Raw genomic sequence first — 72,089 nt, 5'->3', positions numbered from 1 at the left:
TTTTCAGCAAGCAGAGTCAGCCATTACAGAAGCCAAGGCAGAGATGTCGAAGGTAAACGAAACAACCACTGTTCCTGTTTAGAGCGGCATCCGCCCCATTACTCTGGCATCTGGAAGCATTCCGCACACTGTGGCCATTCTCATACAGCCCTGTGGGGGGCGATGTGCTGGTTCACAGCAGGCTTACTCTACTAAAGGGCAGGGTGGCGGTGCAGTCTGCTTTTGCTTTGAGGGTCAGCAATATTCTTCCAATGGAACAGCAAAAGAGAGGGGGTGAGAAGAGAAGCAAGAGAAGGAGGGGGAGGGAGGAAAGGAAGACAAGGAGGGGAAAGAGAAGGGAAAGGAATAGAAAGAGAAGGAGGCAGAGAGGAGAGAAAGAAAAAAGGAGATGAGGAGGAGAAGGAAAAGAAGTAGCCACCATTGCCTTAAGCTTTTTCTCCTTAGCTGCTAACAGGGCAGCTTGCCTATGGCCTGCCAATGCATCATGACACTATGACACCCTCCTGAGAGGTTCAGAGGATCCATTTGAATGGCTTCATTTATACCATAGCTTTACAAAGCTAAAAATGTTTGTGTCTCATAGACATTTGAAGGAGTTTGAAGGATGCACGAAAGTCTGTCCTGCAATGTTGTCACTCAGAGTTACATTTTGATAGATTCAGACAGCAGCCAAAGCAGTCTAGGCCTGATGTCATCTTAACCATGAGTTTCACAAGATGGCTCTTCCCCCAGAAAAAAAACAGTCTCAATCCTTGCTCATTTCCCAGGTAGCAGGACTGAGTTAGCTGCTTTGGTAAGACAGGACAATTCAGAGTATGCTTTCATTTAGCAGATGATAAAGTCATACAATACTCTGTGTGTTTGTGTGTGTGTGTGTGTGTGTGTGTGTGCGCGCGTGTGTGTGTGTGTGTCTATGTGTCGGTGTGGCGTGGTATGTGAACATGTAGAGTAGGCAGAGTGCAAACTCAAGTGTTTTTTCTCAGATGATGTGTTCTGTTTTGGTTTTGAAACAGGTTCTCTGGCTGACCTGGAATTTACCAAGTAAGAGAGGATCCCCCAAAGATCCCCCACACCTCCACCTCCCCAGCACAAGTATGTTCCACCATGCCTGGCTTGTTATGTGACTGCTGGGTATTGAACTCAGACCTTCATATTTTTCCAGCAAGCACTTCAACCAACTAGACAGTCTCTTCAACTTCATACAATAATCTTCATGTATTTGGGTTAAATCGAAATTTAAGAAAAAATAGAATTTAGAATAATATCTGATCTATGGAATTAACTGGGTGTGAACAAGCCAAAGGGAGGCAAGATTTGGTAAAGAAGGACCCAGAAATAAAGAAATGGTAACTTGAAAGGCTGGGGAGTATATTAATTTCCTAGGACTGTCATAACAAAGTTTTATAAACCAGGTGGCTTGAAAATTTTTATTCTCTTGCAGTTATGGAGGCCAGAAGTCAGACAGCAGACATTCTATAGGGTATTATCCCATAAAGGTTCTAGAAAAGAATCTTTCTTCACTCCTCCCAGTTTCTGGTGGTTGCAGTTGCTCCTTGGCTCGTAGCTACATCACTCTGTGTATATCTGAGTGTCTCCACCTATATGTCTCTCCATACAAAACCAGTCCTTGAATTTAGGGCCTGTTCAACCCAATCCAACCTCATTTTAACTAATAACACCTGCAAACCTTATTGTCCAGCAAAGCCATTTTTTGAGGTTCCTGAGGAATGTGGGTTTGAATGCAAACACCATTCAACCCACTTGTCTTGTTAGGGTTTCTATTGCTGTGAAGAGACACCACGGCTGTGGCAACTCTTATGAAGGAAAAATATTTTGTTGGGGTGGCTTACATTTTCAGAGGTTTAGTACATCATCATCATGGTGTGACATGGTGGCTTACAGGCAGACATAGTGCTGGAGAAGTAGCTAAGAGTCCTACATCTTGACCTGCAGGCAACAGTAAGTAGTTCAAGATACTGGGCATATTTTGAGCATAGTAGACCTCAAAGCCCACCCCACAGTGACACATTTCCTCCAACAAGGCCACACCTACTTCAACAAAGCCACACCCTCCTAATGGTGCCACTCCCTATGAGCTTATGGGAGCCAATTACATTCAAACTCCCACAACGGTACAGAGATGCCTCATGAGTCTGGTGGATTTTCTAGGTTTTCTTGGTACTAACTGAAATTTTAGTACACCTACCTCTCTGCCATGCCTGGTGTATTTCTTCCAAGTTCTCCAAGCTCCCACTAGCTATGATGATGGATTTCTAAATTTGAAACAAACATTCCCACAGAGTCCTGAGTTCTCTTTCTCAAGAATGCCATGGAGATGTAAGTGTGTGTGTGTAGACCAGGAGTGAACTTCAAGTGTTCAAGTGTCTTTCTCAGTGGCTCTCCACTTTACATTTTCAGGCAGGGTCTCTCCTTTTCTGCCTAGAGCTCACTGACTTGGTTGACTGACTGGCCAGTGAGCCTTGCTATACTGCTACAGCCCTGGTAGTATCAGCAGGAACCAGCATGCCTGGCTATCTTGTTTGATGTGGGTTCTAAAGATCAAACCCAAGTTTGTAAGGCAAACACTTGGTCAGCTGAGTCATCTCTCCACCCAGACTGAGGTTTCCCATTTGAAAATCTAACCTCTAGAAGACTTCAGTTAGTGCTGTGGTTTGACCATGAAATGTTGTCTACCATAGGCTCCAGGGCATGAACGCCACACACTTTCAAATTTCTGGTCACTCTCCTTGTACTCCTTGTACTCCTCGCTTCTTCAGAGTCAAGGCTGTTAGAAATCAGTTTCGACCGAGAATGGTGTCTGGATGATCCAGTGTACTTGAATTAGTAACTGCACAGACAGTGCCCTTCAGAGAAGGCTAGAAGAATCCAATTCCCAGCTTTGGAAAGAACATTTGATGCTTTCAGGTGATGGAGCTGTTTTGGAAGGCTGAGAACCTTCATGTTATTTAGGCTTATTGGAGGAAGTGGGCCCCAAGGGGAAGGCCCTGAGGTTTTACAGCCTGGCGTTACTCCCAGTCCTCTCTCTGCCTCCTGACTGAGGCTGCAGTGTGACCAGTTGCCCCATATTCTTGATGCTACGCCTTCCCTGCCAAAATGGTCTGTGCCCTATGACTGTGAGCCACACTCTTTATACTCCCCCCCACTCCCTACGACTGTGAGCCACACTCTATACTTTCCCCCACTCCCTACGACTGTGAGCCACACTCTCTACTCTCCCCCACTCCCTATGACTGTGAGCCACACTCTATACTCTCCCCCACTCCCTATGACTGTGAGCCACACTCTATACTCTCCCCCACTCCCTATGACTGTGAGCCACACTCTCTATACTCTCCCCCACTCCCTATGACTGTGAGCCACACTCTATACTCTCCCCCGACTCCCTACGACTGTGAGCCACACTCTCTATACTCTCCCCCACTCCCTATGACTGTGAGCCACACTCTATACTCTCCCCCACTCCCTATGACTGTGAGCCACACTCTCTACTCTCCCCCACTCCCTATGACTGTGAGCCACACTCTATACTCTCTCCCACTCCCTATGACTGTGAGCCACACTCTATACTCTCCCCCACTCCCAATGACTGTGAGCCACACTCTATACTCCCCCCCACTCCCTACGACTGTGAGCCACACTCTATACTCTCCCCCACTCCCTATGACTGTGAGCCACACTCTATACTCCCCCCCACTCCCAATGACTGTGAGCCACACTCTATACTCTCCCCCACTCCCTATGACTGTGAGCCACACTCTCTATACTCTCCCCCACTCCCTATGACTGTGAGCCACACTCTATACTCTCCCCCCCTCCAAGTGGCTTTTTGTTAGATGTATGACCGCCATCATGACAGCAATAAAAATAACGAGCCCAGCTGCCCATGAGCTCATCTCGGACTTTGAGGTCCATGGACAGAGGTCAGAAGAGACAGAGTTGCTATAACCAGTTGTATTTTATTTACAGTCGTCCATGTTCACCCCATGTAAAGACTATATCTCCATTTCGTTTGGATGCAATGTATGCCGTGTCCCAGCACCATACACTTCCCTGCCTGGGTCTAAGCAGAAGTTTTAACCCTAATGAGCAAACCACAGTGTTCTGTTCTGCCGGGAATGAGAAGCTGCATGGAGCCAATCTTCATCTAGATACAACTTGTATCTGATTCTTTGTCATTTGTGTGAGTAAGGCGTGAACGTGCAACATTGTAAAGTACTGGGATTATTTCTTACTGCAGCAAAAGATGACTAATACACTTTCCAAATGCTCATCCCAAAGCAGGGAAAGTTGATTCTTCTAGCCTTCTCTGAATGGCACTGCTTGTGTACTGACTAATTCTGGCTCACTGGATGTCATCCAGACACCATTCTTTCTTGAAACTGAGTTCGACAGCAGACTCGACTCTGAAGCTGATGATCTAACGAGGAAGAGCAACCAGAGATTTGAGTGTGTGGCACTTGTCTAAGTCTGATGACAATTAAGACACAGGAATTTCAGGAGACATTTCTACAGCTTTTCTTCAAACATGACGTGATCATGTGTTATTTCCTTATTTTTTAATACATGAGCAAATGAAACCTTATTTTTATTAAGAGTGTTAGTGAACTATGACTTTTCTTAAAAGCCAAGCCCAAGTACAAGGGAACCACAAATCATCCAGAAGATTCTAGAGAAATGATGGAGCAAAAAGAAGATGACTTCCTAGAGAATGAGCCCTCCCTCCACTATCAAGTTTCTATTCTTTTGGCAAGTTTGGCAATTGCTCGCCTTAAGAGCAAACTGTCCTTTCTCACTCTCGGATTGCATCCATCACGTATGTGAATGCAGACCAACTGTGTGGTTCATGTATTCTCTACTTGTGAAAATGTTTTGGATAAAATGTCCCATAAATTTTCCTTGTAAAATAATGCAAGAATATCCTTCATTCAGCAACCTGTATCTCAGGAAGCAGGTTTGAGGAACCTAGTTAACAAAGTCAGGTAAAAGAAGCGCTTGCAGTGTGGTCTAATTCAAATCAGGGAAACACTAAGAGGCAGTCACAGTCCAAAGCAGAGGTCCTGGAGAATCTTGACTTTTTGAGTTTCAGCATAGAGCTCCCAACTTCAGGACCTCTGCATCCCCGTAGAAGGAGTTTTGCTCAGGGATGCCATGTTGCTCCATCGTGACCACATTGGCTGTGTCACCACTCTGAGAAAGGGGCTATGGCTCCTGTTTGAACCTGTTCTCTCCCTAGCAGCCAAAGAGTGCCCAAGACTCTGCTGATTCTCAAGGAATCTGTGAACTCTCTCCAAGGTCACTGTTTTGTTCCTCCGTGTGTTGAGGGAAATGATAACCATCTCTTAATCATGCATGTGTGTATGTGGGGAGGGAAGGGTAATGTGTGTGATGTATGTGCATGCATGTGTGTATGTGGGAGTAAGGGTAATGTGTGTGATGTATGTGCATGCATGTGCGACTGTTCACACAAGTGGCAGTCAGAAGTCAGCACCGGGTGTCCTGTTACATTCCTTTCTGCTTTGCTTCTTGAGATAGGAACTCTCACTGAGCCATGAGTGAGGCTGGCAGTCAGTGACCCCAGAAATCTCTCCCTTCGCCCTTTAAAACACTGGGTTTACAGGCACGTGTGAAGCCATGTGTGGCTTTTAGTATGAGTATCAAAGATTCAGATTCAGGTCCTCATGTATGTGCCATGATGCTCTTACCCCTGAGCCATCCCTCCAGACCCTGCAATTCATTTTCATTTCACTTCTTGCTCTGCCAGCCACATCAAATCTTCCTCTAACCAAATTCTCACTTATGATTCATCCAACTGCCTCCCAACACATCTTGCCTGGTTCAACAAAATATTCCCAGTCATTTATCTGCCACATTGTGATTTACGTCTTTTGCTGACTCTCTTTAGCTCTTGGAAGCCGAAGGCCTATAATACTCTTGTCTTCCTGAAAAAAAAATCTTTTTTGCTTAGGCCTGATGCATATAAACTTGGCTCTTCCTTGTTCTTCTAGGATTCTGTTTGTGGTCTCAAGTTAGAGTCAGTGGAGGTCCAGTTCATCTGCATCTCTTTATTATCACCATGGTGACCACTGAAATGATAGAAGACCCTGAGTTCCCTGGACATATATATTATACCATTAGTGGTGCTACCAATTAACTTTGTGGAAACCAAATTACTCCATCACACAGTACAAGATGCAGACAGGAAAACTTTTAGGTGTTGGGGCTCACGAGAGATCTTTATGTCACTGGAAGTGTGTCCTCAAGAGGGACCTTGGAGGTCTATTGTGTCCTAAATACAGGTGGACAGATTGCGACCAGACTAGAAATGGAGTAACACCAAAAGCTAATTTTTTAAGTGTGAAATCCTTCCAATTTTCTCCTTTTATTGCAGAGTTTTCAATAAGTAGTCAAAACTAAACACTTATCTCAGAAGTCTACCAGCCTTATAGAACTAGAGAGCAGAGGGACTCACCTGGAATGCATGAAACTCTGGGTTTGATGTCCAAGCCCTGCAAGCAACTTAGAAGTGCTTAGCTGCAACCCCAGCAGGTGAAGACAGGAGGGTCAGAAGTTCAAAATCATCCTCAGCTGCACAGTAAGTTACAGGCCCACCTTGGCTCCATGGAACACTGGAGAGATGCAGGGAAGGGAGAAAGAAAGGGATGGAGAGAGCATGGCTGACAGGCACAAGGTATATTTGGACAGAAAGAACATCATAGCATATAAAGGGACAATTATGGTTGAAAAATTAATTGTATATTTCACAATAGCTTAGCAGAAAAGGTTTTCTCTGCACAACAAAGTGATCAGTGTTTGAAGCAATGCATATAGCAGTCCCCATACTCTAATTATTGGGCATATTCATGCACCCAAACACTACCTTCTGTTCTATAAGTGACTGCAATGAGTATGCACCAATTGAAAATGAAAATAAAATCCCATCATTTCTTATCACTTTTTATTCTGCAGTTTGATCCTGCTGTCCTACCATGCCATATAGCAATTTCCTCCAAATTCCAACATTCCACTAAGGAAGTTCCTAAAACTTGCAAGATCCACAAAGCTCTTCTCTGTGTTCAGTGGTTAAAAGCACCAACTACTCTTCCAGAGGACCCAGATTCAGTTTCCAGACCCACATGGCAGCCCCCAGCTGCCTGTGACTACAGATCCAGAGCCTCTGATGCCCTCCTCAGGCCTCCAAGGGCATTACACTCACACGCTGTAGACACAGGCATGCAGATCCATGGGGGCAAAATAAAAAGAAATTTTAAAAAACATAAAAAGAAGTGTGACCAGCACTGTACTGACTTGCTGAGTGATCCTTGGTGTAGTGAGGAGCGTCAGGCTGTGTTCCCACCCAGCTCCTGCACAGCTAGCTTTATACCTGAAATAACAACACATGAATTGTATTCTTTTAAACACTGCCTGGCCCATTAGTTCTAGTCTCTTATTGGCTAACTCTCACATCTTGATTAACCCATTTCTAATAATGAGTGTAGCACCACAAGGTGGTGGCTTACCGGGAAGGATCTTAACCTGTGTCCATCTTGGAGAGGAGAACTATAGCGTTTGTCTCACTGCCTTCTTTCTCCCAGCATTCTGTTCGGTCTACTCTGCCTATCTAAATTCTGCTCTATCAGAAGCCAAGGCAGTTTCTTTATTAACCAATGAAAGTAACACATAGACAGATGACCCTCCTCCATCACCTTGGTAAGTCAACCCCAGTGTCTTAGGGTTCACTTGCTTCACATGTGAAAGTGTTGAGTAACATCATTATTTCTTAATGGGTTCCCAGCCAGAAATAAAAATAGACATGGTACAAGGAAAAAAATTCTGTGTTCGTACAACTCCATTTTTTAAGATTTTAGTTCTTAATTATGTGTGTCTGTGTGGGGATATGCATAAGTGAGTGCAGGCCAGAGGAGATGGATCCTTCTGGGGTTGGAGTTACAGATGGTTATGGGAACAGAGCTCTGGTCTTCTGCAAGAGCAGTATGTGTTCTTAGCTACTGAGCCATCTCTCCACCCTACTGTATAAGTCACTGCAGCAAAATACCCCAAAGCTAGGTCTTAAAATACCAAGTAACAGAAGATTGTCATTTCTTACCTTCTGTGGGTTGCCTGGGTTCAGCAGGGTGTTTCTCCTGCCACATGAGTGACTTGGGTCGGGCTTTGTGACAGTTTTAGTCTGAAATGTCCTCCACGGGCTCATGTATTTGAACAAACGGCCTCCCTGTAGCTCTGTTTCAGGTGGTTGTGGGAGCTTTGTCGAGCTGAGCTGACAGATGTAGGCACAGGAGTGGTCCTTGGGGATTGAGTTGTAGATCTGCTCCGAGTCTCCTCAGTTTCTAATCCACAGACACGTGAAGAAGCAACTGCTCCCCGCTCCCCAGGAATCGGTATTGCTCCATGCCTTCCCCACCACAATGTGGGCCAAAAAAGCCCTTCTTCTGTTAAGTTGCTGCTGCTAGGTATTCCGTCATAGCAAAAAGAAACGCTAATACAAAGTTCGAGGCTCTAAGGAGTCTACAGAATGTCAGCATTGCACACAAAGCTCCCTGGCTTTATCAAATTACATACCTCTTCTTTGTTCCTTCTTTTGTCTTGGGGAATTAATACTTCTTCAAACAGGTCTTTGATGGCTTTTCCAGCTTGAAACATTGATTTCCAGATGAAATGGATTTTTCCAATTTGCATGAGAGAGGAAATAAAAATGTCCAGGGCAGAAAGCTCCTGGATGGGAGCTTTTTTTTCAAGTAGCTTTTTTTTTTTTAAATTTATTTATTTATTAAAGATTTCTGCCTCCTCCCCGCCACCGCCTCCTATTTCCCTCCCCCTCCCCCGATCAAATCCCCCTCCCTCATCAGCTCGAAGAGCAATCAGGGTTCCCTGACCTATGGGAAGTCCGACGACCACCCACCTCCATCCAGGTCTAGTAAGGTGAGCATCCAAACTGCCTAGGCTCCCCCAAAGCCAGTACGTGCAGTAGGATCAAAAACCCATTGCCATTGTTCTTGAGTTCTCAGTAGTCCTCAACTATAAAATATGGAACAACTTAACAGTTTGTCCTTCCTTCTGGCTCCTTGATTGACTAGGTTTTTCTTTCTTTTTGGCTAGCTGGTGTCTTTCTGTCTTGCATTCCTTCCTGCTGGGAGTCATTCTGCTTTTGTTAGAGGTTGGAGCCCACTATTCAAAGAGGAGTGCTCCTGCCATTTTGCTGATGGGGTGGGATGAACTGAACTCCCAACCTGCTGAGCACCCCTGCCTGAACACTGGAGCTCCCAGCAACCCAAGTGTGATAGTCAATCTTGACTGTCAACTCGATGGGCTCTGGAATCAAGCTAGAGACAGCTCTGAGTGGGTCTGCGAGGACATTTCCAGGAAAGACTAAGTGAGGAAGGAGTCCCTCCCTTAGGGTGGCTGGGGTCTTCCTATTGCAGCCCAGACATAAGGCCTAAGGAAGAGCACTGCTCGCCTGCCTTTATAGCTGTCACTGCTCCTACAGCCCCTACAGTCCCCCACTAACATCAGCATCCCAGTGGAGACTGAAGACCAATGGCTCCAGGAGTCCTCCGGGCCTTCAGCACTAGGTAGGGACTGCGAGGCATCCACCTTGGTTGCTGAGAAACTACTGTTCTCAGCCTCTTCAGCTCACAGGCAGCCATGGGCAGACACTCAACCCATCTCACGGAACCGACCTAGTGAGCTCCTCTTTTGTAAAGTACACCGTTCTATTAATTCCGTTCCCCTAGAGAATCCTGCCTAATGCACCAAGGAATCCCGAAGGCCAGGCTTCTCCCTAGAGCTAACCCTCCACAGTGGCAGGGCTGCCTGCAACGCCTCCTAATTTGTGAAAGCAAATGTTCTCCAGGTCTGGCTCATAGTCACCACCACGTGTCCATTCGGTACCAGAGGCTGGACCCCTGAAGCCCCCTGAGCCTCTGACTCACACACGAATGTGGAAAACATCCAGTAAAGGTCTTCCCAGAAAGAGAGAAAGTCTAGAAAGTTTAAGAACATTGAAAACTAAATGGGAGGGCTGAAACAAGCTATGTTGGAAGTTTTTAATCATGAGAATTTGTCATTTGATATCATAGAAAGTATGAATATTTCTTCTTTTCAGCAAGTCAGTTTCTTTGCCTCTCAGGTTATTTTAGCTCTGATGGCCAGAGATCTTGCAGAAGAGCTAGTTTTTGTATTTCAGGAGGCTTTGTTGCTTATTTATTTTCCTGTGCTAGGGATTGAACTCATGACCTCAGGCTAGACAAGCACTCTACAGCCACGGACAGCTGGTATGTGTGTTTGAACTATGACCTTAGAATGTATTTTATATTAATGCTTGCTACACTAAGGCCCTTCTTATGTTTACCTGTTTGCCACACTCTGCTGTCACATTTAAAGGGGTCAGTTTTAAGCTGGGATGGACTTCGAAGATGATACAGTTCACAGCGTACAGTTTTCCCATGTGAAACCACAGAGTAGCTCAGAATTCTCACACATCTGGGTGAAACTGGGGTGCTCTCTTCCTACAGGTGCCAAGCACTTCTTGGGCTTAATCATTACGTTGTCTGCTACTGCTGGGATTCTTTTAAACCCTGTTTGCTCTTCTAACTGGACATCATTTGTGCATGCTGAAGAGGCATTTGGGAAATGTACTTATTGTCACGTATTTATCTTCTACCAGGCAGTTCTGGATGAATCTTATATTAATCCTAGAAGATGATGCATCAACTAACCAGAGTTTCCTATTCGCCTAAGCCCATGATGGTGGCAGTAATTGTTATCCTATCCAAAGGTTAAGACAAAGTTTGCTGTTGTATGTGGTCACTCACAGTGGGAGTAGTATTTTTTGTTTTGTTCACAATGTTTAATGAAAATACTTCTCATTTTTACTACTGTGATATAAGATGTTGTGATAGATTAGGTAGCCACAGTTTAAACTATTCTCTTTTTTTTAGCTTCCTAAATATTTTAAAAGTAGAGGTACAGACTAGCATGGGGCGACAGCGCTTGCTCAGCAAACACAGGGTTTAATCCCCTTCTGTGAAAAGAAAGCTGGGCATGGAGGCGCACGCTTAGAACCCCAGTGCTGAGGAGACAGAGACAGACAGGTCCCTGGAGCTTGCTAGCAGACATAGAGCACTTCTCAAGTTCCAAACCATTGAAAGGCCCTGTCTCAAACAACAAGGCTCCTCTGGTTTCCACATATGCTCATGCACACATGTGTACACACGTCCACATATACACATGCATCCTTCCACACACATGTGTGTGCATAAAAACATATTTTACATGTCCATGAAAAGAAGAATCTGCTTAGTTATGTCTAATACTCTTCAGCATCCAATGCAATTACTATGTAGTATTTTATCACCCCATCTCATCATTCATAAAATATGTCATAATTTCAAAATTGTTATAACATAGACGAGAAAAGGTCCATTTCATAAATGAGATTAATGTCCTAATAGTAGACCACAGATGAAAGGCCCTACTATTTTGTGGAGAAATGTACTTTTTATTATTTGAATTTGTTTGGTTTGACTTTTTAAGGTTTAAATTTTTATCTACAAAGGAGGGTTTCAGTTTTTCATTCATGTGTTTGTGTTATGTGTGTGTGTTTAGGTGAGGATTCTGACACACCCCAGTGTGCTTGTGGAGGTCAGAGGTCAGCCTGTAGGAGTCTGTTCTTCCCTGCACCAGGGGGGTCTTAGGGGATGAACTCAGCTGGTCAGGCCTGGAGTCACGTGTCTTTCCGTGACGTTCCATCTTGCCAGCACCACAGATGAATTCATCTTATGGTTCCTTCATATGTTTGATGTTTATTAGTGCCTCTAGTTTCATAGAATGAACTGGTTAAGTTCCCCCCCCTTTTTTTTCTTTCCTAGGCAAGTTTACAGTGCATAGAAACTGTGGTCCCTGGAAAGCTGAAGCAGCACCTTAATGTCTCTGCAACAGAATTTTTCTTTTATTTCCATGGGCATTTTTATTTTAAGGATTCATTTATCTTAATTTGGGGGGAGTGGTTTGCTTGCATGTATGTCTCTGAGCCACATGTGTTCAGGGCCCATGGAAGCCATCAAATACTTTGGAACGGGAGTTACAGAGAGTTGTGAACCACCCTGTGGGTGTTGGGAATTGAATCCAGATCCTCTGGAAGAGCAGCCAGTGTCCTCAGTGCTGAGTCATCTCTTCTGGAACCTCTGGAAGAGCAGCCAGTGTGCTCATTGCTAAGTCATCTCTTCTGGATCCTCTGAAGAGCAGCCAGTGTGCTCAGTGCTAAGTCATCTCTTCTGGATCCTCTGGAAGAGCAGCCAGTGTGCTCAGTGCTGAGTCATCTCTTCTGGATCCTCTGGAAGAGCAGCCAGTGTGCTCAGCTGCTGAGTCATCTCTTCTGGATCCTCTGGAAGAGCAGCCAGTGTGCTCAGCTGCTGAGTCATCTCTTCTGGATCCTCTGGAAGAGCAGCCAGTGGTCTCAGCTGCTGAGTCATCTCTTCTGGATCCTCTGGAAGAGCAGCCAGTATGCTCAGCTGCTGAGTCATCTCTTCTGGATCCTCTGGAAGAGCAGCCAGTATGCTCAGCTGCTGAGTCATCCCTTCAGCCCTTCACAGGCATTTTTATTGAATTCTTCTGATTTTCTAATTCTTGAATCAAAGTTGATCCGCTGCATTTTCCTAAATACTATCTTTTCCTTTGAGAGATTTATTTGTCAATAAGGAAATGCAAATATCTGCTTAATCTTCTTAGCAAATACTTGTATACTTTGGTTTATTTACTTTCTTTTTCTTAATTTTATTTGTGTTCTTATATTTATGAGAGATTTGCCCTTTTTTCAAAGATTGTTACTATATTTACTTTAAGTATTTTCATACTCTTTAATAATCTTTTAATCTTGATATTCCGTATCCGCATTCTACTCCTACAGGCCAACAAATACACTAATGGAAGAAACTGGCAAGCCATTCCCATTTTGATGTGTGACGTTTTTGCAGTCACAGTTTTCAAAAGAAACTTTATCAAGTTTGGATTTTTAATCAGCATTTACTTTTTTTTAAAACTGGGGGGCTGAATAGATGGCTCTGCAGTCAAGAGCTGGGTTCCCAACACTGATATCACAACCAAGGCTCACAACTGCCTTTGACTCCAGATCCGGGTGATCCAAGCTCTGACCATGGCAGGCACTGCACTAGTGTGCACGTACCCACACAGAGACGTGCCCATAAACACATAATCAAAAACAAATCTTTAACAATTACTGCCAATGGGAACTTCGATTTGTGGGGCTTGTTATTTTGTTTTGTTTTTTCACTCTCTTTGTTTCCTGTTCCCATTCTTCTGTGCTTAGATTTGTAGTACACAATAGCAGGAAAACTTTGGTATATGTCATTTTTCACTTATTTTTGTTTTTCAAAGACCTTTTATATGATCAATTTTACTTATAATTAATGCCTATAGGGGAGACGGAGTCCTTACTAGTAAGGAACAAAACACTTACTGTCCTGGTAAAAGTTTATTCTCAATTAGACACAATCTAAAGTCACCTGGCAAGAGAAAGTGTGCCCTGAAGACCTGCTTCCACCAGACTGGCCTGCCTCCCTCAGACTGGCCTGCCTCCCTCAGACTGGCCTGCCTCCACCAGACTGGCCTGTTTCCCTCAGACTGGCCTGCCTCCCCCAGACTGGCCTGCCTCCGTCAGACTGGCCTGCCTCCATCAGACTGGCCTGCCTCCGTCAGACTGACCTGCCTCCATCAGACTGGCTTGCCTCTATCAGACTGGCCTGCTTCCATCAGAATTGCCTGCGTCCATGTCTGTGAAAGACTGTCCTAACTCACGATTAATGGGGGAGGTCCAGACTACTCTGAGCAGCACCTGTCTCCATACAGGTAGTCCTGGGCTGTTTGTGAAGCCAATGAGCAGTCCAGGGAGCTAGCCAATCAGAATTCCACCATGGTTCCTGTTTGAGTTCCTGCTCTGACCTTGCTCAGTGATGGACTCTGACCTGGCAGTGGACCCTTTTCCTGCTCAAGTTGCTCTTAGTTGGGGTGTTTTATCAAAGTACAGACGTCAAATTAGAACGCTATCCAAATTAATTCTGTCCTTTAACTACAGCGGATGGTGCTCAGTGTGTCTAACTGCAGCTACCTGAAAACTAAACTCTCCGCGTCTCACAGCCAAGAGCATGCTCCTCTACTGCATCCCCCATGCGTTTACATCTTGACTGCTCTTGTTCTGTGCTGCAGATTGAATCCAGGACATCATGCCCTCAAGACAGGCACCTCCCAGCAGCCCTCCATCCCCAGCCTTCTCACCTACTTCTACTTCTTCAAGTTCATAATGGTCATTTGGAATGCTTTGGTTTTCATTATTTTCATACTTTCTCCTTTTATTATTATAAACTATCTCTTATGCCCAATATAGCATGGTACATAGGTAGATATTTATAATTATTTGAGAGTATTTTATCTTTAATATGAGATAAAATCATTAATGTTGAAAGACAAAAGTTATATGCCTATTTTTCTGTCTTCAAATATTTTTTACTTCTGTTTTTAAATTTCCTTTGCTTTTTTCTCTTCTTTGTTGTCAGCACTTCATTTTCTTTCATTGCTGAACTTAAGTGATACACACGCTGTTTTCATTTTATCACTGACTATTTTTAACTTTTCTCTAGAATATTCTTAATACATATTTTTCCAATTATTGGTATTTGGAAGCTCTGCATCATAAAAAGAATTTATTAGACATTTAATGCTTCAAATAGTCCCCACTTTCCAGTTTTACATGTACTACTGTGGTTAGACACAACTATTCTTGGTATTTCCTTCCAGTTTTTCAAATGGGTTGAAAAGTTATTTAAACTTAATTGCATTAATTCTTCTCTACATTTAAGACATTCTCATCATTGCATATGTGTACATGCACATGCATGTGTACCATAGCACACATGTGAAGGTCAAAGACAACTCTCGGGAGACAATTCTGTCCTTCTACCCTATGGGTTCCAAAACCCAAACTCCAGTTACTAGGTTTTGTGACCAGTGATTTTTTTTTTAACTTGGGTGACCAAATGGAGCCAGTTACCTATAGATGTGGGGAGGACTTTCTAGGCAGTGACAGTAAGTAACAGCTTGGCACAAGTAAAGAAAAGGAAGGACAATAAGGCAGACCACTATGCGATATAGGGATGATAGTCTATTTCCGTGCAGCTTGCTAGTGATAGTTTAAACAATAAGAAGCCCAATCTCTGAGGATCAGTGATTTGTGGTTTGTGTGTTTACTAGGGGCTGGCATGGTGACTTGTCATTGTTTCAAGTCCCAGAGACTTGAGCTACTTCCTAAGCAGTGTTTGTTGGAATCCTTTGGAAACTAGAACACCCTTAAAATTTCTCTTCCTGAGTTTTATTAGAGAAAGTTGGCTGACTTCAGAGTCCACGGAAGATGAGCCTCAGTGAGCACATAAGTCTGAAAAGAGTTTACTTGCAAAATTAGTTTGAGAAACTCACTAAATCCACAAATGTCACTACCCAGCTAGCAGAAATGAAGACACCAGAGTAGTTTAACTCAGAGATGTTCTCTGATAAAGACAAATGCATCAGTAAATATAAACACTAGTGTGATGGCTGATCCTGTCAACTTGACAGGATCAAAGCTGAGCTTGGAGACAAGGCTCTAGGAGTGTGTGTGTGTGTGTGTGTGTGTGTGTGTGTGTGTGTGTGAAAAAGAGGAAGGCAGGCAATGAGAGAGAGAGAGAGCGCTCCTTTTACATTAGTTTCATTGAAAAAGAAAGGTACACCCTCAACGTGAGTGGTGCCATTCCACAGACTTGGGTCCTGTGTTGAGAAGAGAAAGTAGATTGAGCACCAGTGTCCATCTTCCTCTGATTCCTGATTGTGGATGTCATGTGACAAGCTGCCCCACACTCCTGCTGCCATGCCTTCCCACTATGATGGACTGCACCCTCAAACTGTGAGCCAGAGGAACCTTTCCTTCCTTAAGCTATGTTTTGTCAGGCATTCCATCAGTGACAAAAAAACATAACCAGTATGGCAGCATTATAGCTTTGGTTATTACTCCTGAGGAGGTTCAGGTTTTCAGAGCTTCACAGCAAAGTTCAGCATGCTCAACTCTCAACAAACCATCCAAAGTACATAAATAAATAAAAAAAAATCCACATACAGCATAAGCTAGAAAAAAAAACTTTAATTATCTTTTAAAAAATGTTTAAATACAAAAGAAACTAAAGCAAATCAGAGAAGTGACCATAACTGAGTGGGCATTCTGAGAAGATGGAGACTGTACAGAAGGACCCACAGGAAGGACACTACATGTTCAGCTGCAAATCCACAAAACAAGAAAAGACATCAGCCAACTAGAAGATGAAAGCATTAGAATTAACTATCTAGTCTGCAGAATGGAAGGAAAGCGGAATGAAAGAAAATTTGGCAGCCTGTAGAACTCTGTCAAGGATCCTACTTCACAGATGCCGAGAGTCCCAGAACAGCAGGCAGAAAGAGGCAAGGCTGCACTGTGAATTCTTGCACTTAAGAAAGGGACCTCTAGACTGAACAAAAAAAGAGTCCACTTGCCACATAATAACCAAAACACTAAACATACAGTACAACGAAAGAATATTAAGAGCTACAAAGGAAAAAAAAAAAAGCCAAGTAACATATAAAGGCAGATCTATCAGAATTACACCTGACTTCTCAATGGAGACAATGAAACCCAGAAGGTCTTGAGAGACAGAGAGAGAGAAAGAGAGAGAGGGAGAGAGAGCGTGCACACTTAGGTTAGATCTAACTTTATACCTTAGAGTTTGTTTTTTATTTTGTTTTTTAAGAACAGACTAAACCTTACACCAGCAAAAGGATATAAATAACAAAAGCTAGAAGAAAGGTAAATAGAAAGGAAGTGAAAATAGCAAAGAATCAGCAAACAAAACACTGTTCCTTTAAGAAGTCTTTAGAAATGGAAGTCATTAAGGTGACTCAGTGGGTAAAGGCATTTTGTCACCAAGCCTGATGACCTTGAGTTTGGTACCAGGACCCACATGATGGAATGACAGAACTGACTCAAGCTGTCCTCTGACCTACACACACACACACACACACTACTAAAATAATGTAATTTAATTTCTTTTTCAAGATAAGGTTTCTCTATGTAGCTCTGACTATCCTGGAACTCACTCTGTAGACCAGGCTGGCTTCATAGATCTGTAGATCTGCCTGCCTCTGACTCCTGAGTGCTGGGATTAAAGACACGTGCCACTACTGCCTGGCTATAACTTAAATTGTTAAACCTTGAGTTAAAGTAACAGAAAAAAGGAGAATAAATAACTAAAACCAAGTATGAGTTTGTGTGCATTACTACCAAAATTACTGAAACTAAATAAATTGTGAAAAAATGTTATGAACCAAACAATCATATCATCTGTTTTACAGCCCATATGAAATGGACAGAGTCCTAAAAATATACACATTACCGATACAAATAGAAAAAGAATTAGAAAATCTCAAATTACTATAATCAAAGACCAGTAATCAAAATTTCTATTATCCCCAATCAGAGAATAGTTGTTCTCCCACAACCACAGCGCCACTGTTACACGGGCATACATATCTTGTTCAGCAGGATTGACGGCTGGGCAAGGTCACTGGTGTCTTGTCCCCTCCAGCAGCCTGGACAGTAGTAGCCTCAGGACAGTGTCCAGATGCATTCTAAATGTTTATGTTTATACAGAAGAAAAACTCTATTTAAAAAAAAAATCCTGAAAATAAAAAGTACAGGATCAGATGACTTCACAAGTGAATTTAAATAAACATAAAAACAAATTAGCCCTAATCTGACTTAAACCCTCCCAACACACAAGATAGCTTTTATCTAAGAAAAGGTTGTTCCTGATAACCAGACCATACGTAGAACTCTTAGAGTGTAATGGTGAACACATAATGATTTGTACGTGTGTGATTATATTGCTCGTCTATGGAGCCTGAAGGCTGATGTCAGGCATCGTCAGTCACACTTCGCCGTGTGCACTGAGGCAAAGTCTCTCATTTGAGTTGGAGCTCAGTGTTAGTTTAGCTGGGTGACTTGCTCCAAGGATCCCATCTTGGCTCTTACATGCTAGGATAACAGGCAGGCTGTTACACATGCCCAGCATTTACATGGGCTCTGGGATCTAAACTCTGGTACTCATTCCCGGACAGGAAATATTTTGGCTAATAACCTGTTCTGAGCCCCTAAACAACACAATTTAAAAGTGAGCAAAGGACTTAAGCAGATGTCTTTCCAAATGGCCACCAAAATATGTGGTGTAATATGAGGGGGCCATTTGTTGGGGTTTCTGTCCCTCCCAGTACCCCACAGCCTGCAAGCCCCATAGAAAATCACACAGAGATCTCTATGAGTTATAAAGCTGATTGGCCCATTAGGTCAGGCTGCTTATTAGCTCTTGTAGCTTATATTAACCCATTATTCTGATCTATGTTAGTCATGTGGCTCAGTACATTTTTCAGTGGGGTACATTACATCCTGCTGCTTGGGTGGTCTGGGCAGGAGTGGGAGGAATCAGCTTCCTCCTTCCCAGAATTCTCCTGTTTCCCTTGCATTATTTCTACTTCCTGTCTGGTTTTCCCACCTATACTTCCTGCCTGGCCAATCAGCGTTTATTTAAAACATGATTGACAGAATACAGACAATTCTCCCATGCCAATGCGGAAAAGATTTTCAGTTTTTTCAATAGTATTGATCATTAAGGAATTGCAGATCAGAGCCCCAGTGATATATATTGCACTGCTCACTGTGATGGTACAATCAACGAGTAGAAACCAAAACAGCATGCATTGGCAAAGACACAGAGAAGTCTGAACTTTTGCACACTGCTGGCAGAGTGTAAAATAGTGCCACCACTGTGAGCAGAGCTTGGCGGCCCCTCAAAAAGTCAAGTGTTAATAGTTAAGCACTAGCATATGGATTACGGTGACCATACAACTATTCCACTCCTAAGGAACACATGAAATACAAATGAAATAGTCAGACCTCTAGAACTGTGAGCTGTACACGTGTGGATTTAACCAATTGTCAATCAAAAACAATCAGGAAAAAAAAATGTGTGTGTGATGAACATGGACAGAGGGGCTTTTTTCTTGCCATTGCTCCCCAGACATACAATATAGCAATTATATAGACAACAGTGACAATGTCCTGGGTGTTATAGGTAATCTAGAGATGATATTGAGAATAAGGGAGGATGTGGGTAGGTTATATGCAAATATTATGCCTTTTTATGAAAAGGGTCTGAACATACTTGAATTGTGATACCCATGGAAATCTTAGGATCAATTCTCTAACAATACCAAGGGGTGATTATGTATGTTCCCACGTTACTATAGCTTTGTTTATAGCAGTCAGTGGATGATCAGTTCCAATGTCTAACAACAGTAAACCAATTATAGTGTGTACATATAATGGACTATTATTCGCCTGTAAAAGGGCAAGTAGTGCTGATAAATTCTACAACTCAGATGAATATCAAACATTTTTTGCATGGGCTGTGGGATGGCTGTTGGTAAAGTTTGCCACACAAGCATGAGGATATGAGTTCAGATCCTCAGAACTCATGTAATGCCAGACACAGTGTCACGGATTGGTAATCCCAGCTTTCCTATGGGAAACTGGAAGGCAGACAGGGGAGAATCCCTGGAAGTACTGAAGCATATAGCATGGAGAGCAAGGCAGTGAACAACAAAGAAACTGTCTCTAACAAGTGAGGACTGATGCCTGAGCGTTTTCTCATCTCGGTATGCATGGCCATGGTATGTGCATGACTGCACACACACACATACACAGAGAGAGAAAGATTAATAGAAATATGGAACATTCTAGAAAGCCAGACCGAAAAAAAAAAGGCCACACAATTTGTGAGTCTTATTCGAAAATCCAGTAATAGGCAAATCCTTTGGTTTTAGAGAAGCAGACTAGCGATCCGATTGCCGGGGTGGTGCGTGGATGCGGATATTAGAATACAACAAGGCTCTTTAATGGGTGGAAGGTTTCCTTTCGGTGTGCGGGAAGGAGCTTTTATGATTTCAGATTCAGCAGTGGATTTTGAGATTCTGCATCAGAAGCCAAATGACGTAGAAAATAAAGATATATTTGACTGGATAAAAATGAAAAAAAATGTTTGTCCTAGGACAGAGAATACTTTAAAGGCTGCCAAAGGAGAGACAGTCTGGGCACAGCAGTGAAGGCAGCAAGTGCCACCAAGCTGTGTGTTACTGTCAGTGAATTTCACCTGGTTTCTTAAAAACATACATAGGCTGGGGGATAGATGGTTCAGTCAGTAAAGCCTTGTTTTGGCAGCACAAAGACCTGAGTTCAGTCCCAAGAACCCCTGTTATAAAGAAGCATCTTTGAATCCCAGCACTGGGAGGGAGACAGGAGGATCCCTGGGGCTTACAGCCCAGGCAAGCTGCAGGCCTTTGAATGATACTGGCTCAGAAAACATGAAGGACAGCATTGAGGAACAACACTAAGGCTTGTCCAATGTCCTTCACATGCATGTCACACATGTATACATGTATGTTCCCATACACAAATGTATTTACATATACACCCTTTAAAAATAGTCTCGTGGGCTGGAGAGATGGTTCTGTGGTTAAGCGCAATGACTGCTTATCTAGGAGACCCAGGTTCAATTCCCAGCACCTGCATGGTGGCTTACAACTACCTATAACTCCAGGTCCATTGATCTATAGCCCTCTTCGGGTCTCTCTGGCCCTGCATCTCTTCTGGTCTCTCTGGCCCTGCATCTCTTCGGGTCTCTCTGGCACTGTATGAATATGATTTATAGACATAAATGTGGTCAAAACACCATATACACAATCAAATAAAATTTTCAAGTAGTTCAAAGGTCAAAGTCCTAATTGTTGACATTAAAAAAAAACCAACAAAAAACAACAACAGTTCTTACCTCAAAGGGTAAGATAGTTATTCCAGAGACAAATATAGGTGACCGTGGCCAAGGAACACAGATATAGGTCACCCAAAATTCCAGGTCCTGGTTAGGTAGTTTCATGAAGAATTTATGGTAGCAACAAAGAAAATATATAAAAACATTGTTGGGAGCTTCAGGTAGATGGGCTACAGTGAAGCAAGGAAATCCCTGGTATAGACCTCAGATGTTCTTCAATGGCCATTCTCAGCTTTGAGGTTGGTAGAAGCTAGTGGTCTTGTTAGCCTGGGCCATGACATTTGTGAAACTCCTCCATTTTGTTTGAAGGTTGGTAAATCCCAAAACTACAGTGATTTGGTTTCCAGAACTACAGTGACCTGTAGACTCTTGCCTTGCCCATGCTCATAGCTGATGCGTAAGCTACCTGACTATAATGGGCTCCTCATCAATCCCATGGTGTAGAACTTCCCTTGGTTTTAGAAAACTATGCAAAGGGACTCTGCCATGTGAGTCTTGTAGAAGGAGTGGCAGGCTGCATCCCACCACCCGGCTAGCTTTACACCCAAAATAATTATATGGAAACTGTATTCTTTTTAAACACTGCCTGGCTCGTTAGTTCCAGCCTCTTATTGGCTAATTCTCACATCTTGACTAACCCATTTCTAATAAGCTGTGTAACCCCATGAGGTGGTGGCTTACTGGGAAAGATTCAGCATGTCTGACCTGGCAGCTGGCTCCATGGTGTCTGCCTCACTGCCTTCTTCCTCACAGAATTCAGTTCTGTCTACTCCATCCACCTAAGGGCTGTCCTATCAAAGGCCAAAGCAGTTTCTTTATTAACCAATGAAAGTAATACATAGACAGATGACCCTCCTACATCAGGATCTGAACTCTCCTCAGAGCCCACGCCTACTGGTGTGGGAGGTCCTTCTGTATATGTGTTACTTTTATTGGTTAATGAATAAAGCATATTTGGCCTGTGGCTTAGCAGAATTGAGTAAGGTGGGAATTCCAAGCAGATAGAGGAGGAAAGAATGTGGAGTCATGGCGACACCATGTAGCTGCCAGAGGAGAAATATGCCCGCATGCTGGTACCAGTAAGCCATGAGCCTCATGGTAAAATATAAAATAATAAAAAAGGGTTAATTTAAGATGTAAGAGCTAGCTAAAACTATGCTTAAGCTATTGGACAAAACATATTGCAATTATTATAGTTTCTGTGTGATTGTTTTGGGTCTAGGTGCCCCAGAACAAACAATCAGTCTCTGTCAACACCCTACTGCTGTCTTCCTGTCTGTCTATGGTCGTAACTCCTCTGATGGCTCTCTTACCTCAAAGCAACAATCCCCCCACCCTGTGCCGTGCCCTCCTGTGGTAGTTAGAATGACAGATCTTTCTGAAGTCTCAGGCATCTGCATACTTGGTATCCAGCTGGTGATATCTGGGGAGGCATAGGCAGTATGGCATTGCTGAGGAAAATATTTCTCTACTGGTGGGCTTTGAAGTTTCAAAAGACTCCATCATTTTGAATTAGTTCTGTTGGCTTTCTATTTGCGGTTCAATAGGTAAGCTCTTACCTGATGCTCCAGCTGCCTACCACCTGCCGCCTCCACTCTACCTTCTGCAAATATAAGCCCCCAAAAAACTCCTTTCTTGATGAACTTGTGGGTCACAATGCCTTTGGGGATTGCATATCAGATATTTACATTACTCTTCATAACAGCAGCAAAATCACAGTTATGGTATAGCAACGAAATAACTTTCTGGTTGAAAGCACCAGACAAGATATGAAGTGGTCACAGCATTACAGCATTAGGAATGTGGAAGAACCACTGCCCTATAAGCTGCCTTGATCATGGATGGCATTTTCTCTCAAGGACAGAAAACTACCTAACACAGACCCTTGAACTTCAAACCCCAAATCTTCCAAGTCTGTTAAGCTGATATACCATACCACAAAAGGTTTCATGTGGCAGTCCCAAGGAAATGCTAGTGCCACTACGTGGCAGGAACCTTGAGCACATATTCACATCGCATCCTGTCAGGCACAGAGAGAAGTGAATGCATGTGCCCACTCACTTGCCTGCTTGTGCTCAGCTCTGTTTCTCCACTCTCATATAGGTCAGGTTCACCTACCTGTGGAATAGCACCACCTACAGTGGGCTGGGTCTTCTCACATCAGTTAACTTAATTTAATCCCCACAGACATGACCATACACCAACCCAATGTAAACAATCCTTCATTGAGACTTTCCCCCTGATTCTAGGTTGTGTCAAATTGGCAAGTAAAGCTAATAGTTTCACTTAAGGTCCTTGGGATTACACTGGACCACCTAGTCGATGGAGAACAATCTCCCATCTTCTAAAGTCTCATTTTCATCCACAAAGGCCCTTTACCATATAAGGAAATGTTCACAGACTGCATGTGTGAAAGATAAACACCCCAAGTGAACTACTATTCTAAGTATCAGAGAGCTAAAGATGCAAACATGGACTTGGGCGCAAATGGATGGGCTTTAAAGCACAAAGCAGAACATGAACCCCCAGCACCACTTCTTTTTAAAACAATGTATCGTCTTCATATTGTTTCATGCCACACAGGTATGTTCAACCTTTTGATACTGCAACATCACACAGGACATTGTTAATCTACAGAGTTCATTTTGGTGAACACCATGCAGTCAAAATACAAACAAGAAAATGCAAAACCAATTTCACATTTTAAATATGTTTATGATTTTGTGTTGGGTTGCGTTCATGACTACCCTGAGCGCAAACAGCTCAGGGCCACAGGCTAGATGCACCTGCATGGGCATCAGAACAGCATTCCTGAGCTGTAGCTCATTTGTCATGATGCAGGATTTAGGTTCATCCAGTTGACGTCTTTCTGTCTTCAGTGAGGTTTAAATTCTTTATTTTTTATGATTTATTTGAATTTTATGTGTATGAATGTTTTCCTGCATGCTTAAATGTGCACTGTACACATTCTGAATCCTTTAGGATGTCAGAAGAGGGCATCAGATCCCCTGAAACTTGAATTACAGATGGTTGTGAGCTGCCATGTGAATACTGGGAACTGAACCTAGTACTATGCAAGAACAGCAAGTATTCTTAATTGCTGAGCCATCTCTCCAGCTTCTCTTTATTATTTAGTAAAATTACATTTATTTATTGAGTGTGTGTGTGTCCATGAGTACGTGTGCACATGCCACAGTGTGCAGGTGAATGAATACCAGAGAACCACTTGTGAGAGTCAGTTCACTTCTTCTGCAGTGTTGGACCCAGAGATTGAACTCAGGTCTCGAGCTCAGTGGTAAGCTCCTCTACCTGGTATGCCATCTTACTGGTCCAGTAGTAAATCCTTCAACAGTGTGCTTGCTTTCTCTATTAACATCTTTATCAACACTTCAGGCTATTTTTATAGTGTTTTGTTGCTATTTTATGGATTACAAGCCTTCACATACTATGCACGAGAATTCCAAGAAGTTTCTTGAGGTTTGATTCTACATGACTAGGTACCTATCTTCTTAATGTGCCCTGTGCTGACTTTTCCCTGGTTTCTAATGTTAAAATTTAAAAAGACATATCCAGACATAATGACTGGCTAGGAGGTGGGGTGCTATCCTTTTTAACCCCCACTTGATGGCTGCTTTGGTCTTGGTAAAACGCCTTCCATGTTGTATAAGTGGATAGGAGAATATGCTCAGAGATTCCTGAGCTCCAGAGACTAGTAGATACCATCATCAGTGCCTTGACTCATGGGGACTCTGAAATGATGAAGTACCACCAAATTAACTCCAGCATGCAATGCTCCTGGGCTACTAGTCCCTCCTACCTGCAGAATCCTCCTCACCCAGTTGACATCTCCCGTGCCCTAATAGGCACATCCATCACCCTTCTTTCCTTCCCTTGCTCTGCTGTTTTATTGGCGTCTCATTGTCTATGGGGACACCAAAGGGGAAGTGACTGGGTGGGAGGGGCAGCCAAGCACAGAGTAGCTCAGGAGAGACAAGAGCTGGGTGTAACTGGTGGACTCGGCTCGCACATGATTGCTCACAGCAGCTGAGAGGGCCAATGCCTGTGTGGTCAAAGCTGTTAAATGCTTTGAATCTCACCTCTGGGTAGAGACACTTCCTCCAGGAGGCCCAGCTCACTGTGTTTTCATTGGCAAAGCCTATGCTGGCCCCCAACTGCAGTTCCCATTCAGTTTTATAGAGCTTGTAATCATATGGCCACTCCCACCAATTCTGGTAGTTCAGCTGACTGCCATCCTGGCTGCTGCTGTGACCCCTTAATTCCCCCAAATACTAATTAAGAAACTCTTACATGCCAGGCACTGTGCTGTTTCTATAGATTTCCGTCTTTTCCCTATCCTCATAGTTGGAGCTGAGGAACCTTCGAGAACTGCTATTCAGAAATTCTTTTAAACTGGGAAATAATAATGCTTTTTCAATGAAAATTAGAAGCAGACTGGTTTGGAAAAATAAGGATTTAAAAAGAAAAAAAGAAAAGAATTAAAGAAAAGCTCATGGGTCTGATGAGATGGCTCAATAGGTAAAGGAACTTGTCACCAAGTCTGATGATCTAAGTCCAGTTCCTAGAGTCCACATGCTGAAAGAGAGGACCAGTTCCTGTAAGTTGTCTTCTGACCTCAACGCACAGCATGCATCACACACACACACACACACGCATGCACACACACACAAAGAAACAAGTATAATTTTAACAGCCCGTTAGACTGAAAGGGAGACAGCTTAGGTCTGCAGTCTTATTTCAAGGCTGATACTTGAAGATCCAGTGGGCTTCATTTAGCACCTAAAGAGAGGTCTCAGTTTCTGTGTGCACAGTGACTAGAATGTACTGGATCCTTCCACGGTTACTTTTAGTCATGAAGGTCTACGTTCAGATAAATGTTCTTCACATTAAAGTAAGTGTCTCGGAAGCCATTTTTTATCAGTGTTTATCAATTCAGTAGTCGGATTCCCCTGACCCTCTTTATACCATTCCTAATAAGAAAAGTACCAGCCATGTGTGCAGCACATGGGGTCTGTCCAGGGGCCGTGAAAGATACATAAATTACATGAGTGAAAGACGCAAAACACATGTTGACACGTCTCCAGTCCACATGTACTTTTCGGTTACGGTTTAATGGTACTTAATTTTAAGGATTATTCAAAAATCCGTTTAAGGTACTTCTGTAGAAATGTCTTTGAGATGGGGCCCCAAAGGTCCTAGAATGTAAACAAGTGGAATTGCATGCATTTCCATGAGGGAGGTAACCCAGTATGAGGAGGAGGAACTCTCAAATCTGCAGTAGAGCTGGGCATCTCACACCTTATAGCTTCTAGAAACAGTCACAGCAAAGCAAGAGGAGAAAAGAATGTGCACAAGGGGGGTGCAGCCTCACCTATGAACTCATTATGGGAAGCCACAGCAGGTCCATCTGCTTCAACCATCAGCCCCCATTTGGGGCTCCCTTGTGAGTCCTGCACATGCTGGCCACACAAGGGTAAGTTCATGCCCTTCCTGCTTGCTGCCTTCAGAGTGTCTCTAGGAAACCCTCCTGCTCGTCTCCATATGGATGGACCACTCCTCCATCCATGCCCTTCCTCTCTCTTCCTGGCGCTACATCCATTGTCCCATCTGCAAGTGAAACAGCATTTGTTTCTCATAAGGAGTAACAATTATTGAGGAGGGATGGAGTCATAAAAGTACTTTTGTGATCTGTGGAATTCCTGGTGGCTGACATGTTTGCTAATGAATCTTTGAGTCCATGAATGCCTGTTGACACCCAGTGTCAGATTCAATTGGATCTTTGACCTCGAAGGTTCAACAGGAGCAGCCAAAATCAGTGCTCTGTTTTGGAACAGGCACCTTAGCTTTGTGACTTTTCCATCATGGGAAAACGCATTGTTTTTGTTTGAATGAAAAATCTATACTTGATCAAGGAAAACAATGAGACTGCTATAGCATCCCACACCATCAGCACTCTGGGGAGTTGGCGTGTATGTGCAATCCCATGTGAGTATATGCATATAGGACCAGGATGACCTTAGCTGTGTCTTGGGAAGCACTCTCCTTGTGCTTTTGAGGCAGAGTCTCTCCTTGGCCTGGGGCTCTCTAACTAGGTGAGGTGAGCAGGCCACCCACCAAGCCTCTCGGATCCACTTGTCTCTGCCTCTTCAGCAACAGGATTATAAACTCCACACCAATTTATCTTTACATGGATTCTGGGGGTCAAGCTCAGGCCCCCCACTTTACTGACTAAGACATCTCCCAAGCTCCTACTTCTCTCTAGGTGAGTTTACAAAGAAGAAATACATGATGTTGCCTTCAAACTGTTTGCTTACTACTTAAGTGGGAAAGAAAGCTCATGACTCGTGTGTTCATGCATACACATGAAGATGCAACACATACATGCTTGCACACACACACACACACCAAAAACTGATAAATGACCACACTTTCTTTTAGATATTTAAGTGGTCCTTGACTGATTTTTCAGCTTCAGTATGGTGTGAAAGCAATCTATACCCAGTGAAAGCAAATCAAATTTTGAGATTTTTAAATCTGGGTCAAACAAGCCCCTTCTCCCCTATACAGCTTTGTCTTGAAGTGTTTGTCCCAACAACAGAGATAAACAAGGATAAGCTACAAGGACGGAGTGAAGAGGTGACTCTACCCCAGGCTAATCTAGCGAACAATGAGTTTAACTGAGGTTACTGACACACACGAGTTAGGTGGCTGCTGTGTGGCTATATCAGTAAGGAAAATAGCTCCTCTAACCCTGTCATTCTACAGCTACCAGTAACTACCTTAAGATTCCCCCCAAAGTGTGGCAGGTCCCCATGAACCCTCTCCCCACACTTCTCCAGCACTGAGCTGGGTGTGTATTCAGTTGATTGACACTTGGATATGCTTAATGTGTGGTGAGTTTGTTGGGATAGAACTCCATGACCCACCAAGGAGCAGCCATGCTGGTAGCATAAAATACTGTGTTTAAATTCAATTCATTAGTTTCTTGTAACTAAGTGAAGTAGTAAGTTTGCATTATATTTCTATAGGAAGATGTCATTTAAAAGCATTTTTCCTTCTACTAGGCCCCTTTGATCTGGGGTCATAATCAGGAAACTCTTAAGAATCAAAGATCAAAATTTCCAAAAGCACATCCTCCCAAAGAAAGTGGACAGACATCCACACAAGTTATTAACTGTGTCCAGTACTCCAACTGATGGACTTCGTGTCAACCACCGGGAGTGGCTGTGGCTTTCTTCGTGTGTGTGTGTGTGTGTGTGTGTGTGTGTGTGTGTGTGTGGTGGGGAAGGGTGAATATACCTATGTGTATGTGCAGAGGACAACATCAGGTGTCCTACACCCTCACATCCCCAGAGACAGGGCCTCTTACTCAGTCTGGCGGTACATGGGTAGCCAGACAGCCCCAGTGACCCTCCTCTCTCCACCCCACAGACCTGAGCATACAGGGCAGTGCTCATCCACGCCCAGCTCTTCATTTGGACGCTGAGAATCTGAACTCAGGCTCTCGTGCCTGCACAGCAAGCGCTTTTCGCCACTGAGCCAGCCCCCTTTCCTCCTCCACTGAGCCATCCCCAGCCCCCTTTCCTCCTCCACTGAGGCATCCCCAGACCCCCTTTCCTGGGGCTTTGGCAAACTCTTTCAAAAGGTGTTGATATTCTCCACAATAGATAGATCTTCTTTGGAGTGGCAGGGCAGGGGCTAGGAACCCAAGTGCCTGTAAAAGCCAGGCAGGTTGCAGAAGTGAGCAAGACAGCTAGGTCCTTGGGCAGCAGAGGAGAGGGTGCCTGAACTGACCTTGCCCCACTATCACACTGATGATTATCTCGAATATCACCACAGAATCTTCTTCCGGCAACGGATGGAGATAGAGACAGAGACCCCTATCAGAGCAACAGACTGAGCTCCCAAGGTCCAGTTGAAGAGCAGAAGGAGGGAGAAGATAAGCAAGGAAGTCAGGAACGCAAGGGGTTCGTCCACCCACTGAGACAGTATGCCTGATCTAATGGGAGCTCACCAAACCCAGCTAGACCGAGACTGAATGAGCATGTGATCAAACTGAACTCTCTGAATGTGGTTGACAATGGGGGCTGACTGAGAAGCCATTGATAAAAGCACTGGGACTTGTTTCTACTGCATGTGTACTGGCTTTTTGGGACCCTAGTCTATTTGGATGGACAGCTTCCTAGGCCTGGAGATAGAGGCCTGCCCTCTCTTAAGGAAGGAGGGGGAGGGAGGAGGGGGCGTGGGGGAGACTGAGAGGAATGGGAGGAGGGGAGGAAGTGTAAATTTTTGAATGGAAAAAAAAATTTAAAAAAGAGAAAAAAAGAAAAAAAAGGCAGGCCATGCTACTCTCTGAATACAGGTATGTTCTCTTCAGATATGAAATGGGAATTTTCTTTCTTCCTCAAAGAAATACATCCTCTCTTCTCCTTTTTGGAATCAATGATATTCTTGGCCATGCTCTCAGTATTCTGCTTTTCCTATAAAAATTATTTTTACCCTGCATTTAACTCAATTTAAGAATTAAAAATAATAGTAGAGACACAATGATGAATTGCAGCTGACACTTGCTTCAGTGTTGGGGTTCAGCAGGAAGCTTTGGGACTGCGCAGAACTGGGGAGCACAGGACTGCCTCACAGAAGCTGACCGACTCAGTCCTAGGCTGCCGCTGCCAAGCGGTAATACAGGAGGCTTGCGGAGGCCAGATCTGATTCTTCAAGAGAAGCCAGAAATTTGTATATTTATATGAAATCTTTTAATTTTCAAATGTTGCCAACTAATTCAAAATATTTTTAAGACCTAATATGAGCCAGGATTCTGTGATCCAAGCAAAGTGTGTCTACAGGCGAGGTCTGGCTCGTGAGCCTCCAATTTGCAATCATTGGTCCTGAACTAGACATTATGTGCCTCAAAGGAAAAGGGAAAAAGCAAAAGAAAAGGATATTAATGTTTTTGAACTCTTACTCCATGGCTGGAACTTGGTCTTTCCCCTCATTTAATCATCCCAGCCGCTTAGGAAATATTGTTGGCCTCATTTTTACTGTAGAAACAATTGGATTTGAGTTCAATGACTTGCTCAAAACAACTCAACTAGAGACTTTGAGACTGGAGGAAGTTGCCTTCTTCCTGTCCCTAAATACATCTTTATCTGTGGGTTTCCTGTTCTCTCTGCTTTGAACGTTTTTCCCAACTGTCTCGCATCCAACCCCTTTTCTACTCACCCATTCTCCCTGATCTTCCAACTTCCCTGGGGCTCCTTCCCCGCATATGTTCTTGGTGATCATATCTTGGCCATGTCTTTGCTGTGTGTCTCAAAGTTGGCAGGGACCAGAATCGGTGCTTTATAGTGGTAACATGGAACAGAACTTTCACTTACTCTAGAAATGGTACGTGTTAATTTGTATACCGCTACCTGGTTGTGTGTGCAACCTTTGGTTTGTCCCTCACCCTCCCTCCGGCCTCTTTCTGTGTGGATTCTTTTCCTGTTCTTGGTTTGCTTCACTTGAATGGTATATACCAACTCTTTGTTAATGAAGCTGATAAAAGGACCCATGGGGCAGAAGAGATGAGTCAGACAGTAAAGTTCTTGGCATACAAGTATAGAGTCCTAAGTTCAGTTCCCAGAACCCACATAAAAAGTTATGCGTGATGGTATGTGTTTGTTTTCTCTATGCTAGGGAGGTGAAAACGGGAGGAGCATTGGGCATCCCTGGCCAGCCACCCTAGCCTAGTTGGCAACACTCAGGTCCCAGTGAGAGACTCTGTCTAAACAGCAAGATGGATTGCTCCTGAAGAATGACATCCAAGGCTAACCTCTGGCCTCCATATGCACATGTGTATGCACTTATGCATTCCTACACACACACACACACACACACACACAGAGAGAGAGAGAGAGAGAGAGAGAGAGAGAGAGAGAGAGAGAGAGAGAGAGAATGTGTGCAAGTGTGTGTGCCTGTGTGGACTGGTGTGTGTGTGTGTGTATATATATACTAGTCAGAGACCTACCCCTCATTGCCAGCTTCTTCCTCAGCATCTAATATCCCAAGAGCCCCTATCCTTTCTCTCTTAAGCACAATGAAATTATGTTTGTCTAGACCTGATTGTTCCCATTTAAACCACAATAAACAGCTTGCTGTGATTTACACCTAAGTACCTCCCACAAGGCCCATGCATTAAAAGTACAGTTGCTGGCCTATGGAGCTACTAGGAGATGGTCATGCCTTTCAGAGCTGAGGACTAGAGAGAAGAAGTGAGGTCACTGGGCTGGGTGACACTGAAGGGACCATGGGGGACCATCCTTTCTCTTTCTCCTATGTGTATGTATATGTGTATATACACAGGAACTATATGCTAATTTGTGTGTAGTGCACAGGCGTATGTGTGCCTGTTCATAGAAAAGTCAGAGGACAACCTCAGCTGTTTTTTTTTTTCAGAAGCCACCCCCCTTGTGTTTTGAGATAGAGTCTCTCACTGGCCTGAAACTCACCAAGCAGAGTTGGCTGGCAGGCTACAGAGCACCAGGATTCCCCAGTCTCCACCTCCCCAGCACTGGGTTACAAGAGAATTCGACCACATGCAACTTTTCTTGTGGATTCAGGGACTTGAACTCAGATCTTCATGTCTATACCCTAGGTGTATTGGCTGAGCTGGTTCCTTAACCCCAGTACTTCCTCTTTCTTTACTTCCTGTATATCATGAAATGAAAAGCACTCCTCGCAAGAGGCCCAAAATTAATAGTCAGCCTTCCATGGGCTGAAACTAAGAAGCTAAAGGCATCTTTCCCTCTGTTAATTTTCTTGGGAATTTTATCACAGGGATCAGAAGTTGATGAACATCCTCCTTCTTCACCAAACTAGGCTTCCATCTGCTGAGGTCTCTCCAGGAGACTACAGCAGTCACTAGCAAGTACAGTGTGGGGAAGGGATGCAGTCATAACAGACTGTCATGTGCTCCTGGAGCTACAGAGCCCCTCGTGTCACTTACTGTGTCTGCCATTCATGACAGGACATCACTAGCCACAAGACACAGGACTGCACCCATTTCGCTGATGAAGCTGTGATTACAGAGCCCATGAGGCTTCCCACACTCAGGTGGCAGCACTGAGCTCTTTAAAGTGGGATCTCGGGATGCCTGCGTCCTTTTCCATGTTAATTTTTTAATATTCTGATCTGAAAACATCTACCCTCCCACAGTATAAAACTGGGGAAAACCTTGTAGAAGGAAAGAAATGGCAATGTTACTAAGTCTGTCAGTCTAAGGCACCCATGGCCAGCCTCTGAGCAGTCTCCTCTTCCCTTGCCTGGGTGTGTTTCTGTGCCTACGTGTGCCTAACAGAAGCCTAACTGTGCACGTTAGTGTGCGTGCATGCTTGTGCACTCGTTATGGTAATAGGATTTACTCTGTCGTCAAACAGTCACTTAAGCATGATTTTCCAGATTCCAAACATTCCACCCAAACCAAGAGACTACCCCTGTTTTGACATAGAAATGTTTTCCATAATTTTACAAATAAAACTCACGGTATGATAAACATCTTTCAGGGTGAAATTTGAGTTAGGGCTGTGACGAGATTGAGTGCATTAAGTCAGTACAGCTGTAGACTCGTCTATGTCTTTGAATAGGATATAGATGCACTGAGTCTGCACTGTGTGTGTGATGGCTGGAGGAGCATCTTCCAGGAGGAATGCGGGCATCTCATGAGCGTGGGATGCTGGGGATACAGGGAGCAGCACTGTGTGTGTGTGATGGCTGGAGAAGCATCTTCCAGGAGGAATGCAGGCATCTCATGAGTGCTGGATGCTGTGGATACAGGGAGCAGCACTGTGTGTGTGTGATGGCTGGAGGAGCATCTTCCAGGAGGAATGCGGGCATCTCATGAGCACTGGATGCCGGGGATACAGGGAGCAACAGTTAAGAGAGCCATTGTCTGGAAAGATGGTTCTTTTCCACTGCCTCTGCCCAATATGGGAGACTTCCACTGTTGTCCACAATTATCCTGCTGTCCTTTACCTCCTTGGGTTCAATTCCATCTTCCGTGTGGCAGCCAGGATGAGCTACCTAAAGTTATGCCTCTGCTTTTACTGGATTCTTATAGCCTCCCAGAAAAAAGTCCCAAGAGCCAGAAAGGACAGAAACAACAAAAAAGTCTGGACACTTGCAAGAACTCAGTAAATCTCTTTTCTATCCACATATCTGTAACCCTTACTCTCTAGACCAGCTGCTCGCCACTACGACACACCCTGCCAGGCAGTATATGCCCTCATGTGCAACAGTGACAGGGTGACTGTGAAGGTCACCGACAGCTCTCTGGCTGGAAAGAACCAAGAAATGCCTGATATTGTAAGGTCAATCGGCATCCATGGCAGAGAGATCAATGGCAGAACCGAATACCTTTTTTTTTAAAAAAAAAAAATATGTTCTGAATTATTTTCTGCCCCCAAAAGCCTGGCATTTCCCTAAGTACAGCACCCCATTCTCTTGCTCCAAACTCTAACAGCTTCCAGCACAAAGCCCTCCTTTGGAAAGGGGAGGTTTTATTGAGAACTAGATGAGCTGATTTCTTATGTTTAGAAATCACTCAGGACCTAAACCCATAATCAAGCCAATCTCCAAAGGAAAGGCTGATCAGAGAATGTCACAAACTGCCATGGCTTAGGCCAGAGTTGTCATCAAAATTTAGAAAACGTATCAAAAATCGAGTTTGAAAACCATCACCCCTTTATTCGAGGATTTGCATGAAATCCCCCACCCCTCCCTTTGTGTTGATTTTTTTTCGACTTCGAATGGGGCCACCCAAGTTCTAAAGATGCTGCCAGCAGAGCTGGATCAGTTCTGGTTTAGTGTGGCTCGTGGTAATCAGTTCAGCAGGACCCTCCTCAAGCTGGCTGCGTTTCTACTTCTTAAACGGAAGACAAAACAAAGAGCGCACAGACAACCCAAAGGAGGCTCCAAGCGGCAAGCCAGAAGCAGGTGACAACTGAGAAGAACATGTGTCCTCCCATTACATACTGTTCACACCACGCTCTCCGTGAACCCTCACACAAGCTGGGAGGCAGCTAGGCAGACCTTCCTGGATCTATAAAATGCCATCGAGAAGGTCACAACTTGGAACATCCACGGGAGTCCTGGAATTAGTGAGGTCAGGTTAGCGTCAGGCTGCAGGCTCTCGTCACTCTCTTGATGGGTCCTGGTCTTAGGGGTGGCTGTCTCTCTTTCCTTACCTCTGAATTTCCTCTCTAAGCAGGAGCCCCAGCTCTCCTTGACTCTCCTGCTGCAGCAAACAATCAGAGCAAACCTCTCGAGAAGATGAAAAGCAAAGATAGCAGGCATTCTCAAAGCTTGTGTCGCAGACCTCACGGCAACAGAGCCCTCACGGAGTGAAATGGTCCCCTGGGAGCTTCTGTGTCACCTATTCCGAGAGTCTTCTCCGATGATACCTTTGTCCCGATCCAGTTATCTTCATCGTCTTCTCTTCCTTGCCTAATTCCAAACGTTCAGTACATCTCCACCCCCTGGTCAACGAAGCAGTGACCTTGGGCTGGCATGGGAACATTCTGCTCCTGCCCAGTGAGGCCAGTTCATCCCCATACCTCCCATCCTGGGCTGAGCTGCTCTTCTCTCATTTGCGCTCTGATGCTTGAAGCCCCTTCAGATGAGTGCACACTTCCTTCAGATCCCCGAGAGCCCACCTCTCTCTCTTAGCAGTGATTACACAAGTATTGGCCCACGTGAGCCTCAACTCTTCAGTTTACAACAAATTCTTTAAAGGTCACCACTTTAGCTTAAAGACCAGATGGTGTCCCACAAAACACAGACCCAGTGCTCAGAGGACTTGGAGGCCTGTGTCTGTGTGAGACAACTCGTGAGAGTGGGCGTGAACTCCAGCACCCTGGCCAGTTCTGAGACCTGGAGAAGCTCTCTGAGTACCGTGATGGCTAATGCTGATTGTCGGTGTGGCAGTGTCCAGAATCATAGAGAAGACAGAATGTAAGCATGTTTGTGAGGGAATTTCCAGGTGACAAACCAACTCGAATGTTAGCAGCACCATCCAGTGGGCTGGGGTCCTGGGTTGGATAAAACGGAGAGAATGAACCGATCACAGCATCCATCTCTGCTTCCTGACTTCAGCTGCTTTGTTTCTGTCTCCACGCCTTCCACACCATGATGGACTGGGTATGCAAACTATGAACCAAGATAAACCCTTCCTTCCCTAAGGTGCTTTTGTCATCTGCTCCCCACAGCAGCGAGAAAAGTGATGATCAGCTCCCTGGTATAAAATAAAGAGATCGAGCAAGGTAAGCTCAAATAGCCGCCAGCTATGTGAGGTGCGCGGAGGCTCTCCGCTGAGACAGAAGTAGCTGGAGTGGCTTACTGGCTGTGCTGAAGATCTGCTTTCACACCAAATGTTGACCAGGCATCCAGCAAGCCCAACAGCCTTTCCAGCCACCATTCCCTCCCCAGTCCCTGCAGCTATAATGAGATCCACACCCTTGTCAGGTGCTGAAATCATTTGGCCTTTGGCCTGTCTCACCAGCCTGCCACACGTGGGAGCCGGCCAGGACTTCACACACATGTTCCCTCTTACCTAATCTTTCCAGAGGAAACACAGCATTATAAAACTTAGAGAGAGGCAGGAAGGGAGAAGAAAGGGGTTCGAGGGAACAGAACTTGAAAAATAGTTTCCCAACCAAGAAAAGAATATCACACGCTATGGGTCGTTAAACCAAATGTTCAATGTGAGTTCAGAGTGCTGTTTTCACGAATGTCTAGGGTGTCGCGGTTACAACACACACAGCCTCAGGTCCTACCCAAACATAAATATAAGGTTCATAAGTGAGGCATATCTGTCAGGCACCAAAACGGTGGTGATTAAATTCATGGGGTATGTAGGCATTACAGAAATCAAACCCCAGCAGCAGACCTTCTCAAGGATGCAGTCATCACGGGTACAGCAATTACTCACAGGCCCACGGAATGCACAGGAATGTCCGAGAGGCCTCCTCAGACTTGTCTAGCACCGAGCATGAAAGCACCATAATTACACTTTATAACTGGGGCCAGCGCTAAAAACATGAACACAGGGAGATGTTGTTGCAACTCTTTGTGTCCTCTGAGGTGAATCTTTACACGAGGGCTTGCCTCCTTAGAGAAAAAAAATAACAATTCTTCATCACAGAGCTAAAGTTAAATAGAAATGTGGAGGAAGAAAATATCCATAATGACAAAGGGAACGTTCTGTCGAATTTAAAAGAAAATTTGACCAAAGTGCTAAGCGAGACGGGCTAGGGGTGTAGCTCAGTTGGGGAACACTTTCCTAGCAAGCAGGAAGCCCTGGTTCCATCCACAGCACCAGCACCATGTAAAGTGGGGTATGGGGGTGCACACTGTCATCTCATCATTCGGGAAGTGGAGCAGGAGGAAAAGGGGTTCAAGGCCATCTTCAGCTATAGACTGAGTTCAAGGCTACATGTGAGCCTGTCTCAAGGGAGAAAGAATTCGAGAGGAGAGAAAAGCAGATTCTCCCCTAGAGAAACAAATTAAATTAATTAGTAAGAGGAGGAGGTCAGATTCCATAATCACAGAATACAGAGCCATCCATCACCAGCGTCAAGGCTTTCTTGATTAAATGCTACAAATTTTGCAGTCTTCTCTTGATTTGATGCTGTCAGAGAAGAAAGCAAAGCAGAGCAGAGGTTGTTAAGATCTCATGGAGGGGCTAGAGAGATAGCTCAGCAGTTAGGAGCACTTGCTGCCCTTGCAGAGGACAGGAGTTTAGTTCCTAGTACCCATGCACTGTGGCTCACCCTGTAATTCCTGTAATTCCAACTCCACGGGGCCCAACTCCCCTCTGACCTCCACATGCACAGACACTATCAAGTAAGGACAAAATAAGTGCTGTCTTAAGGGCATCTTAGTCGGAACATCAGGGAAGCGGTGTCGGGAGAGATGACACAACTTACCCAAGGACGCAGCTGTGCACCGTGGCGTTGGAAGGAAAGCACGAACCCTCTGAGACACCATCAGACCCAAACTCACTCTCCCTGGTCACCTCCTGGTTTAGAGGCATGGTGATTTATTCCTTACTTCTGTGAGCTCTTGGCTAGAAAAAGTTAATACATTTATATGGGATTTGGATTCGGGTCAATTTTTTTTTTTTTTTTTTTTTTTTAGCACCAAGCCAAGCAGCCTGAAAAAGCACTTTCACCCACTTAATCTGATTTGAATCTCAAAATTTGAAAATCTTCCCATAAAAAGAAATCATTCTAAACTCTTTTCCAGCATCATGTGTAAGCTGTCCAAACTCCCCAAATGCTGATGCGTGAGTTTACCGTAATGAAGTGGCCAGCAACTCCATCTTTAAAGACAATTCCAGTATGGGAGCCCCATGTGAAGCACACAGTTCCAGTTCTCTCTGGCCCCTTAGGTGAGTGACTTCACCTTTCCAAGCCATTTCCTCATCCAGGAACCGGAACAATGCTTGCTTATCATTGCAAAGGAGGTAGGTAAGTAACAATAGTGTGTTGATCTTTTCCTTGCTCCTATTGTCCCAAATGCCATTTGTTGAAACCATGCATTTAGGCAGGTGTGTTGATGCGTACCTGTAATCCTAGCACTCTGGAGACTGGGGCTGGGGAATGATTTCAGGCCAGCCTGGGCTACATCATAAAGCCTTGATGAAAAGAGAAGGGAGGTGTGGGGGGGGAGGAGAAAGGGAGAGGGAAGAGAAAGGAAGGAGAGAGGGGAGAAGAGGATCGATGAGTTAAAATATGACTGTGTAATATATGTGTTAAAATATTGAGTGTGTCTGTCAGCTCATGTGCTCAAAACCCATCTCACTATTGCATTATGGATTCTGATTTACAATCTTTGATATTATTCATTTATTCACCCACTCATTCTCAAATACGTCTGTGCAGTTACTGTTCTGGGCATTGGTCACACAGTTCTGAAGAAAGCAGACAAAACCTGACCATTCTAGTTCTTTCCCTTAACTAACCACACAGAGTCCGGGCTTGGTTGATGTTTCTGCACATGGATGAGAGACTGATACCAAGTTCACTGTAAACCCATGAAGACTCACCTGTGACTGGGCCTCATGGGAAGTTATCTGATCCATTCATTTCCAGGAGTGGCAGACCAGATTCCATGGAGACCGGCTCCCCGAGGGCATAAAATGCTCAGAGGTGTCAGGCTGATGAGATAACCTAGTTTGTAAAGCGCTTGCAGTGCAAGCATGAGGACCTGTACTCAGATCCCCTCATCCATATAAAAAGTTGGGCTTGGAGGTACATGCCTGTGCTCCCAGCATTTGGTACGTAGACACAAGTGGGTCCCTGTCAGCCAGTCTAGACAAATTTCTGAGTTCCAGTTTCAAGGAGAGATCCTGTCTCAACCAATAAGGTAGGGAGAAATTGGGGAGGATGTCAGGCACTGACCTATACACACACAGACACACACACACACACACACACACACACACACAACAAAACACTGCCTGCCTATGGACTTCTTTGAAACTATTACTGCAAGCTGATGTTTTGTTCCAGAGGATTCCGATCCAGTTACTGGAGACAGTGGGAGCATAGTCTCATCCAGTCCCATGTGGTAGCCTTTCCGGCCATCTAGCGGGTGCACAGAAAGGAGCTGACTCCTCGACAACTTGCCCAAAGTTGAGTCTATCCCAAAGAGCTTGGCTCTAACTCCACCTCATGAGTTTTTCTAGCTGACGGATATGTTTCCAGTACAAGAGAGGTGTTGACAGCTTTTGTCATCTCTGGGGACCTAGACCTTCGCCAGTATCCTGCCCCTCCCCTCTCTGAAACAGACTTCATTTCTCGGTGCTCATTAATAAAAAACAAAACAAAAGGCCAGCTGGGCCTTCTAGGGCTGCAGAGCTTCCCACTTTCTTCTTGGCCTTCTACAAACATCAGGGCCTCGAGTGGTATCCCTAGGGACCACTGCCAAGCAGGTTGTGGGAACCACAAAAGCTTCTGTATGGGGGCTGGGAGATGGCTCTTTTGGTGATGCACTTGCCCCAGCAAGCATGAGGGTCTCTGGTTAGATCTCCACCACCCTTGTAAAAAGCCAGGTGTGGTAGCATCTTCTTATAAAACCGAGTGCTGGGGAAGCAGAGACAGGCAGGTCCCTGGAGCCACTGGGCAGCCAGCCTGGCCAAATCACAGAGCTGCAGGCCAGTGAGAAACCCAGGCTCAAATAAATGAAGTGGACAGCACCTGAGAGGGAAGGGCAGCTGAGGTTGTCCCCTGGCTGTTACATGACCATGGACACATATGTACGTACACACACACATGCACACACGCATACACACACACACACACATTTTCACGGCTGCGAGAGGGGGCCCATTTGGATTCCCCTCTGAGCCCCTTCTCAGAATCTCCAGTCTTGAAAAGAATGCTGAGGACAGAAGGGTGACTCAGAGGATGGTGGCCCCGTCATCTGCTTCCCATTGTGGAGTGCATTTTTCACATGTTACTGGGTGAAGTTAGCAACTGCTAGAAATAGAACAGAGAGATAAAGGGGAGAGAAGGGGGAGGATCTCATGTTCTCCAGAGAAATCTGCCTTGACTCGGGACTTTGGTGTTACCGGGAAAGTCGTTTGGCTTTGAACAGCTCCTTCTGACACACATGTGGCCCAGAATGTGCAAGGCAGAGAGCCCCACCCCTCCCCCAGCCCGAAGCTGCCCCGCTGAAATCCGAACCGCTTGCTCCAGCGTCCTTGCTGACTTGTGAAAGAGATCTCTCTATACTCATTTGGGCTCACACGTGTCACATGATCCCAATACATTCCAAATGCTGGGCTACAAGATTACTACTTAACCAAGGACAAACCAACAGGAATTTTAATCAAGACAATATCCAATAATGAATAAAGATGGAATGTTTTTGGAGGGGATCCAGGATACACATTTGGGAATTTTTAATCTTGCTCGTCTTTGAATCTGGCAGAAATATTTTAAACTTTCTGACCGTGCCATTGCAGGCTGGATCCAGAAACCGACTATCTAAGGTATTGAAGCATTTCATCTGCTCAGACTTCGAGTTTTCCAAATCCAGGCCAGTAATTGATACCAGATTAACGCAAATATGAATCAGCAGTCAGTTTCTTTAAGTGCAATGTTTAAGATGAATTATTTTATGATATGAAAGATAAAAAGCCATTAGAACCTGACAGGAAAGGCTGTGTCTTAGGATCTCTTCCCTCGCTGCTTGTGTTCAGACCCGGCTTATCTGTGATGCTTCATCTGATTACTTACTTAAGACAAACGCAGTTATTGGAGGCAAGTACTGACTGAAAGGTGTTTGCGAGTTTCCTGGGCCAGGAGTGGCAGTACATGCCCGTAAGCCCAGGAGTTAGGAGGCTCAAGGAAGAAAATCCAAGCTCGGACAGAGTGAGATTCAGTCTCAGAAGCAAGGACTTCTGAATAGACGCTAGATACACAGCATGCTTCTTAATAATAATAGTTATAACCAGGCAGGAAAGTTGGCTCAGTGGGTGAGTTGCTGAGGACCTATTGGAATCCCTGGCATTGATTAAAAACCCAGGGGTAGCAGTAGGTACCTGAAAGCCCAGTCCTGGGAAGGTGGGGCCCGAGGCTCTCTGGGGCTTGTTAGCCAGCCAGTCCAGCCAGTGGGCAAGTAGATAGATAGATAGATAGATAGATAGATAGATAGATAGATAGATAAAATGGCAGAGAGAGTTTGAAGAAGATACCCAACATTGACCTCTGGTCTCTGTAACACACACACACGTACACACACACACACACACACACACACACACATGCATACATACACTTTTTTAAATAGTTCCTATAATTATCTGTGGCCTACCTCAACAGTGATTTCACCACTCTTTTCATTGTTTTGCAGAGAATTGTGAAGGTAAGAAGGCCATAGTGAGTTTTGAAGATTTTCAGTCTCCCATTGGGTGGCGCTTTCCCACACCCGCACCGTTTCAATGTCCGTCATATAGTGGAAGCATGTGTTTCCTTCCACACAGCCACTCTGAGTCTTGACACCTCTGAAGAAGACCAAGTAGCCAAGCAGTTCTGGCTACACTGACTGAGGAAGGTAAATTAGTACCTGAGTCCAAAAGTTCAAGGCTAGCCAGGGCAGCATAGCGAGACTGGAGCCCAAAAATAAATAAATAAGAGAAAAAGAAGGAGGAAGAAGAAGAGAGGGGATGGGAAAGAAATGAGAGGGGAGGGTAAAGGATGGAGGAAGGGAAAGACGGGGCAGGGAAGTGATGGGAAGGAAAGAGAGAGAGAGAGGAAGGGGGAGTGGGGCAGGGGAGAGGAGGGGAGGGAAGGGGAAAGAGAGCTTGTGTTTGTAGGGAAGATGCTGAAGGCAGACCCAGTTAAATGGCCTTCAGGAAAAGGCAGTCTTAGAGACTTCACTGGATCAAAGGCTTAGTGCCCTCGTCTTCACACACCTACTAAAGCTGCATGTCTGCTGGAGAGTGAAATTCTAGCTCTCTGGCCATGCCAGGACTCTAAATTGATACATCATCTTGTGGCACTGAAACGGTGACCACGTGCGGGGGCACAGACAGCTTCAGTGGGGGGAACGACGGTGGTCACCGTGTAAAGTCAATCCAGACTCAAGGATGAGGGCGAGTTCCAGGACAGGCTCCAAAGCGAGAGAGAAGCCCTGTTCGAAAAGAAACTAGAAGAAAAAGAAAAAAAAAATGAAGGTTAGGGGGAAAATGGCCCTATTGGCAATCCCCACTTCCCTTGTAAAGGGAAAAGCACTCTGAGCCTTGAGCCTGGGACCTTTTGCCTCTCCTAAACCCCAACTTCCAGGGACTGGGTACCAATCTTAGGGTGGGTTCTTTGCACCCACCCTCAGCAAACCTCAGGCTTGGATGGGAAGCAGAGCTGAGAAAGCATTTGGGGGACTTGTTAGTTTTAGACAAGGTCTCACTATGTAGACCAGGCTGGCCTCAAACTCTGAGGGATCCACCTTTATCTGCCTCCCAAGTGCTGGCATCGAACGTGTGTGCCACCACGTCGGGTTTGAGGAAGTCTTTCGGAAACTGTCCTGGCGAGTAAGTGACCAGGCTCTGTGTTATGTCCTGTCCACTATATCTGTTTTCAGAAGACAGACTTTGTTGCTGTTATCAACGTCTCTTACATATTGCAGATTTTCTCTGTGCACCAACCACACAGTCCAGACAGAGCCCGGTGTCTGCAGTGGACGTCAAGAAGCTGAGGAACTGTGAGCTGTGGAAGCAGCTAGTCGCAGGAAGGGATTTTACAGGGCTCCCCAAGAACAGAGGCAGATAATAGAGTTATATATGCTTTAAGAGGTAAATGCATCACGTGTGCACAATATAAAGCAGAGGGCTCCTAACGACAGAGAAAGGAGAAAGAAAAGCTATTTGGTAGTAGCCCGGTGAACTCTGGCTGAACTTCGAGGTTTGGCAGGCCCTGGTGTGGACAGTCTAGGATGAGACATTAAGGCTTGCATCTGAGAAGCTGACATCAAGCAGACAGCAAGACATGATATCTTATTTTCCTGAGCCATGCTGACACAAATTGAACTCCCCTTATTATTTTCTTATGCCAGTAAAGTTGCGCTTGGAATTTAAGCATTTTGCGTGCAGATGTGGAAGGGGCCGGGTTTGGGTTTAATTTAAATAATTGGCAGATTGTTTGGTAGCACTCCAAAGACGGGGAGCGGTCTTCAGCTGAGTTCAATTTGATGAGCTGGGGCTTCTGATCTTCTCAAGGTAACACTGAAGTATTTGAGAAGCCAAGTACTCCCAGGTCCAGCTGTGGCTGCTGCAGCTGGCTTTGTTAATTGAAAAGAGGGCAGAGAGGCCCCGTGGCCCTCTCTGATTCGCTCGACTTTTCACCTTTCATTGGCCCTCCCTTGTGTGTGTGTGCACATGCGTGCATGTGTGTTCATATGTGCATGTGATTATGCGTGTATATGGAGACCACAAGCTATGTGTGTTCATATGTGCATGTGATTATGCGTGTATATGGAGACCACAAGCTAGCACTGAGCATCATTTCTCAGATATGCTTTACCTTATTTTAAGAATTATTTTCTTTACAATTCTTTGTGCATTTCTGTCGCCCCTTCACCTTGTATTTTGAGGTAGGGTCTCTCCCTGGGACCTGGGGTTTGCCAACTCAGCTAGGCTGGCTGGCCAGCAAACCTACCCATCTCTGCCTCCCCAGCACTGGGATCCCAAATGCATGCTCTAAGTCCCCCGCTGTTTACTTGGGTCCTGGAGATCCCACTCAGAAATTTCGTGCTTGCAAAGCAAGCACTTTACTGCCGACTCAGCCTTCTCCTCAGCCCCTGCTGCATCACTTTAAGGAAAACGAATTACCATAGGAAGCATTGGCTGGTGCCAGGGAGTGATGGACGAACCCAGGAAAGCATGGAAAGTTAAACATCAGACATAATGAGGCCCGACTTGCTAGAAAATACACATTCTCTCTCTGCCTGAAGTATCATTTGCCTTCTGAGTTTTTTCAAGCCTTAGCAATTGTGTGTTTATGCTGTTTACAAAGCCCCCTTCCCCATCTATGTTTACTTCCCTCATTTTTCTAAAGACTGTATGTGAGCTCCCTGGAGCCCAGGCGTAGATGTAGGACTGTAGGCCCGTTAAATCCCAGCCAACTGCCTTCATCTTCCAGAGGAGGATCTGTTTGCCCCGCAAGGCCCCATACTAAACAATACAGGGGAATGTTTCTTGGAAGAAAGTAAGATGTCAGTATACATTACAAGCCCCAGGGGGAATGCAGAACATTCATAAAGGACGAGAGAATCATACTTTATAATGAAATGTACCTCATATAATTTATGGCCCAATACTCAGAGATGAGTTTTTCTCTGGGACTTTAGGTCGGTATGTGAGGCAGAAGACTGTGTTGTATGATCCTATAAAATTCTTAATAATGATCTGGAAGAGGCAGGAATGTTCTTCAGTTTGGACAGTGACCAGAAGTGGTTTGTAGTGACCTCTGAGAGCTCCCAAAGGGGATGAGAAGTCCCCTCCCTCCACTGTGGTGAGCCTGCTGGGTGTGGTGCTGGCCTTAGCTTCAGACACAGAGAGCTTTTCCTTCGTCCACTGGAGGACAGGAGGGCAGGGTATGCGCAGAGGTGAATGAGCAAGAAGGAGAGACTTCCTCTGCCAAAGTGCTGGCCATGACAGCACAGGGACTGAGTACAGTCCCCAGAATCCATTGTCTTAGCTTCCTTTCCCACTGCAGGGACGTCAAGGTGAACACACACAAAAGACTGTCCATCGAACACCATTGCAAAGAAAAAGGCTTCATTTTAGCAGTTCAAGACTTCAGTCCACAGCAGGAAAGTCAGGGCAGCAGGAGCAGCCGGCAGCTGGTCACGTGGCATCTGCTCAGTCAAGAAGCAGAGCCCTGGAGGCTATACTCAGCTTAGATCTCCTCTTTTCTGTGGTCTAGGACCTCAGCCCAGGAAATGGTTCCACTACTTTCAGCGTGGGCCTTCCCAAGGCTGTAAACCTTATTAACACAATCCCTCACAGGCCTGCCGTGAAGCTAACAAGAGGGCAGGTGTACCTGGAGGCTGGGCTCCTAATCTTCTCAAATCCATAACATCAGGGATCACATGCATGTTTAAAAAATTAACAAATAAACAAAAATGAAGCCAGTCCTGTTGACACCCAGTTGTGTTGAGAAGGTGAACCCTGGCAGATTCCCGGTGCTCGGTGGCCAGGTAGACCAACCTGTCTCAGAAAGGAAAGTGGACCTTGCCTTGGCCTGAGGTTATGCTCTGGGTTTACACATGTGGACAAAAGGGTGTGTACCCATCTACCCACTCAGAGGGTAGCACACACACACACACACACACACACACACATGCGCACACACACGAATGCCTACTTACTGGTACTCAGCTCAGTTTCTCTTCTCATACAGTTCAGGTTGGCCTTCATGAGGAATAGCACCACCCACAGTGAGTTGGGTCTTTTTATATCAATTAACTTAATTAATTCAAAGACAAGCCCACAGGTCAATCCAACTTAAATATTGCCATTGCTAAGTGATTCTAGGTTGTGTGACGTTGCCAATTAACTAGCCCGTTTAGCCCATAGGAGCTCCGGAGCCTCGAAATGCCCTCTTCAGCTCTGTCAGGACAACCCAAACTGATCTGTGCTGTCTTCCACCTGGTCTACAAAAAGAAGAAAAGCACAGTCACCTTGTGATGTTGCTCCCCACCAGAGGAGAGCTTCAACCCCATTCCCTGGAGACTCTGTGTCTTAGGAAGTAGAGAGCCTGTCTCTAGGGCAATTGGAGCCTAGAGTGAATCCAGGGCCCAGCATTTAAAAGATTGGATGAGGGCCTGAGAGATGGTTCCATTGATAAAATGCTTGCCTTGGAGGCACAAGGATCTGAGTTTGATGCCCAGAACCCATGTAAAATAAATAAATAAAAAGTCAGGTGTGGTGGCCTCTAATCCTAGCACTGAGGAAGCAGAAAAGGGTGGTTCCGTGGGGCTCAATAAGCAGCCAGCATAGCTTACATTGTAAGTTCCAGGTCCCAGAAAGAGAGCCTGTCTCAACGTAAAAGGTGGGTGGTACCCATGGAATGACATTCAAGGTTATCCTCTGCCCTCTGTATGCAGATGCCCGCACATGCGCATATGCACACATGCATACATGGACACTAAAATAAAATAAAATAAAATAAAATGTTACCTGGACCCCGTCTGTGTGTGGCAGATTAAGACTGGCACTGCCCAGACTCCATATGTGTGGGGACACCCTTTCTGGAGCAAAGACATTGGAATAAGAAGTGGAGATAAAGCTTGGTCACTGCAATCCAGCACGAGATTTCCTTGTGAGAAGACCCTCTCAGTTTGGCCAAGACTTCATTGGACCTTCATGGCAATTGTATGATCCCCTTGCCTGGTCTCATCTCTGCTCCCTTCTTCCTAGAAATGTTAATCTCTCATAAAAGTCAGCACCACACAGGCCCAGAGTCCCCAACACATACAAGCCACCTCCACAGAGCTTCTGCCATTAGCTAAAGGTCTGAACAGCAGTGGTTTTTATTTTTTAACATTTAAAAAATTTTGCTTTTTCAAGACAGGGTTTCTCTGTAACTTTGGAGCATATTCTGGAACTCTCTCTGTAGACCAGGCTGGCTTTGAACTCACAGAGATCCACCTGTCTCTCTCTCCTGAGTATTGGGATTAAAAGCATGTGCCACGACCACCTGGCTACTTTCTTTAAATTTATGGGTGTGTGCTCATATGTGCAGATTCCCTTGGAGGCTAGAAGATGTCAGATCCCATGGAGCTGGAGTTCTAAGTGGTGTGAACCACCCAAAGTGATTGCTGGGAACCAAACTCAGGTCCTTAGCAAGAGCAGCCTTCACTCTTAACTCCTGTGCCATCTCTCCAGAGTCATGAGTAAAGAGAAAATGAGGATTAGAACTTCTACCATTGTGGCTGCTCCGAGGGCATACTTGAGATTTGGTATGCTCAAATGCAGTGTATACTTGACAGGATCTAGACTCACCATGGAAACAAATCTCTAGGCATATATGTGAAGGGTTTTCCAGACTAGATTAACTAAAATGGGAAGGTCAACCCTGAATGTGAGTGGCACCATTCCATAGGCTGAGATCCAGGGCTGACTAAAAACAATAAAGCGAGCTTAGCACCAGCATTTATTTCTCTCTGCTACCTGACTGTGGATGCCATGTGACCAGTTGTCCCGCATGCCTGCCACCATGCCTTCCCTGCCACAGCGAACTGTGTCCCTTCTAACTGTGAGCCAAAATAAACTCATTCCTACTTAACTTGCTTCTTGTCAGGAATTTGGTCGTAGCAATGAGAAAAGTAACTAACACATTTGATTGCCTCAAAATGGCCCTGATGTTGTTAGGGAGAAATATCTTCAACCCCGAACCATTGCCAGTCCACTAATGCTCTCTGGAGATCAACAAAGAGCCAAGTATCATAGAGTAGTAGCCACGGCTCTGCCATTTCCTCAGCCAAGAGGTGAGATTTGAATTATCCCAAGAGAAGAAAGATAAGACTGATGGGCTGGCATTTTCAAGACATGGGAATGAGAGCCCATTGACACATATCTACAATCTCAGTAGGCTAAATTCAACACCATGCCTACTTAGTTTTCAAAATAATTGATGAAATTCAGTCTCCCAAAAGCTTGGTCTGAGCTGTTCTCCAATTTTCAAATTAAGCCTCAAGATGCTTTCTATATCAAATTAGTTGCTGGTGGGTTTGAGAGGGGCTTGGAAGGCTACCTTCCTGAGAATGCCCCATTCAAACTGGATCTGAGACAGAGAAGCAGTTAAGAGACAGGAGCAGAAGCTGAGTCCAGGCCAGAAGTTTCCACTATGTGGCACAGTAGTTATCAGGGTGACATCGAGCTTCATTTAATAAAGGAACTGAAGTTCCCATCTGATAGCTATTAAAGCAACAGAGTGAAGAGAATGGGTGGCCAGATTCCCATCCCACGTGTCCTCAGAATGGAGGCCATGGTGAGAAGAGGAATGGAGATAACACATTTGCCTTGGACTCTTAATGCAGCCAAAGTCCCAGGGCCTAGAGGACCCTAGGGCTGCTCTGTGGGAGACCCCTGTCCAGCCTTGGCTGGGATCCCAGATCCGCGCTGTCACTAACTCAGAGGTTATCAGTTGGAGACAGTGTGTTCAACTTCTTGCTTGGGGGGGGGGTGGGGGTGGGAATCGTGTCTTGAACTTGAACCCATCTTGGGAGGGCGGGGTGCCTGTGTAGATGTGCGCACATGTGTGTGAAGGTCAGACGACAGCCTTGGGTGTGATTCTTTGGGTGTTTCACACCTTTTGTTTGATATGGGGTATTCCAATGACCTGGAACTTCACCAACCAGGCTAGGACAGCTGGCCGGGGAGCTCTTGGGAATCTGCTTGTCTCTCTGCCTTCCATCTTGCTGTAGCTGGGAATTCAGGCATGCACCACCAAGCCTGGCTTTTTTTTTTTTTACATGACTTCTGGGAATCAAACTCAGGTTCCTGTGCTTACAAAGCAGGCACTTTATTGACTGAGCTTTCTCCAAAACCTTTAATCTAACTTTAATGGTGATTCCACCAATGAACAGGAAGGCTTATAGAGGGAGGTTAAAGAATCGCCTTAAGGGCTGTCAAGGAAAGATTGTCAGGATATCCAGGTAAAGCATGAATGGTCAGGCTAGGAGTAGGAAGCTGCAAAAATGGGAAAGTGGGTAACTTTAGTAACAACAACAACAGCAGCAAAGTGCTCCCCTCCCTCTGCTGCCAGAGACCTTTAGAAGTCCTCATGGAAAGATATCAGTCACTGATGTGGGATTCCCCTCTCTATGCTGTGAATATGTTTTATTACCATCAGTTAATAAAGAAGTTGCTTTGGCCAATGATAGGGTAGAATATACCTAAACAGAAAAACTGAACTGCATTCAGGGGAAAAGAAGGCAGAGTCAGGGAGGCTCCAAGTAGTTGCCAAAGGAGACAGACGCCAGAACCTTACTGGTAAGCCACAGCCTCACAGCAACATACAGATTAATAAAATGGGTTAATTTAACATGTAAGAGCTAGCTAGAAAGATCCTTGAGCCATCAGCCAAACAGTGTTGTAACTAATACAGTTTTTGTATGATTATTCGAGTCTGGATGGCTGGAAAATGGAAAAGTGCCACTTCTGTTTAGAAGTCACCTGACTGGGCCTTTTCTGGTTGAGGCCAGAGGAGAGTGAGGGTCCAAACATGCACAGTTATGAATCATAAGAATGTTAATTCTGGGACCCAGCACTCCCCCACCCCTGACACACAGACTTCTCCAAACACCCAAAGCATTGCACAGATCCCTCCCCCAACAACAATGGTCAGTCCCCCACAACAACCAAAGAGAAGTCTACACCTTCGGGACCTCCTCCCTCCCCTTCAGAACTAGTTCTTGTTGCTGTGACAAAATGCCTGGTAGCAGCAACTTCAGGAAGGAAGGTCTGTTAGGGCTTACTGTTTGGGGGTTAGCCCAGCGTGACAGAGAAGGCATTACGGTAAGAGCTGGGGCTGATGCACACGGCATCCACAGTCAGGAAGCTAAGAGATGAATGCTGGGCTCAGCTCACTTTGTTCCATGCCAGAGCCCAGTGTCCTACAAAGATACACCTGTGTGAGTCTTAGCGTTTAATGAGTCTAGATCCTGAAGTTTATAATATTAGCCATGAGACCTTTTGTAATAAAAACCTCTGCTTTAGGAAAACGTTGTGTGCCCGAGACTGTTCTTGCCCTGTGGAGCATATCTATGTTTTTATTCTTGCTTTCAATAAATTTATACTTTGGGGCTGAAGAAATGGCTCTTCAGTTAAGAGCATTTATTACTCTTATAGAAGACCCAAGTTAAGTCCCTACACACACACACACACACACACACACAGCAGGCAGCTCAAGATCACCTGTTGTCTCAGCCCTGTGGGATTTAATGCCTCCGTAAGAATGTGCACACACATAACACACAGTTACCCAGACACATGCATACAGAGGATTAAATATACACTTTCTCTAATTATCTTTGTTGCATCCAGTTCCCTGTTTGAAGCACAAAGAACCTGGACATTGTGTCGCAGGAGACCCTGGCAGGAACACCCAAGTCAAAGAGCCATCTTGGAGAGAGGCTGGGGAGAGGAGGTACAGATGAGGTGACTGAAAAGACAGCTGTCCTTTCCCCCAGCTGAAGGGGATGTTTAGGCACAGAAGAGGCCAAACAGGGAGTCACCCAGCTCTGTCAGCATAAAGGGACTTCCAGAAAACCCACAGGTCCTGGGATGGGGTATTGAACATCCTCTGAGGGTGGTGGTCTGTAACCAGAAAAGGTAAAGGGGAAGGACTGGATTGGGAATGACATGAAGAGGAAGGAGGCAGGGAGGAGGACGCGGGGTTCGAGAAATAACAGGGGAAACCACAAAATGAATTTCCAAACAGAGGTGTGTGGTGGTTTCCTCACATATCCTAAGAAACATGAGTGTTGGGGTGGCCTGGGGTGCTCCGGAAGTGCACAAGCATATAAAACAGGGGCTCAAGAAGGAAGCTGGGGGTGGGGAGAGTCGGCCACTGCTGTGCTGGTTCTGGGGGCAGAAGGGAAGCTCGGCTTGCCTGCTTGCACATCCATCCCCCCGTAATTCAGAGGGAGGATTGCAACCCCAAATTGCCAGTGAGCTGCTGAAGATCAACAAGCTGGTGTGGCTTGTCCAAACTTAGCAAAGCTAAAAAGAACCAGAGCAGGGGCTGCACCCAGCTCCATCAGCAGGACCACAAGGCAAGATGGCCCAGCAGGGAAAACCACTTGCGACTCAAGACTGATGATCCGAGTTCAGTCCCCTGGGCAGGACATGCGTGGTGAGAAGAGAAAACTGACTCCCACAAGCATACCTAGGCATGACACACAGACAGATGCTCCCACACACAGACACAGACAGAGAGACATGCACACAACTACAATAATATTAAATAAAAATTTGAAAGGAAACAAATGGAAAGAATCGGAGGCTGATGGTCCCCAGCCCAATTCTGATTCTCCCCTGGGCTTTTCAGAACAAAAGAGAGGGTGGCAGACAGAAGGGAGCCCCACAACGAAGTAAGCAACCTCATGGCTGGAAAAGACTCCTTTTCTATGTCTATCTCCCATTCAGGAAGGTGAAGGGTCCCCTCTTCCCACTGGGGAGAGAGTCAGGAAGGGGGCTTGCTGAAGAACATGGCTTCTGGAAACAGTTCTGAAAGGAAAGGCCAGCTTTAAGAGTTAGAACAAAGGACAAATGCCAGTCTGGCACCCATTTGCCCAAGGCTGCCCAGTGAATGACCTTAAAGCATCTGAGATAGGCCCGTAAATACCCAATGGGGGAAGCAATTAGGTAGGGCATAGCTCAAGTTCCAAAGGAAGAGACAGGCTGAGAGCAAGACACTCTCTGGGGAGGGAGAGCAGTGAACATCGAGGAGACAGTACAGTGGAGACTCTCAGCACCCCTCCTGGAGGCCGGGGACCATCATCACTCACTGTCGGGGCATTTCCAGGGGGCAGAAGCTCAGACCAGCAAGGCCTTGCCAGCCCATAATTACCTCCTCCCTTTCCTGCACTTTTAAACTCCGGTGGTAGTTCATCGTCAGCAACTCATTTCCAGGGAGAGATCCTGACTTTTCAGAATTAATATGTGCTTGTTAGCTGTGCCCTAAGTCAATGCCTCACATTAATTACACTTGGCAATGAGAAACGGCGCGTTGGGGAGGGCAAGTCGGTGCAGAGAGCTTGTTAGGACTGATGAGTGTCGGAAATGTTTCGGGGAGGCAGCTGCGGGGCAATTTGGGACATCCTTTAGGCCTGGCGCCAGAGGGCCTGGTGGGGAGCACCTCGCCCCATCTACCTGCATAGTCTTGGAGCACAGCTGCCTGCTATGAGGTCAAGGAGCCTGTCGGAACACAGGAACCCCTGACTTCACCTCTCAGAGCTGTATTGCATAGGTATGCAGTACAAATATGTAGGGTGTGTGTGTCTGTGTATTCTCATGTGTCCAAATGTGCTTATGGGTGCACAAGTATACAGGGCACCTGCAGAGATCAGAGGACAGCTATGGGTCTCTGTCTCAGGTGCCTGCCACCTTTTATTTGAAATAGGGTCTACCCTGGAACTTGGCCAAACAGGCCAAGGTTGGCTGGTCCTCTAGCTTCCAGCCTGTCTCACCATCACGGAAACACACAGGTGTAAACACTGCATCTGGCTTTACATGTGGGCCCTGACCCGAGGATCCAAACTCAGGTCCCTGAACTGAAAAGGCAAACACTTTACCACCTGAGCCGCCATCTCAGACTGACATCTTCCACTCCGTCCACACACTGCCACCCACCCTGTCGTCTACATTCCCAAGCTGTGCTCCAGAAGGCTGAACCCCCGCAGTTCACACCCTGTTCGGGTGGCTGGGGCGGGGGCGGGGGGCATAGCGTCTGACCAGCAGTCTCACAAGACCCCCTCCCACATCCATCACACCCCGATCGCATACCAGCGTGAGACCTAAGATGCAATGCAGAAGGTGATTCCTTTAAAGGCTCAGCAGCCCCAGCCCTAGTCATCGTGGGCCAGAGCTGCTCTGTCCCAGCTGTGCTCTTTTCTGAACTCTGACCCGCATTGTTGATCCACATGATTGACAGGCAGGGTGTCTTTCCCCACTCACTTTTACTTTCGTTCCATTACTATAGCAAAACACCTGAGGCAGTCTGTTTATAGAAGGAAAAGATTTGGGGTTGGAAAGATGGCCCAGTGGATAGGAGCACATACGGTTCTTCTGCCTACACTAAGTGACTCGTGCCTGCCTGTAACGACTGATTCAGAGGTGTTCAATGGTTCTGGCCTTCACAGGTACCAGTATTCATGTGTGCATAGCGACATACATAACTACACACGCATACACACACGCACACACACACACACACACACACACACAAATTTTAAAACATAATGAAAACAAATCATTTTTAAAAGAAAAGATTTATTTGGGCACGGGCTTTTAGGCGCGTCTGTCCATGTTCAGCTGGATCCATTGCTTTGGGGTCTGTTACTAAGCAACACATCAGGGCTGAATACACGATGGAGAAAAACACTTTATCTCCTGTCCAGAATGCAAAATAGAAAAAGAAAAAGAGTCGATGATTCCACTAACCTTCAAGGACACAGTCCCCCAGGACCTGAACACCTCCCTTAGGCCTACCTAGCAGGTGTGTCCAACTCAATGCCTTTGGACCACATGTGACCAAGGACAGCTATGAATTTGGCCCAACTAACAAATAAGAACTTACTTAAAGCATCATTGGGGGCTTAGTATGATATTTTCATTTGAAAACTGGGGCGTTTTCAAAGTGTGTGCGAAAGTCACACGATTTAAAGTGTGGCAGGCAGTGGGTACTTGCTCTATGCTGGTCTGCTCCTTTTCTTGCCTTGTTTTATTGCTTTTGTTGTGTAACTCCATTGCTCGGTTCTTAGTCATGAACTTTGTAGATGACAGCACCTGTCCCAGCCTCAAAAAAGTAGACACCGCTGTAGGTTTCCAGCCCTCCCAGAAGTGTCAAGCTGGGGCCAAGCTTTAAACATGTATATCCATGGTGCTACCGGGCGGGGAGCAGAGAGGCTTTAAGACGTGGGGTCTAGGAGAAATGTTCCAGGTAGTTGTGGGTAATCGATCTAGAGATTATCTACTAATATGTATCTATGTGTCTGTCTCCTAGTCCTACTTTCTTCTCTTCTCCTTTCCCTCTCTCTCCTTTTTTTCCTCTCTCCTCCTTTATCTCCTCTCTTCCCTCCCCACACCTCTTTCTCCGCTTTGAACTCCACAGTTTCACTCTGCCCCTTGCTGAGGCTGTTGGTTTGCTACCTCAGTACATGCAGAGGAGCAATGGAGTCTTCCATTCTAGACTGTACCCACACAAACAGTGAGACCAAGTAACTTTTTGCCCATGATAAGTTGCTTAGATCAAGTATTTGTTTCAGTCCTAGAAAGCCGAGGGGAAAGCTGAGGAAGAAAGAAGGCAAGAAAAGGAGCAGACCAGCATACAGCAAGTACCCACTGCCTGACACACTTTAAATCGTGTGACTTTCTCACACACTTTGAAAACGCCCCAGTTTTCAAATGAAAATATGAAACTAAGCCCCCAAAATAAATTTTTGCTAAATTATCAAACCAGGGCAGAATCAAGACTGAGACCCACCAAATCTTTCTTTAAATTCTTATTTATTAGTACATTTGTGTATGAGTGCATGATATTGGGTGGGGACACACACACGTGCCACAACATGCATGTGGAGGCTAAAGGAGAATCCACCTGTACTCGGATTCTGGGGATGGAACTCAGGTTACCAGAATCGCTCAAGTGCTTTCATCTGCTGAGCCATTTCTCTGGCCCCAGACCCAGGATACCTTCACAGCATATGTATGCTGTGTGGTACCATCCTGTGTCCTCAGATAGGACTCCAGTGCAAACTCTGCCAATCAGTACCACAGTGCAAGCAGGGCAGAATTCAAAACGTTCACTAAGAGGAGACAGGGATGCAGCTTAGCAGAGAAATCCTAGTCACCAGCCAGGCAGGCTCCTAGACACAGCCACCTGCTGCTCCCTTGCCCTTAGCCCTCGGCAGACACAGGTGCCCCTCTGACAAAACCAGAGGAAGGCTAGTTACTGGCAGGGATGCTGGGGGAGGCTTACTGTAATGTTCTTTTGGTGACTATGTATTTTCACCTTTTTTTTTCTAAACAGAATCTAATGTCACCCACACTAACTTCAGACTCATTATATAGTTTATATATTAGACAATGACTTTGAACTTCTGGTCCTGTTACTACTTCCTGGGTGCCAGGTTTATTCACTATTGAAAACAGAACCCAGGGCTTCACCCATACCGAACTGAGCTACATCCTCAGATGACTCTGTCTTCTTTAACCAAGAATTGCATTGCTTCCTTCCAAAGAATATGCCAACAGACCCATGTGGAGATACCTGGGTATCTGGAGCTTCATAACTATTTATCTTCCAGGATGTTTTTTAATCTCTCTTCCACATCTGTAAAGGGGAGCTCTCTGAGACGTATCTATTCAACAGAATGCTACAAAAATTAATCTAGTTGGTCCATGCAAAGTATGTGGACTGGAGCTTGGGAGATGACTGAGCAAAAACGTGAGGTCTGAGTTTAAATCCCCAGGACCCACATAAAAAAGATGGACAAGGCTGTACTCTTGTAACCACAGTACTAGGGAGCAGGGGGTGGAGAGCTTACTGGCCACCAGCCTAGCTGAAAACAGAAGGTCCAGGTTCCATGGGAGATCCTGCCTCCAAAGAGTAAGGCAAAGAGGGAGAGAGCAGCCTCTGCAACGACCCCATCTGGCCTCTGAGTCCGTCATCATGGTACATCCACCCACACATACATCCAAGTGTAGATGCACATACAACACACACCACACACCACACTCACATATAACACTCGTACACTGCACACATATACACACCACCACCACACACGTGTACACACCACACACACACACACACACACACACAGCTTAGATAAATGCCCACTACATTGAGAGAACTGTCTACATGTGCTATTATTACTATATTTTGTTACTAATTCTTCTATATTTATGGATTTTATGAGTAATTGCTGCCTTAGGGATTTCAGTCTTCTCAAAAAAAAAAAGAAAAAGAAAAGAAAAAAACAGGCTAATTTTGATGGATGTGCTTGTGACCTATTTTTCAAATAATTGCTACTTTCAATTGAACAGTCTCTCCTTATGGCTTGACAGGTGGCATATTTATTGACATTCTAAAGTGTGTGTGTGTGTGTGTGTGTGTGTGTGTGTGCGCGCGCGCGCGCACATGTGTGTGTTCTCAGTCTTCTCTAACTTATCATTTTAAATCAGAGGCTGAAAAACACTGGTTCTGACAGACTACTAACTACATAATTGCTGGAAAGTAAATCTTAGCAGGTGAGGCTTTGCCCCGGAACCCATCAGGGTAACATGTGTTCTTCGCTGTGTGTGAAGAACACAAGCCGGCCCTCGCAGCAGCCATGGCGCCCTCCCTGAGCTGGGATTACAAACGTGCTCTGCTGCTTTTGAGACAGTGTGAACGAAGGATCAGCGCTGCCTCCAGACTCACCTCCGTCCCTTCCAGCCAATCAGAGAAGAGCTGTGAGTGCCTCATGTTCTCCCTAAAACACTTCAAAGAAAGGGAGTCACAAACGTCTAGTGTAAATGTTACGCTGTGTGCACAGTGAAATTTGGAGGTGGTTCCATGCAGAGGATTTGGTCCTTCTGCTTCTGCTCATCTTCAACCCTGCAAGGCATTTGCAACACAAGGACTACAGATGTAAAAATAAACACGGGTACTACAATCTAATTATTGTCGCTTTCTGCCTACTGTGCATGTCTTTAACGGCCCAGGATTCGCACCCTCCTCTTCAACCTCGGAGGACTAGAGGAATGGCCAAGAGACCGTGATTCTGAATCATCCTCAGTCAGGGGACCTAGAGAGGGCTCGACAGACTTTGGAATTAAATAGCACAGTGTTTGTGTCCTGGTTCTATCTTTGAGCAAGACATTTAGTGTTCTTGGGGCCATAGAGATGGTGCTGTGTGGGTATAGGGACCTGAGTTTGATCTCCAGAATTCACATTTTAAAAAAAAAAAAAAAAAGGTCAGGTGTGATGGTGCACACTTATAACCCCAGTGTCGGGGAGGCAGAGACTGGTGGACTCCTCCATCTGGATGGGGCAGTCTTCCTACTCGATGAGCTCCAGGCCAGTGAGAAACAAGGTGGACAACACCTGAGGAATGACAGTTGCCTTTCACATGCATTCCCACATATTTATGCATGTACTGGTACACACATGTGTACACGTGTGCGCATGTATACTCCACACACACACATAAATAAATACTTTTGTAAAATGTTACAGATGCACCGCCTACCCAGGTGGGCCATCAGCTCTGCCTCTCCACACACACTCTGAGGTGTGACTCCCTCGCTAACAGTGTTTCTGACCCGAAGTTAGCAGAGCCATGTTAGGAGTCAGCTTCCACACGCCTGCTTTCTCTACCCAAAGTGGAGCAGTAGTCTGGTGATGATTTCCCAGGCTGGACTCAGAGAAGCCGAGTAAGGGGTAGGGTCAGAAAACACGGGCTAATAAAAGAGGGCACGTGGAGGCCTTTGGACCTGCCTTCAGCAAGCTCTCCTGCGTCTTCTCAGGGCGCACCGTAAACCGCAACAGGCCGCCAACCAGGCTGATGTGTAGGAACCCGAACATTCCCAGCAGAGACTTGGGTCCAGTCATGAGACATGCCTATTTCTTCACAGGGTAGGAAGCAGGCCAACCAGAATGGCTGCTCTCAGGCTCCTCAACCAAGGTGTGACCTATGTTGAAAAGAAATTGAGAACTCATTCTGTAGGCGATGACACAGTTTGGGTGAGTCCATTCTTGAACCGCTGCCCTCTCTGGTGAATGATCCTTGGCAGGGTGTTTCTTCTGTATTGAAGACATGATTGAATCGTGTCTACATCATAGAGCCTTCTTTCCCTGGGGCAGAATCTCCACCAGGACACCTGGTCCACTTTCCAGAATGCTCTTTGTCTGAAGTAGAAGCGTCATAGTTTGGGCTGAACCTGTGGTAGAGTATTTATCTAGCATGTGTTAAGTCCTGGCTTCAACAACCCAGCAGTACAATAATCAGGTGTGATGGCACATGCCTGTAATTCCAGCACTTGGGATGTAGAGAGGAAGATCAGAAGGCCAGGGTCATCCATGACTGGTTATGGAGCTTACGGTTAGCTTTGGCTCCATGATACTTCATCTCAAAAAAAAAAAAATCCAAATAAAGAAAAGAGACAGGCAAGATGACTCGGTGGGTAGAAGCACTTGCTGCAGGAGTCTGGAGACCTGAGTCACATGATGGAAGAAAAAGGCAGTCCCTGAAAGCTGTGCTCCGAGCTCTAGTCTGCTGTGGCATGTGTGACCACGCTCACATATCAGCCACATGCATATACACTAACAATAAGCAAATATGGGATGCCCTTCTGTATCCTGTGAATAGGCTTTATTACCATTGGTTAGTGAAGAAACTGATCTGGCTAATAACCAGGCAGAATAGAGCCAGATGGGAAATCCAAACAAAGATAGAGGGAAGAAAAAGGCAGAGTCTGGGGGACACCAGCGGTCGCCAGAGGAGTAAGATGCCAGAGCACGACCAGTAAGCCACAGGGCATGTGGCAATACACAGATAATTAGAAATGAGTTAATTTATATGTAAAAGATAGCCAGTAAGAAGCCTGAGTCATCAGCTAAGCGATTATAATGGATTTTAAGCCTCAGAGTGGTTATCTGGGAACTGGCAGGCGGGAAAGAAACCTCCAGTTACACAGAATAGGGATAGAGGGATGGTTCCGTGGTTAAGAGCACTTAACTGCTCTTCCAGAGGTCCCAAGTTCAACTCCCAGCAACCACACGGTGGCTCACAACCATCTGTCATGAGATCTGACTCCTTCTTCTGATATGCATGAAGACAGAGCACTCATGTACATAAAATACATGAATAAAGGAATCATTAAATTTTGGGAAAGCAAAATGCAGATCATAGAAGAAAAGAAAGAGAGCAGCATGCTCTGGGCCAGAGAAGATCTCATCAAGGATTACTGGGGCTTGGTGTCAATTCCTACTCTCTGCGTGTCACCAGGCTCATTCAGGAGGCTGGAACGTTCCACTGGCTGCTCCTGCATCTGAAGGGTCTTTCGCTCTGACCCTCTTGCCTGGGACCCTGTCTGGCCCCACATCTACGGACTCTTTATAAGAGAAATAGTTTTCAAAATGTGCTTGATCCTCTGTAGAACATAAGAGACTTTAAAGATTTCTTTAAATTTTTTATTTTTATGTATGTGCGTTGTGGTGTATAAGTGTGTGAGTGTGTGTGTGTGTGTGTGTGTGTGTGTGTGTATGTGTGTGTGTGTCCAGAAGGTTTCAGAATCTCTGGAACTGGAGTTAACAAATGGCTTTGAGCTGTCCAGTGTGGGTTCTGGAAACTGCAAGAGCAACAAGCATCTCTCCAGCCCAATTTTAGAGCAATTATCATGATATAATGCCAGGCACATAACAGATCTGTGGTTAAACCGCTTGGATGAATTAAACTAAATGGAACTCAATCTTGGCCAAGAGGAAAGGTTGGCAACATTAAGCAGTATAAGTAGCTTAGGTACAAGTCAGTAGAGGGTGATGATGGGGGAGAATTCTGCCCACTGAAGGGTGCTGACCCCATGAAGAGAGTGGTTACTGCACGAACTCAGAAAGTAGGAGTGTGGCCCAGGACTGCTGGGTAACCGACTTCTCAAGACAACCAGTGTCAATATTTTTTAAAAGACTTGTTTCCTGTTTTATTATGCATGCATGCCTGTGTATGAGTATGTGCACATGAGTGCAGGGCCCACAGAAACCAGAAGAGGGCTGTAGACCCCTGGAGCTGGAGTTACAGGCAGCTGGTAAAAGACTGACGTGGGCGCTGAGAACCAATCTCAGATCCTCTGCAACAGCAGCAGACATTCTAAGCTGCTAAGGTATTTTTTCACCCACCCCCAACACCCACTGTGTGATGTTTATGTGAATAGAGATGACATGTATGGCCAAGAAGATGGCTCAGTGGGCGAAAGGACCTGAGTTCCGATCTCCAGTGCCCACTGAAAAGCCAAGTGGATTAGTCCACTCCTATGATCCTGGCACCAGGGTGGCAGAAACAGGCAGACCCCTTGAGCTCATAGGGATCAACCTAACGAAACAAAAGTTTTAGCTTCCACACAAGACCCTGTCTGAAAAAGAAAAAAAAAAAGAAGAGATAGGAGATAGATGGAATAAGATTGAATGAGACACCCAATACTGACTTCTGGCCCCACATATTTACACATGCATGGGCACAGGCAACTGCATACAAACAAGCACACAGGCTAACATGTCCATATGTCCCCCCACATGTGAATTAATACCTCATTCACAATTCTGAAAACACTGTGAAAACCAACATATATAGAAAGAAAATCAAAATGGCCCAAGTGCTACCAGTGGCCCGAGAGCCTTCAGTTTATAAGACAATTATAAACTTCAGTTTATAAGCCAATTCCCTCAGCATGCTCTCTCGTCACCAGATGCAGCCCGGCATTCTACAATCCTGCACACCACAGGCCCCTCGGTCACCTGCAGTGGAGGAGAGAGTCTAGACATTTCTCTTAAACCCGGCAAGTGCATGAGTCCCTCTGTAAGCAACGCGGATTCAATGCGGATTCTGAAGTGCCTACACTGGTGATCTTAGCATTCAATAAGGTAACCCCAGAATCCCCATGGTGGAATTGTTCCGTTTCCAAGGGCTTGTTCTCCCTGGCAATAAAGAGCCCCTGGCATCCCAGCCCAAGCTGCAAACAAATCATAATGAGTTGGTCTGGACCATGGAGCTCGCCTTGGGGTACAGCCTGTTCACTGGGTCCCTCTGCAGCATTCCCACTAAGGAGGGATGGGGCTGAAGATGGCTCAGGGTACTGGGGTCATGGATGAATCTATAACAACAAGATGAGCCCCAGTTCCCCAGAAGACCACTGTCCTAGTTTCCCCCGTGTTGCTCTGATAAACACACCCTCGTGAGATAGAAGGAGAGAACCGACCTCCCACTAGTTCTTCTCTGACCTCCGCAGTGCACTGTGGAATCTACATGCACACTGTAATTTTTAAAAATAAATAAAAGGCAATTTTAACAAAATTGGACTTCATTGCTGACTGCCAAACTAGAGCCTACATAGTTCTGTGCTATGGAACCAAAGTTAACAGCTCCGCAGGCACTGCTGGTATGGGGAGTCTGTGAGTCCCAGGCCTACACACCCCGTGAAAGTGACCGAGGAACAAGGTTGCTGTTCTCAAAACGAAGCCTGAAGATAGCTGAGCTAATGTCAAACAGGGCCTTGGAGAATTCCCAGAATCTTAGTCTTTACACAGCTACTCATCTCAGATTTTATATGATGGTCAAAGTAAGTGATACTGAGTCTGGGGGTGGCCGGATGGCCTAGTTGGTAAAGACATCTACCACCAAGCCTGGCAACCCATGTTTAATCCCCAGGACCCACATGGTTGAAAAGAAGAAGTGACCCCCATCTCCAACTGCCCTCTGACTTCCGCAGGAATTCCACAGTGTGTTGCGCGTGCCTCCCACCGTGCACACACAAAACTGTAGTAATCTCTAAGTGTAATTTAAAATCTTTTTAAACAAGGAGAGATAGGTAGGTGTGTGTGTGAAGTCTGCATGGAAACTGTCTGATTGAGAGGGACTGGGCAGGTGGAGTCGGAGCTTTGGTCTCCTGAGACATCCTATGACTTGGAGATTCCTATTTCCAGAGCTAGTCAGCCCCTTCCAGATCCAAAGCTGGACACTGCCAACCTAGGATAATAGACAGCAAACCCTAATATGCAGGCTTTGGAGCCAGTCCCCACCTTGTTGCTCGGGAACCTTGGGAATCTCAGAACTTCAGTTTGCTGAGTTGGTAAACAAGAGAGCATTCATTAAGTAATGCCTGTAGGCTAGGGGTGTGGCTCAGCCGATACCATGCCTGCCTAGCATCCACAAAGCCCTGAGTTCGATCCCCAGCACCACATAAAGCAGGCATGATGCTGCACGCCTGTAACCTCAGCACTTAGGAAACAAAGGCAGGAGGTAGGAGCATCATAAGTTCAAGGTCACCCACAGGGGCATCTTGAGTTCAGGGCAAGCCTGGGATACCTGAGACTCTGTCTCACAAGCAAAGAGAGTAATAAAAGGTTTTCACAAGGTCCTCAGGTTTCCAAAAGCAAAAGCCCAGGGCCGTTGGCCCCCAACTCTAAGGACCTACTTTCTGACTGTCCTCAACTTCCCTCACTCTTGGCTGTGGCTCCTGGCCCTATGCAGAATGCCCAGAAACCCTCCTTGTCCTAACTCCAATTTCTAGGCCCACACTCGGCCAGCAAGCTCGGGGCAGACTTTGCCCTGCACCTTCCTTGCCTGAGCAAATCCCTGGGCAGGAAACGATGACCATACCGTATGATGTGTGAGTGTGGGGGCCTTCCTCTTGAGCCTACAGGGCAAAGGCAGGTGGCGGGGGAGGGGAGGAGAAAGCGTAGGCTGCAGCTCACACCTCACTTATTTGTAAGTAGCCCATGTGGTTTCACTTCTCACCCACTTTTCCAGTGGGAGCATGCGTGTTAGCACCTGGGGACACCTGGGTCCAATTAGCCTGACCGTTTCCCTATGAAATGGTCGTCTCTGAGCGGCGGGACTCTTCTGCTCTCCCCTAGCCCACAAAAGGCTCTGTCCAGATTTAGGATGGCATAACTAGAATTGGAGAGGGTGCTTGGGAAGTTCCCTCCAGGGTCCGCAGAAGGAGATCTCAAACACCTGGTGACCTTGTGACTCTCAGGCGCCCGGATGTTTGGCATTCCTCAGTGGCCACGCTGGACCCAAAATGGAAGCCAGCCTGGCTGAGTGCTTCAGAGGGCACTGGGGCTGCAAGGTCACCTTTGCAGGGTCTGGCTGGATTTCATGGTCCTTAGTGGGCCAGATAAAGATTTGCTGAGGGTAGGAGTCCCAGGCCACCTGCTGGGAGGCTGGCCCAGCTGGGGAAGCTGCCCAGCCTTCCATAGCACTAGGAAAACAAAAACGGCTTGCCTTTCTGCTACCCCAGATGTCCCCTTAACACCTCCATGGACTGAGAATAAATCTCTTTTCTCTCATCTCCAGTGGAGGCCAGGACTTCCCATGCAGGGCAAAGGGGCCTTGGTCCTCATGAACACTGAGGCCAGCTCTGGAACTCAGCAGCACAAACTGGAACTGCATTCTGAAATGAGTGAATTTATTCATTTTTACAGTTTACTGTCTAGCTCCCTCAGCAATCAGGCCAGATGAAATGCTGGTTTTTCCATGGTTGTCTGTGTGTGTGTGTGTGTGTGTGTGTGTGTGTGTGTGTGTGTGTATGTGCTTGTTTCATCTGTGTGTGCTTGTCCCTCTGTGTGTGTGCGCGTGCACGCTTGTTCCTCTGTGTGTGTGTTTCTGTGTGTTTGTGTGCGTTTGTTTCTCTATGAGTTTGTGTGTATGTGCTTGTTTCTCTGTGTGTGGGTGTTTCTTTGTGTGTGTGTACGTTTGTTTCTCTATGTGTGTGCATTTGTTCCTCTATGAGTTTGTGTGTATATGCTTATTCCTGTGTGTGTGTTTATGTCTGTCTGTGTGTGTATGCTTGTCCCTCTCTGCATATGTGCTTGTTCCTGTGTATGTGTGTGTCTGTATGTGTGTGTATGTGTGTGCTTGTCCTTCTGTGTATGTATCTGTCTGCGTGTATATGCTTGTTCCTATGTATATGTGTGCTTGTTCCTGTATGTGTGTGTGTGTGTGTGTTTGGATATGTGTGTGTGTGCGTGCTTGTTCCTCTGTGTATGTGTGCTTGTTCCTGTATGTGTGTGTATGTTTGTGTATGTGTGTACTTGTTCTAGTGCAGGTGTGAGACAGTGCATGCCCTCATGTGTTCACCTGTGCGTGCACAGCAGCCAGAGGTTTCTTGGGTGTCTTCATCCAGCTATCTACCTTTGTGTTTGTTTGTTTTTGAGATAGTGTCTCTTACTGAGCTCAGAGCTCACTGGTTGCCTAGACGGGTTGGTCAGCAAGCCCTAAAGATCTGCCCATCTCTACCTCCCCAGAGCAAGGGTTATAGAAGTATGTCACCACCCCAGCGTTTTCCCAGGGTGCTGGGGACTGGAACTCAGGTCCTCATGCTTGTGCAGCAAGCGTTTTACCAACTGAGCCATCTCCATGGGCTCATTTAAAAAAAAAATGCCAACTTAATAGTAACAATTAAGATTTTCTATGTGTTTCTGTCTATGTGTAAATTTATTACTAACAAAGCCAAACATCTTTCTATGCCTCTAGTGCTCTGTTCATTTACAGCTCTATTGTCAAGAAGTTTCTTTTTGTCTTCAGTTTGTATAACTACTGTAGCAAAGCTTGTGTTTATTTGTAAGTACTTTTTATATAGGAAGGCTAATTCATTGTCATATTTATCCCGCTGAAATTTGTTATTGATTCATGAAACCTCTTCACTTTATATCTGACCCCTTCTTCTGAGTGGTACAAGTTGTCAGCAGAACATATTGACAGGAGACGTCCTTTGTATCACACTAAATCCAGAGAGTACGTGGTGCCCATCTTGCTGATCCAGCCGTGGTCACCTATGTCAGTGGCCTGCCTACTCCCCTGCCCTGGGGCCAGGCCAGGTGGCAGAGTCCTTTCACAAGTAGTCTAAGTGGCATGTTACCAAGCTGAGCCGACACCAGCCTCCCGCGTCAGCTCCCAGAATTCTGGGCTCAGCTTTAGATGTCAGCAGCCAGGATGGAAACCGTGAGAGTGATCAGGGACACCGAGTGCCAACAGATGTTTCTGTCCCTCGCAGTTACCGATCTAACAAGTCACCCCACAGCTGGCACAGAGCTCCTGGGCTCTGCAGCTGAGGGGAGGGAGGTCTGAAAGCGAAGGGGTGAGAAGCAGTCGGGTGACTTCAGAGTGAAGCTGGAGCTAGCATCTGCACAGCAAAACACAGCTGCCTCAGTCCGAATGTCAGGACAGACTCCTCCTTCATTCCAAGCTGTTTCAAAGATGCGCAGGAGAAGGATCAAAGGTCGTCATCTATGGAACACGTTGACCAAAATCATACAGAATGGTTAAGAACTAGAGCAGGGAGCTGGGGAAATGGCGAAGTGGCAAGGGCACCTGTCACACAAGCGCTAGGACCTGAGTTCAAATTCCTAGGCCCCACGTGAAAAGTCAGGCATGGTCACAGCTGAACCTGTATGGTACAGAAGCAGGCATGTTCCTGGGGAGTTCCGGCTGCCAGCCTCGCTCTAGGTTCAGTGAGAGAGCTTCTCTTGGGTGAGGACATTGGAGAGTGATAGAGAAGGTCACCCAGGGTCCCCTGTGGCCTCCGCTCATGAGCACACTGGCTCACACATACACTACTGACGTATACCACACTCACACACAAACAAAGATGATGTATAACAAATTTAAGGTTTCAAAGGAGCTCCACAGAAAGGGAGGGAAGGCTCTTCACTGACACAGAGTGAAAAAGAGAGGCACGGGCTGCCCCTGAAGGCCTGGCATCTCCATGCTGTTCAGGGAACCGCCCCTCTCTCACAAGGTCTCCGCACCACGTGCTCGTGGGTGAACCCTGCAGGAGAACAGGGCTACCGTCCTCCACCTTTGCAACCATCACTTAGACAGGAGAATTACCGTCAGCTGTACCTACAGCAAGGCGGGTGTGGTAACTCACGTGGAAACACAGCACTGTCACGCTGACACAGGACAGTCGCTGTAAGTTCAAGACCAGCCTGGGCTATACGTAGTGACCCTGCTTTTCTTCCAGAATGAGAAGAGAGTCTGGGTGTGCAGCTAAGTGGGTAGAGTGCCTCCTAGCTTGCCACAGCACGGGGTTCCACCTATAATACTGGATAAACCAGGCATGATGGCTGATGGCCCTGGAACGCCAGTCCTCTTGAGGAGGAGGCAGAAGGTCAGCAACGCAGGGTCTTCCTGCTGCGTAGTGAGTTAGAGGCCACAGAGGGAGGGAAAAGAGAAGGAAAGAGGGGGGAAGGGTTCATGGAAAGAAGGAAGGAGGAGGAAAAGGAGAGGACGGATGAAGGAAAAGAGGGAAGGAAGAAAGGAAGGAAGGAAGAAGTGAGGAGGAAGAGGAACCAAAACAAAGGAATCCTTAAGTTATAGGGTCCCCCAAATCCACAGGATTCTTGTCTTAGTTAGGGTCACTATTGCTGTGAAGACACACCATGACCGAAGCAAGGTGGGGAGGACAGGGTTTATTTCACTCATACTTCCATCTAACAATTCATCACCAAACACAGTAAGGGCAGAAACTCATGAGGAGCAGGAACATGGAGGCAGGACTGATGCAGAGACCATTGAAGGGTGCTGCTTACTGGCTTGCTGTCCATGGCTTGCTTGGCCTGCTTTCTTATAGAACCCAAGACCACCAGCCCAGGGATGGCACTGCCCACTGTGGGCGGGGTCCTCCCATCGATCACTAAGAAAATGTCTTCACTGTTATGGACTGCATCTCTCTGGAACGGTGAAGCGAAGCAAGCTCTCTCCTTCCCCGACTTGCTTTCTGTCATGGTAACAGAGAGCTAACTAAGGAAAGGGTTCCGGAGCGAAGGTCTGTGAGAAAGCCTGTGCCTCTTTACTACCAAGCATCTAGCTCAAGTCGTCAGCCTCAGCACTTGTGCTTCTTAGTGCTTCTTACAACAGAATTCAGAGATTTCCAGGCTTTCTTGTGGATTGAGTGAAAATGTCCCCCGTAAACACAAATTCCTGAATATAGAGTCCCCAGTTGGTAGAGATATTTGGGGGGGCATTAGAAGGAATGACCTTGCTGGAAAAAGTATATCTCAGGAGGCAGGCATTGGGGTGTAAAGGGCCTCCTACTGTTCCCAGTGTGCTCTCTGCCTCACCCTCCCAGTTTAAGATGTGAACTCTCAGCTGCTGCTCCGGTCACCATGATGGCCTGCTGCTTCCCTGCAGTGATGTGATGGGCTCCTATCCCTCTGGGGTCTAAGTCCAAACAGATGCTTCCTTCCAGAAGTTGTCTTGGTCATGGTGTTTTATTATAGCAATAGAAAAGTAACCACGCACTATCTTTCTCTTACACACACACACACACACACACACACACACACACACACACACCACGGAGGGAACAGAAAGGAAGACAGAGACAGAGCAGCATAATGTTCTTGCTCTGAGCCTCCTCTATAGCACAGAAGTCTGAACGACAACTTAAGAAGGCTGGCTGCTCGCATGAGTACCTAACAAAGAAGAAGCCAATAGCAGGGGAAGTGTGCCAAGAACAGGAGTCTTTGGGCACATGCCCACCAGGGACTAGGCCCAGCAGCAGGAAATGAAAGGGCCCACCTGGGAATCATCACAGCACACAGGCTGCTGAAGCAGGGGACCCATAGAGTAAGGGATGGAGTGGGGCAGCCAGGACAATGCATTGCCTTCCTGGAAAAAGCCAACAGGTTGCTCCCAACAAAGCAGAAGGTCCAGCAGGGAAATGAATCCCCGAGGGACACGTGTGCTTAGGTGGGATAACCTGGAGCTTTTGAGATGGAGTCAGAGGAACAAAGAAAGAAGTGCAGGGGCTTCTGATTCAGGATGAGGCAGCTGCATTCGGGGAGTCCCAGGCCACTGAGTGCCAAGAACGGGGACTGCCTGTGTTGAATACTGCTCCACAAAGAAACCTCTCAGTATCAAGCTGCTATCAGGGGTAGCAGTGCAGAAGGACAGGAGGAGTGAGGCCCGGAGCACCAGGGGGAGAAGCTAGTCTTACTCAGCATCCACTTTTCCTTTGCCTGCTCCGAAGGGAGGCTTCAGTGGCTGGAAAGGGAGAGGAAAGGAGCAGGTCTGGGGCCCACAGGGAACTCTAGGGGTGCAGATCAGGAGTGAGGAAGAGGTCGGGAGAAGCTGGGGTGTTGGCAGGAGGATGCACATCCTCATAGCACCAAAGTCAGCCTGGGATGCTGGTCTCCTGACTCTTAGCCTGGTTTTTCCTCTGCAAGCATTTCAAGTCCTAATTTTCTCTGTAGATGAATCCCTAAATTAAAGTAGGTTTTTTGGTTTTTGTGGCACTAAGGTGTGCTGGGCAGATCTCCAGCCCACCATTCCACACACAGAGAGCCAGAAAGAGTACAGGACTATGGCGGGTTCCTCGTCAGGGGCCCCTCCCATCTCCATTCACTTCTTGGCACTCTTGTGCCTTCCCTCTTTCACAGGCTTATCTAAACTGGGAGAAACAGAGCACCCTGGGAGAAACAGAGCACCCTGGGAGAAACAGAGCACCCTGGGAGAAACAGAGCACCCTGGGATCTTCAAGGACAGCTTCTAGAACTCCACAGATAACAAAACCTACATTCGTTCTTGTAAAAATGGTGTGATCTTTGCACACACTCTACTCAACTCCACTGTGCTTTATTTTATATGGTGTGTGTGTGTGTGTTCAAATGCAGGTATGCACATGGCTTATACATGGAGATCAGAGGACAACATCAGGTGTCAGTCCCTGCACCTCCTATCTTGTTTGAGATAGTGTCTCTTGTTTGCAGCAGAGAACACCAGGCTAGCTAGCCCAGGAGCTTTACAGAATTCTCCTGCTTCTGCCTCCCATCTCACCACGTAAGTGCTGGGGTTACAGAGACATGCACTACCGAGTGACTTTCTCATGGCTTCTAAAGATCTGTCTAACATTATCGATCACCTGTTTGCTTACCTATCCACCTGCAAACGTTTATTTGCCGTATGACTTGCTATCACCATCTACCTTCTATCTATCCTTTCTCTATCATTGGGTTCTCATGCTTGTGCTTGAGAGATAATGGGCAGCAAGTTTGGGGACATCTTTCAAGGTCCCTGGAGGTCATTCCCCACTGAGTATGGCTCCCACACTTGTGGGTTGAACCCACCGCAAGTAAAAATTATTTGGATAGAATACAACTAATAAGGAATCTGTTCAGTTTTATTTTTCTTGTCAATATACCCTAAATATATAACCATTTACACAGCATTCTTTTTTCATTAGGTACCATAGACAATGCAGAGATGATTAGCTGCCGAGCCAGCTCCCTGGTTCCTCTTCTAGGTGCTTGTGAGATCATGGAAAGGTAGACTTACACAGCAGTGGAGATGGTCCCTGGCCTGACCTCTGTTGCTCATGGAAGATATAGCCTCCATCACAACTGTCAGGAGCAGGCATACATGCCCTTCTCCACCTCCCCCCACATAACATACCAACGGCTCTCTATCCCTGCCTCATGTCCAGCACTGTTCCCAGGAGGCCTGTGACCACCAGCAGCGGGACATGATGTCTCCACGAATCGGCCCTTTGGTTCCTGCCTCCCCAGGCCTCTGCTACTGCTGTGGCCGCTGCAGTCATAACAAAGATAAGGCCGGAGGAGGAGCCTTGCTGTTCGTCTGCTCAGTGCTCAGCGCCGCTTCCAAGGCGGTTTCTAAACATCATCTCATGTGGCCAACACTTCAAAACCCCCAGCCCTCCCCCGATCACCCCAGCCCTTGATGCTGGCTTAAATGAGCCTTCTGGTGCCAAGACCTTGTTAGACATCTGGTTTCACTTGGCTTGGGCAGGGGGAGTTGGGGGCTAGGAAGGGTGGGAATGCAGCTACCTCAACTCAAACCAAAGCCTCAAACTCAGAAACACACAGCAAATCCGACCCCATGCAACTGCATTTCAGAACAGTAGGAGAAGGGCAGATGAGGATGGAGAGATCAAGGGTAGAGAACTGCGCCTCCTCCTCCTGGCCAGCAGGGGGCCCTGCGGCTGCCTTCCTTCCAACCAACCACCTGCTGCAGCTGGAGGTGGCCAAGCCTGAAGCTTGAAGTCAACAGTGCCACCCCCCAGCAATCTCTCTTGGTCCTCTTTTCCCCTAGTCAACACTCACCGGCCTCCTGGTTCTTCCTCAAGCATGTCAGTTGCACGAACCTTTCCTGGGGAGAAAAGAACAAAGGAGTATTCACTCTAGATAAGGCTCTGAAAAAACTGACTGGAAGTAGCAATTCTACCGAAGTACAATTTGGTGGTCCAGTGAGTTTACTGAGGTTATTTAAGAAAGTGTAAGTGAAGGGTTACCTGCAGGAGCACATGCAAACCCCAAACAGTTACATCATCATATAGTACTACCCCAACATGGACGATGATCTCAAAGAAACTGCCCCATGGAGTCCCCCATCCAGCTAACCTTCCAACTCCCGTATACACTAGCACCTCCCAAGATTCCTTGCACCTGGGGAGGGAGACAAGAGGACTAACGACTGCAACCCCAGCCAGAGTCCTGCAGCCCGCCTCTCTTCTGTCTATAGAGAGTGCTAAGGGCTCCACCACCATCACCATGGCCCAGGCTATCATGCGCTGCTCTCCTCAGTTAATAGCCATGGCTACGAGGACATTGTAATCTCTGATTGAAGATGGCAATTGATGAACATGTTACACCTGGAGGAAAAACAGTATACTACAATGATGGCCCTCTAATCCGTCCCATCCACCATGCCCATCCCCTCCAGCCTCACCCAAGTTGTTCTTATTTCCCTCCCTCTGGACTCACAAAGAACCTTCCTGGGAGACCCCCCACCCCCCCGCACCCCCGTGCTAGCACTTCTCCCTTCTGAGAAGCTCACAGCAGTTAGGGCTTTTCTAAACATTGTATGCTTAAAGCTACACAATGATATCAAGATAGAGCCCACAAGCACAGTGGATCCTTCACCTATCTTTCCCTGGTCCACCACTCCGGTTTCAGCATCCGTGATCATCTCCTGCCAGCTCTGGGATACAGTCTGTGTGTCTGCTCATACAGGACAGTCTGTGTGCTGCCTGCCCTTCACCTGGTACCTCCACCTAGCTTCCGTGCAAGCTCATCTCTGCTGTTATCCTTCATCCTGGTGGGAGCCTCACTCCGACGCAAAGCCTCCATCTTCCCTTCCCTATGCCCTCCTCACCTGGCATGCAGACCTCGTTGTTTCAAGCCCCAGTAGACCCATAGGCCTCTCCTGCTGAGGCTCACTCTCTAGCTTCTGTAGGGCAATTGCTGAGTGATGCTTCCTTCTCCACTAAACTGAATGAGCTGTGAGAACAAGGATCATGGCTTGCTGATCTGCCTGGATAAAAAATGAAAATGGAATGATGCATCTCACTGGCACCTGCTGGGTCCCTGCGTTGGCTCTGCGGGTGTGAATGGTCACTGAATGTTCATCTTATATTGTCTTCAGTTAGTTGGAGTGCCTGTCTAGGTACATGAATATTAGGCTTATACATTTAGCAGGCTCGAGATGATGCCATGTTTTGCAGTTGCTTTTTCTTTTCTGCAAAACTTTGATGTGGGGAAAAAAAGAGTACAAGGTGAAGGAGGAGCCGGGGGAGGGAGGTGCAGGACATCTGCGCACATGCTGCCAGCTGGCCTTGCATTTGGCCATACCTGGTAGAGCATGTCCCTTGCTCTTTCGCATGCTGCCAATAGCTGCAGGCACTTCCATCTGCAACTCCAGCCCAAGATGGGCCGCTAACTCCAAAAGTCTGACGAGGAAGCTCTAGAAAATGTTTTGTGCTAACAACGTGGTAGTTGGGGTGGGAGGCGCTTCCATTTGATCACAGTGCTTCTTGTTTACCTTCTACCTCACAAGAAGTCTCCTTCAGTGGCCATTTTCCACCCTTCCCTCGAGCAAGTCCTCTGGACTCAAATGCCCACACTTTCTGACCCAGGATTCTCTAAGCCTCAGGCAGGCTGGTCTTCACAAGCCAGGGCTTCATCCACCTGTTCATCACAAGCCAGGGTCTCGTCTGCCTGTTCATCACAAGTCAGGATCTCAGCCACGTCTTCATTACACCTAACATGTCACAGTAGAAGTCTGTCTGGAGATATGCCCTGAATTTCCCTTCTTCAGACTTTCTGGGTTCCTGAGCCTGTTTCCCATTTAATGGAATGAAGTCTGGCCTTGCAGGCCACAAATGGAGATATGCCTTGGTTGCTGCAGAAACATGTGATCTGTTTTCCTGCGGCTTTGCCAACTGTGCCACCCTGATCCCTTCCCTGGTTCCAGTGTCTCGGCACTCTCCCTTCATCTTTGGGATCCAGGTCTCTGAGCTCGGCCATGGAGACGTCAGGGCTAAACATTTTGCTACTGCACGGGAGAGGGAAGGCTGTCTGATGGATGGTGACTCATTTGACTACATCTCTCTTCTCTGTGGTATTTGCCTAGCCCCAGCTGGTGATAGGCATCAAGTATCAAGATCAGCCTCCTGCAAGACTCTGTCTTCAACCAGACCTCTTCCTAATCTAATGAGTGATAAACACCTTCTTGTGGGGGTGGGGGATGGGCATCATTTTATTATTAAATCCTCTTGGATTCTACAGAGTCACCTAGGAGACAAGCTTCTAGTGATGTCTGTGAGGGAGTTTCCAGACTGAGTTAATTAACATAAGAGACCCACCCTAAATGTGAATAGCATCATTCCACACACTGGGAACTTAGCTGAGTGAAAAGGAGAAAGCAAGCTGCTCAGAAAAGTTTAATATGGGAGCCCAAGTCAGACAATCCAGGGCCAAAACACCATTCAGTTAAGAGGCTCAAAGCAACATGGGGGACAACCACATACAGGGGTGTCAACAAGTGTAGAAGGAGCTGTGGGCAGGCCTGCTTTTCGTCCTGCCCGGCTCCCACATGGTTAGCTTTACACCTGAAATAACAACACACAAACTGTATTCATATAAGCACTGCCTGGCCCATTATATCTAGCCTTTTCTTGGCTAATTCTCACATCTTGCTTAACCCATATTTAGTAATCTGTGTAGCACCACGAGATGGTGTCTTACCAGGAAAGATTCAGCATGTCTGCCTCCGGTGGGAGAATCATGGCGACTCGCTCCATTGCCTCTGACC

Source organism: Microtus oregoni, unplaced genomic scaffold (assembly GCF_018167655.1).
Source record: "Microtus oregoni isolate MIOR12 unplaced genomic scaffold, Mior012 000003F_ref0000135, whole genome shotgun sequence".
NCBI lineage: Eukaryota > Metazoa > Chordata > Mammalia > Rodentia > Cricetidae > Microtus > Microtus oregoni.
The sequence above is the reverse complement of the archived record's forward strand: the minus strand, read 5'-3'. Positions refer to the sequence as shown.